The 60948-nt window shown below is 35.4% G+C and overlaps 1 protein-coding gene across 2 annotated transcripts; it reads right to left on the reverse strand.

The window, feature by feature from the left end:
• Positions 1-27822: 27822 nt before the first annotated feature.
• On the reverse strand, positions 27823-60712 carry LOC149806830 (3'-5' exoribonuclease HELZ2-like). 2 transcript variants are annotated; one of them, XM_089958223.1, is made up of 21 exons: positions 60544-60712; positions 58274-58297; positions 56728-57678; positions 56130-56321; positions 54442-54481; positions 53625-53725; positions 52710-52913; positions 50094-50130; positions 49638-49762; positions 48559-48690; positions 47518-47578; positions 42886-46573; positions 42121-42206; positions 40697-40840; positions 39334-39471; positions 37118-37486; positions 35663-35916; positions 35011-35232; positions 34202-34364; positions 31279-31446; positions 27823-30971 (listed from the first exon to the last, which is right to left on the reverse strand). In XM_089958223.1, exons 3-21 carry the CDS (start codon positions 57409-57411, stop codon positions 30820-30822), a joined length of 6960 nt encoding a protein of 2319 aa, XP_089814349.1. In that variant the 5' UTR covers positions 57412-57678; positions 58274-58297; positions 60544-60712; the 3' UTR covers positions 27823-30819. The 2 variants fall into 2 exon arrangements, with proteins under 2 accessions (XP_089814349.1, XP_089814356.1); XM_089958230.1 differs by lacking the exon at positions 58274-58297.
• Between the last annotated feature and the right edge of the window lie 236 nt (positions 60713-60948).

Below are 60948 nucleotides of genomic sequence, written 5' to 3' on the forward strand. Positions count from 1 at the left end.
CAGCAAGACCAAACTCTTGTTTGGAAATGGCCTGTTTCGCTTGCTCTAAAAGCAACAGGATTTGTTTAGGGCCGCTCGTTACCGTCTGAAAGAAAATTAGATTCCTTGGTTATTTACCAGATAAAGATGAACATGCTTACAAAAATGCGAAATTTGATCAAAATTAGAGAAGGAATTCTACAAGTGAATGAAAAACTGCTCATTCATTTAAGTAACTAACTGCGATTATTTATTAGTTTATTGTCTGCATTTTTAATGTTCAGTTTTAAATAAACAACAACAGCAGCAACAATAGCATTATTAGTATTATTATTGAAATATACGAAGTCATATTGTCTCACATAAAGATAGTGCCAAATGATAAAACGGCCACTGACTTCAAAACCAAGCTGCATCTACCTGGTCTAATTCAGGGACAACTGCCTGCATCAAAATCCTCTGAACTGCTAACGAAAAGGCTAGGTTCTCGTTGTCGCTAATCGGTATTAATGAAAAAGCATCAACAACCTCTTCAGACTGGTTGTCCTCGGAATGTGCCATTGCTGGCAATACAGTGTCCTGACCAAATGCTGTCACTTCATCTCCAACATTTGTTTCTTGATTCCTTAATATTGAGAAATCTGGGTCTTCCATTGGTTGTTCCTGACCTTCGAATGCACCATTAGTGTTTCTGGAATCCGCATCATCAGCCCTCGTCATCTGGTCATTCATTTCATGCATAGGGCTCAGTGGAGGAACACCGTCTGCATGTAATTCGTTTGTTTGCTTCCGAAATTCGCATGTAACAATAGCATTGCTATAATCAGCACAACCATCCTTTGTCACATGATTACCTTCTTCATGGCTAATGGTCGAATGAGGAACAACCTCATCTGCCCGTATTTCTTTATCTTTCTCTCGATTTTCGCCCGAATCTCTGTAATCATCAACTGGGAACTGGTCTTTGAAAATACTACAATCTAACCTATTCGCAGCAGACTGCAAGTCCTGGTTGTTATACAGGTTAGACGGTGGTGATAAAATAGGAGAAACTAAGTCAAACAATGTATTGTTGCAAGATGACAATGAGTTCCCACAAACCAATTCCATATGATCTTCGAATACAGAGCTATCAATATCAGACTTATTCCCCCTTCTCTGAGATTCTTGTAGTTCTGTTTTATAGTTTTTCGGCTTTTCAGCTTGTGTTTCCTCCGGATGATCCATTTTGTAGATTTTAACTAAGATTTATATCACGCTTTAAAGCAGTTTATCTGTACCAAGTATTGTAATGTCTGGTTGAAATAAATTCAGCTTTCATTATTAACAAAGCTTGCAGTTTAGTGCAAAACAATCTGTATTCTAATGATTGACACTACGGTCCTATCAAGAAAAGTGGATCTGCTGCCCTTGTGGCACCCTTCTCTTCTGATGGCAAATACTGGATGTGTCTTTCTGCAAGAAGAAAAAAAAACGGAATTTGTGGAATAACCAGTTTTTGATTGTATTAAAAGGATATTGAGGATAAAAGGTTAGGTGATTAGTTGCCCCTCGTTTTCGGTCAAATATTCATTAGAACTGGCGTCTTTGTCCTTTAATGATTTAAAATGTTATTTCGAAAGTAAGATAATGACGAACTATCTTGTATACGAATGTTTTCAAACTTTGCTGAACAAACACGACTTTTTTCAAGTTCTAGCAGGTACACGATTTCAACCGGTTTTTGTTTTCACCGTGAACAGGATTTCACATTGTTTAAACGAAATAGCGTCAATAACTATGTGTTGTGATTTTTGCTTTAGTATACGAGGACGAAATATTCCATATTCAACCAGAATTAGACCAGCATGCAGCATTCATTGGAAGCCATTAATGATAGTAAAAACAATGAAACATATATAACAATTATGTTTTTATTTCCCAGATCCCCCTTTCTGCTTACCTATTAAGCTAAATATGCATCATCTGAAACTAAGTCCGAACTTAATTTAATTCTGATTGCGATTTTATCTTCACATTTATATCTTGTGGCTGTGAACAATATCACTCTGTTTATTTTAGTTATACATTGAATGACCCGAACTTTGAGTCGTACAATGCACAGTTATTGTGAATTTCCAACTGAGGCGCAGATAATAGTACTGAAGCGTTCATCATCACCTCATCAAGTCGGCCCTGTTACCTGATGACATATTCATGATGCCATATTTATAGATCAAGTTTCAAGCACGACTGCTATTTTCTCAGTACACTTGTATGAAGTTTAGCTCCTTGTTTTTTATGAAGCAAAGCGGAAACAATGCCGTCACATAAGACGGGTATGAAATACACCGTACCTAAACAGTGACCAATGGTACACACATATCGTAGTGGTCTAAAGCGCCCACCGTTAGGGATCATTGCCATCTCAACACTGTCAACGTGGGTTTGAGTCTCAGGTTCGGCCAATGTGGGTATGTGAGAAAGCTTGACAGTAGCTTCTTGTGGGTCGGTGGTTCTTTCTGGGGTTTTCCCCGGTTTCTTCCTCCACCACTGATACTGGCCGCCACGTATAGCCTATCCTGTGCTGAAAAACGGCATTAAACCCTACGACAGCAACATATCGTAAAAGACATCCACTAGGAAGTATCTGTCAGTAACTATTACAACAAAAACTTTAAAATATCTGCGTTTTACTTAAAGATTATGATAAGTCAATATGGAAAGCATAATGACTTGAACATACGCAATCAAATTACAATTTCCATCACCTAAGAAACAATTAGTGATGATCTAATTCATTGATTAATTTGACTGATGGAGGGAGAGAGGATGGATGAAATGATCGATCACTTTATTGATTTGTTATTTTTTCTCAAATAATGAGAAAAAATTATTTACTGATAAATTAATGTCTCAGGGGAGCAGTTGATTATTTACACTGGTTTTAGTATAAGATAGATATAAAGTGGGAGATGAAGAGAAAAGCAGGATGACGGGCAGAAACAAGAAAATAAATGGATTTTTAAAAATTACAAATCTGCAATATTACGAATTCTACACTTTCTTATCTCCTCGCTAAAGCCTGCAGGTACACGACAGGACACTACCATGGACGTACTGTTACTGTCACTACTCCAGGTATATTTTTAAAGATCTCACGTTTACAAACAAATCTTAAACGTTGATTGTTGACTTCATGCAATAAACCGTATGATCTCTCGAGGTATTCCAGGTGTTTGGTGGTCTCTGTTTCTCACCAGCTTATGAATAATTGCTGTCAGTTCTTCTGACGTACCTTACAGCAGATGTGTGTTACGTCAGCAGATTGCATGTGGATGGTTTTATTTTTAGAATCTGGGGCATTCCAGGTCGATCGACTGAGTTTCGTTTGCATGGAAATCGAAAGTAGCATTACATTAAAACAGACGCCCCCCCCCCGTTTTTTTCTCCGCTCGCCCTCCCATTAACTTTGTAAACACATAATGACGGTTGTCTTGACCTTTTTAATTTATTGTTATAACACTTTCCCTATCTCTCTCTCTCTCCCAAAAAGAATTAAAATAAACAACAGTGCACATGTGTATATTATGTTTGCTGCTAAGTATTATTTATCATCTGGCACTAAGCGAAAAGACACAGTGGCTACCATTCTGTTATAACAGCAGTTGTTGTTCTTGTTATAAGATTAGTAGTATGTGCTGGTGACGATGATTGTCTTCGTTTGACTGTTTACATACTAGACCTACGAATCCATGCAGACTAATTTATAATACATTTTCAAGTACGATAAGCTTTTGTACAAGTGCGTCATCTCAAGCAATAAATGATAAAATCGTGTCCGGCAAGCGTTACTATAATCTGAAATATAAAATGTTGAATTCTTCGCTTTGTGGGGGTTTCATAATGTTCTATATTTAGAAACATTACTCACTAACGGCCAGTCGGGTACAATAGTCTACAAAATAATTTCGATTGTTTAAAAATAGTTTTTATATCTTATTTTAAATTCTCATTTTTTCTAAATTAAGATTAAATTAAATTAATGGCCTTGTTATTGATAAAACGTGTCAATGAGAATATGATGTTTATGATATCAATTTTTTATTCAACACTTCTACTTTCGAATTCCAGGATCTAAAAACCACTGGCCTTTTGCCATCTGTTGTTTTTTCTTACTTTGTTTTCTGTATTCTCTCTCTTTCTTGTTTAATTTTGCTCTCTTTCTTTCTTCTTTCTTTCTTTCTCCCCAGTGTACCTCACTGATAGCTTATACGAATGCTTGTCCGACCTTTTACTAATCAATTAACCACAACTAATACCTTCATGTCATAAAATTAAACTTCTCGGTAAAATTCTCGAAAAATAAATTGAAGAAAGAAAATATAAAGTGATATTGTATAATTTTGATTGCGTTGTTTTCAGTGTTCCTACTGAATTCTCAGGCTTGAAAAATGTTGCCTGCTAGCCACAAAAACCCCATTGATACCATTCCATTGCCTCTTGGGCGTGACAACAATACAAAACAGTGGGGAATTTGAGTCAAACTTGCATTTTATATCTACGTCTGCATAGTGTATAGGCAGACTTTTCTTGTTGGGGTGAGGGTCAGAGTCTCACAAAAATAACACTCTAGTAACAACAGGAAAGACATCAGCATAAACAGGAGCAGCAACAACATTATTATTGTTACTGAAAGATAAGAAGTCATAGGTTGCAGATAATGGAACTTACGTTGTTTCTGTGTTGGTCGGGACCATTAGCTTAACCTTGAAAGGTTATCGGCCTTTCTTCAGACCATGTACAGACCTTAAGCTTTATCTGTCTTTATACCATAGCCAGATTTCATTACCCTACCTAAAGACGTATATTTACATGTTCGTTTGTGACAGCATAAGGTTTGGTTTGATTTGGTGATGTGCAGCACAACGACACAAACAGGTTATTTAGTGCCGAGGCAACTGGAGAAATGTGTCTTGTCCAAGGACACACCACGGTAGCTGAACCAGGTTAGTCCAATGGTAGTATTCGAACCTGCACTCCTCTGAGTCCGACATGCTAACCTCTGAGTCACTACGGGCTCCTGAGAGAATATATATATATATATATATATATATATATATATATATATATATATATATATATATATATATATTACAAAAGATGTTAGTAAGCACTGGCTGGTTAAACACTCTTCGAAGTGGCCGAGTGGTCAAAAGCTCTCTCCGTTACGGATCACTGCCATCTCACCTCAGTCTGCGTGGGTTCGAGTCAAGGATTCGGCCAATGTGGGCATGTGAGAAAGCTTGCCAGTAGCTTCTCGTGGGTCGGAGGTTCTTTCCGGGGTTTCCCGGGGTTCTTCCTCCACCATTAATACTGGCCGCCATGCATAGCCTATCGTGTGTTGAAAAATGGCGTTAAACCCCACAACAACAACAACAACAACACTCTTCGTAGTATTAAATCTTGCTTGGTTCGTTAAAAATAAGTAGGGATGAGGGATGGACATATCGATAGATCGATCAACTGCTTGGTTAAATTACTGAAGTTTATTTAATCTGTGGTATGATCAAATCACGTGAGAGTTATAAAAAAAACAAAAAAAAACCAACAGACGATCTCACAACAAGAAAACTGACGGACTGCATTTATAAATCCGTGATATTGACATAGTAGAGTAAAGTGACTTCAACAAGTCTGCTAACATCCTTCACTTACCTAAGTACTGTGTTGATGCGTGTCCTTGCGTGTATATGCTTCGGCGCACAAGTGTGTGAATGAGAGACTGGAAAACAGACAAACAGACACACAGAGATGGAGAATATTTTCTGCAATCTTTTGTGTAATCTATTTTGATAGGACTAACATGTACATACTTTACACTGTCACTGCTGTTACACAATATACAAATAATTATATTACGTGTACTTACAAATCAAACACGCCTTGTCTACCGTCTAGTTGCGATCTTAAGGTATCTCGAAGTACATCATGTCTGCAGTGATGTTTGTCTTTCACGAGTTTACAAATGATCGCTGTCAATTCTTTGTTTACATTTTATAACATATTTTAAATCACGTGATCCGTTTTTCCAGAAATTGTTGCTATTTTTGGATGCGAGGGTTTTCCTGGTCGATAGAATGTCATGTTTGTTTTCAGAAAATTCAATAAAACTGACATAGAACTTGAAGGTAGCTTAATATTAACAGAGAGAGAGAGAGTATTTGTTTATAGCTGGGAGTGCCATTTACTTTATTCATTGGCAAAATATATTTGATTTCCATGTAATGTCACGAACTGAAGTACTTTATCAGCAAGTTTTCCCCTAAATCACCCTCCTACTTCTAATTAAAGATGTTGACTTGATAATTATGACATTAAAATCAATACATTTTGTCAGGCACACATACAGCACGATAAAGTATAGGTTAGGGAGAGCTGATATGTTAGTTGGTATGCATCGTGCACACGGTTGGCAACAGTATTAACCCAGATCAACCACTGCATTATGCTCTGCACTATTCTATTCATTCTTCCCATGATTTCGTGTGCATATCGTGCACACAACAGCAAACAGAATATACCCAGATGTGGTGTCACACTATGCACCGGCAGATCAGAGTCTAAATTAATCACTCTGCATTTCATTTCGGGAACACATTGTAAACTCTGCTGTGCCAGATCTGGGTAGACCCTACTCGCATTTCGTTTGCCTAATAAATACGTATTAATAGATACAAAACATAACAAGGAAATTTATCAAACTACGTAGTTTACACTGACCTGCAAGTTGTAAAAATAATGTTGCACAATTAGTGACTCATTGTCATGTCATACCAATCGACAGAGAGAATTTCAAAGAAAGAAAGTTATCACGCATGATCGTGAAGAAAAGTAGAATAAAATATAAAATTCAAAATAATCTATGATGAACAAACTTCGCGCTAATCAAATGGTTGTTGTTGTTGTTGTGGGGTTTAACGCCATTGTTCAGCACACGATAGGCTATGTATGGCGGCCAGTATTAATGGTGGAGGAAGAACCCGGGAAAACCCCGGGAGGAACCACCGACCCACGAGAAGCTACTGGCAAGCTTTCTCACATACCCACACTGGTCGAATCCGAGACTCGAACCCACGTAGACAGAGATGAGATGGCAGTGATCCGTAACGGAGAGCGCTTTAGACCACTCGGCCACTCGGTACCCCCAAATAATCAAATGGTACCAGGGATGTACAGTTGTAGTCTTACTAAGGGAAATATGGTCATTTGTATTGATTCTAATCGAAACAGTGATTAGAGTGTACCTTGAACCTATTGATACGCATTGTTGATAAATTAATTGTATCAGAGAAGAGTCGTAATATGCCACGTTTATATGTGATCTGAATGCGGGTGTAATGGTCTGAGTATGAAGTGATTTCCACAACTGTAATGATGTGTGCGTGTGTGTGCGCGCGCGCGTGTGTGTGTGTGTGTGAGAGAGAGAGAGAGAGAGAGAGAGAGAGTTTACTGTGGATACAGAGTATTGAGTATTTGGTTCCGGTGTATAACTTAGTCACCTATAACGTGTTCGTACTTTTGTGTGTATGTGTGTTCCTTTATTCTCTACATTTCGATCGACACATGTCAGATATTTTAATATGAATCTCAACCAAACAATTGAAATATGATAATTATTTTACGAAGTAACGTGAATACGTACAAAAGTCCTGCTCGTACTAAATTATTAAATCAGTGAATCGATTGAATTTGTCAAGGCGTTATGAATATCAGTATGACTACGTTTTTGTACAGGTCTGTTGGAATTGATGTGTGTTGAAAGCCAAACTAATGTGTGACAGAGTTGACTCAGCATACTGGAGGAGAAATGCAATCAATTTCCAACTTCTTTTACAATTCATAATTAAACAGTGTGTGCTTCCTGTCTTAACCGATGTATATATTGGGGACATTGTCTCACCTGCGTCAACAGAAACTCCGACACGAGTATTACTTGTTTTCGGAGGCTTCTGTTGCGACAAGATTTAGTTTGGAATTTATAAAGGTATACATGAGACCACAATCTTACCAATCTTGTGGCCGGAACCCAGAACCTACCAGACTCTTGAGTCTGGGCTACCATGTATTGATAGCCTCATGAGCTCAGATAAGACATGAATGGTTCTGTAATACATTTTCCTGGTAGCTGATGGACTACCATTTAATTTTCCCGTAGGGCTCCATTTATTTTTTTCCATTTTCTTAGACCCTGCTACGTCATATATATCATAGTGGTATATTAATGGGAGTTTAGATTTCGGTTATTGGTCTGGAACAAAGCCTTCTATACCCCGTGACATTACCCTCACAATACACGTGAGCCTCGCGCGAGAGAATCCCGCAGCTGTTAACTCTAAGCAAAAGTACCGTGAAGCGTCCCAGTCAGACCATTGCACTACTACAACAATATGAATATTAATCACGACTATGCTATAATATGTTTTGCGTAGATTCCTTTTGCATGTCAATATATTATATTGATCGCGGCTATACTGCATATAATATATTTTAGTGATATTGTTTGCTTTGTGTGAGAATTTATTATATTGATCTCGACTATTCGGATCTAATATATTCAGCAGAGACTGTTCCCTTTTTGTGAAAACAATTTATAGATGATAATTAATGAGGTATATATTTTAAAATGGCGAAAACTTCACCGATTGATGCGTAGTTTATTTTGAAAGGATTTACGAGCATAGCTAATAAGGGAATCGCATTGTCCGTGCAATGGGGTGTTCGTAACGTCACATGAACAATTCAACCATTATTGTGCATGAATGCGTAGATTTGTCAAAGAAGCTCAACAAACTTTTTCAAATGCCTATCCGGAACTTTTTGACAGATTACTCTAGTTCGGGGTTGTACTGGACAGATATTGACGTAAAATTGGTGAAGCTTATACCAAGAGGCGTGAAAAGTCATTATACGATAATGTGCAAGAAAGTTTTAAGTCGCTGACATTACCTGTAACATCGGTTGAAGATAGCGAAATTGCAAGTGAGTACACCAGTGATCTCCACAATTAAATAAATATTTTCGGTATTAATATAAGGATGACATCCACATTCACCGACCTTGATACAAAATATGAAAAATTCACAACAATCGAGAAGAATGGCAACTTCCCCTATAATTGATTCTGTATGCACGAAGATTAAGAATCAGAGGCCATAGCTGACACAAATGAGTGTACGCTAGACAAGTCGTTTAAACTTCTTGGGTACAAACAAAAACGTAAGACATTCAGTGGCACTGGGAAGCAATCCACGCCTAGAAAACGAGAACTTTGCGACAGAACATGTCATTACGAATGCTGCGAATAACATCTGCTCACGTTGAAAGTTGTACGGGTGCTCGACAATGCCTTGAATGTGGTCGTCAAGGAAACAACTTACGATCTTGTTGTTAAGGATGAAAACAATCGTTTACAAAACAAAAACGTTTAATACTACACAAAAAATTAGACAATGTTTTCCCATGCTTTCCATGCAACTGCAACGGCAACCGCAAAGTAACTCAAACAGTCCGAGTGAGAGCATAACACACATAGAGTGAAGCGCCAGAAAAGCTGCTATACTTGAGCTGTTATGACTCGCGATTGAAGCACTACAGACTGAGAGACAACTTCGTGAAATAAAAGCACAGTTACATGTCATGAGCCGAAAGACCCGAAGTGGCACAAGTGATCGCTGATGCATTGCAGCCAATATCGGTTGCTAAAACAGCCGTGTATGTTCATCAGCGAGCCCAGTCGAGTTCATAAACGCAATGGTGATTTCGAAATTTTTACCAAACAATCATTCCAGACTCATAGAAACCAGGGAAAGACACCACTAAAGTCTTCTCGAAAATGTAATTAATTATATCAAACTCTCAGCGTGAGGGTACCTCCGGAACGTCTCAGTGCTGACTTGATTTTGCAGGTTAAACCCACAGAAAAAAGTAACCACCAGACAATGAAGTGTTAAAAATCACAGCTCCGATTGATCTTGAACCGGAAAGACATTAAGACCATCAATAATGACATCGACACAGTTTTGGCAACGATCCTCTATACATTAAAAAAATAAGCCAACACAGGTTCAGGATGGACTCTTTCCAGACTATTAGGTGTCGATCTTCATATTTCTCCAGCCTAACCATTCCATGGTTCAGGTTACGTTTCAACGCCAGAATATGTTGCGTCGATGTCAGCGGTAAACATAATAAACGATGACTGTATGTGTTTGGCATAGGCGCTTGCGTCCGCGTTGTATTTCATCGGAGACAATACAGAAAGGACTCAATAACATCAGCAATACATAGGTGAACTCAAGTTTGGCAACATAGAATTTCCTGTACATGCTTATAACACCTTCCTCAAAACGTTTGAAGTACTCAACCCCAGAAGCACCGATAACGTGTACACTTGGAACTATGGTTTCTGTGCGCTTGAACTATCCCCATATATACATAGCAAAAATCATATTCACGGATTCAAGTTGGTCTGTTGTTGCTGAGAGACATGGATGGTTTAGAGGCGTGAGAAAACTCTCTCCCGGTTGAGAAAAATTGCCACGTCTATGTTGCCAAAATATATTTACCTCCCAACAGTTTTTTGACGACTATGACTTTACTGCGGAGGAATCAAAGAAAAGCCGCAGAGTACGATCATTGCAGAACCAGGAAAGAAGTTACTGAAATAGTCCCATATCTTATCTACACGGACTTTGAATGCCTGAATATTCTCGTGAGTTCCAATAACCAAGAAAGTACCACCATTTTGTAAGATACGACGAAATTTGCCGAACAATTGATATGCCGGTTTTCACACTGTAGAAATATGCGACAGAGCGAATGAGCTACCGTTGTTGTATCCCGGCTGGGACTTAGTTGAGATGTTTCTTAAATCGCTCGGGGATTTACCGCGTAATTTAACTGGCAATGGCTTGCCTCGATGTGATTATACAAACCCGTGATGAAAATTATGACTTTTCCACGGCCACTTATTGCTGTTATTGATGCTCGGATTTCCTCTGCACGCCTGGATGTGGCCGTATGTTCAAATGAATACATATCTGCGCATCGTCACCACACATGTGTCTAAGGAGGATATTTTGTTGAACTTGTGAATAAAGCCGAACTTAGCGATAGGATAAAAATGATACATTTGATGACGCAAATCCGGTTGATCATGTCGAGCGAGCAAGATAAAGTTTGTAGGCTTATTGCTGACATCAGCGTTTCAGTCACGCATGCTATTCATCAGCAAAACTGAAGCAAAAGATCACAAGATTGGAAGCAATAAATCTTGGAAGTGATTTTATATCTGCAGAAACGACATGTAATTTCTCTGCAAGGATGCTCTACTAAAAGTTTTACTGCTCGTTCGGTAGCAGATTCTAACTGGTAGCGTGTTGGTTGCCCCGGATTGTTAACACTGTTCGAGATTGTATTTGCATCAAGGGACCATACTGGGTCAGAAGCACGACCTTGTCCACCTTCAAACTCTCCTGGTGCGTACAGATATCGAGTCAAATTATTTCCGAGTGGGTCTAACGGATATGGTTGAGGGTAAGGGTGACGGTTTGCTGTCGAGGTTTTAACCTGATCGTTTGTACGGTTTCCTTGTTAGCCCTGCTATGACCAACCGAAGCCGTGTTACCCACATTTAAGATCGATCTAGTGTGCTAAATATTCCTGCACGTACTGATATCCGAATAATCGTTCCACAATGGCATAGTAGCATATCATGCATATCAACATTTCCAAGAAAAAACAGCACTTTGTGTTCTGCCAAGCAAGGTTCTAATAAATCTTGGCCACGTCCAGCTGCTGAAGTTGTGGTCAAGACTGCGACAAACGTACATAGATGTCAGTAGCTAGGTTATGTTGTACCTGCTCAGAATATCTTCAACGGTTATTGCGTATTTACGCGTTTTCGATCATACGAGAGAAACAAAAGATTAGACTGGCTGCCTACACAGCAAACTATCCACAGGAAATCTTTTTTGGGTGTGGGTAGGTAAATCTGCCACAATCCTTGTATGGCCATCCATGCTAGAGAGATCCTGTGGCTGGCTTTGTCTCGTTCCCTAACTTATAACAGCTGATTCACTTTTGCAATAACCATTGGACGTTAGTGTATTGCGGACATGATCCGCTCATCAGCGAAGCTTTTCCTATCCATATTTACTATATTGTAGTTTATCATCTAATCCGCCATCAAGTGGATCGCTAGCGATCACCAAGAGGAATCTTAGCCTCCATGCCTCCTTTGATGATCCATCTGGTGATATTTTTGCAACATATTAACACGCGGTTACATATCAGTCATGTTGACGTGCAGGAGATCATGTTGGTAACATGCAGCATCGACGCTGTTAAAGGTTCTTCTCCAGAACTTGTTTGATTGTTAGAATTAAATCGTCCTTTGAGTGGGTTCCAGGACCGCAATAATTGTATCCACTGAGATGCTTTTTACCAGGATATTTACTCTACGATGTCCTATGTATCTCTGCTAACACAAAGAGTTTTACGCTGATTCTCACGAAATATGAAGGCATAACTAAGTTACACTACAAGTGACATTTAACATGGTATCCACGCGGAAGAGAAAACCAGCAAACGATTTCACCGTCATTCATTTGTATGCTCTGGTAAAGCTCAGACCACACAAGCATGGTAACATGTTTTCAAACTCAGTTCGCACGCTAATCGCTGACCCATATTTAGTGCAGAAAACCCAGCTATTGCTGAATCTGATTATGACATTGTTAATGTGGGATCACTTGTATGTGTCTGCACCATTCGCAGAGAATCAGAGGAAATATTACGCGGGTCAGGACACGAACATGTATCACCCATGCGTCTGACACAAACGTCCCTAACAAAGCATTTTAACAACTATAATAAAACTATACAATTCTGAAATTCGCCAATGATGCCATAGCAGAGGCTGCTGACGATGTCGTGAAGCTGCTTGCGATCTGCTGACACTTCGTCGCATGTGCACAGGTAACATGCAAACGTGTACAATATTTGTTGCAGTTCCACAAGAACAAATCGATGTTGGATACACCAATTCAAAATTTTACCGAGGACGGACAGTAAGAGTAATGGGTATTTCCGAGTGGACTGAACGTTTCAAGATAACCAGTAAAATTGAAAATATGTGGAACTATTTTGATAGGATTGTCCAAATATATATAGATCCTAAGAAAAATGCAGCTCCATACTGGGATACTTTGATATGTTTATACAGAACGTTTTGGCACAAATCTATGGGTTTAGTTGTTTCCCAGATGAGCCTATCAAGAGAATGTGCCTCCAGCGAAAGAAGAATATCTCTCCGAATCGGAGTATCTCTCTTTGGAACCACTAGAACATGGAAAAGGTCTCGATCGTCGTGGAATTAAATGGATCGGCGGGAAATACTCGTTGGGTCTGTTTACACGGGCAACAACGCAAAGGAAGTTGTCAATAAGGCTCCTTTGATTAGTCAGTATTTGCTAACCAACGACATCAGGGACGAGAGAATAATTACTCGTTAATGCACAAACTCAATGAATACATGAATGCATATAACGAACCTGCAAACAGCACCGATGATGAGTGCTGAGGTTCTCTCCATTCTTGGCGAAATCAATGTTTTCATGCAACATGTTGCTGCAAATGCAACCCCTAGAATTTACCTCGATTATCACGATCTCGGCAAGAAAATTAGCATTGTATGTGCCTTTTTTACACCAAGTCTGCAGACTCGAGATCACACTAACAACGTCTCACTGATATCTGATTGCAGCCGTTCAGGGTTCTTGACGCGAATAACCAGCTGATGTTCTCTACGCACTTGGGGCATTATAGAAAAGCCAAATAATATATTGCCTCAATCATTGATGAGTAATGATGGCATGCACTCTAAACTTTTCACATGGGAATACGAGTCCACGCTCATCTCCGTCATTTCAACGGAATCTCCGAATGCATGGTTGACATTAGAAAAACATCGTTGAGAACAGTTCTCAGCAGGTCCAAAGATATTTGCGAACATAAGCGAATTCTGCGTGCAGAATTCCATGCTGCAACAGATGTAAGGATTACCTCAAAGATTCGTATCTACTTAAACTGTGATTTCATTCGTGGAAATTACGAGAGTGAATTTTCTGCAAGCGTAGCCTCTCAGAATTATACCTTTTTCTGGTTCTTCTCAAATATTGAATCGGGTGATTTGTTCTATATGATTTTCCCCAAATGCCCATGTATCTTCCAGGCAATCCCTGGTTGATGCACCTTCGTTTTACACTTGTGGACTAGGGCGGGTACATGTTTGATCTACGTTGGGAGAACTTGGCATTACAACTATACGTTAGAGACAGGCTTGTTTTTAATACAATGACAGACATGCGTGTACGTGTGATACCGATGCGTGTTGTCCGCGCTAGTGAACTAGTTCACGCGACATATTATGGAAATGGTCTTTCAGTATTTTCTGTGGATTGTTTACAGGCGCATACAAGTTGTAGATAACCCTGTGCTGGCGCGAGACACAGATCGCTAAACAAGCAACAACGCGAGTCGTTGACAGCATTAATACAGCAAATGCGGATCGGTTGAAAATCTGAGAGTACAAGTACCTCAGTGGATTTTAGATCGACTACTATGAGCTACTCGGTTACCATCAATGGAGGATGAACCAAAATCAGCTATGCTTTTCTCTACAGCAACAATGCCACCAAAGGTCAATACAATCTTCAATGAGGATTCTCAACAACGTCTAGCTATTGAATGATTGCAAATTCGGAAGTTTTAAGCGGATTACGGTTGCGGACTGAGCCTGGATGGGAATGGCTAAGCCATCAAAAAGGGTATTAGACGAAACCGATAACGTATAAGTGAAACACAAAATTCAAAGAAGTACCCGACATTACGTTTGATATCGAAGTGCCAGTGATGATAGATTGAAGCCAAATATACTTTTAGTATTATTAGCGCCTGTCACGTTGTGTGAGAAAATTTGCTAGCAATTCCTGCCTCATGTTTACAAATATCTTCTGATAGAATTTGTACTTTGGGTAATGTCAATAAGTGTTATATAATATTACGACTGTCTCGCTTTCCTAACTTGGTGTTGTAAGGTTTATACTTTACGATGTTTAATTTAGTAGAATATTTATCAATATGTCGTAATGTAGCGTATAGCAAATTATTAATGTTCAAGATTAATGTATGTAGTTGTTAGGACAGAAACGATGTGGCTGGTGTAATCTGCTGCGATTTTGCTTTGTGGTTCATAACTGAATATAATAGAACTTGTACTTGTTTGTATTTGAATATATAGTTGTGTATTATGCAGAGTTATGCTTTGTTGGCCTTGTGCACGTATAATTAGACATTTTTAAATTTGTATGTGCCTTTTATAATTTGTAAACCTGAAATGCGTAGGAATATTTTTGATGTTGATAATTTTCCTTATCGAGAATTAGGGATATGTGTGCATGTATTAGAAGTCGTGATATTATTATGCAGGAAGTAATACGTTCATTTTTTATCTATGAGCTCAGACTTATTTTAAGCACCAAAATCTGAACTATACTTGTCAAAAGTAAATATTCCATAAATAATGAGATAAGACCTGTACTTTTATACAAATAAAAAGGTAAAGTAACCTTTTATGAAGCACTGTGCACTGTAATTAATTCGTCTCCCTTTCATGCTATTTATAACTGAGTGGGTAATTTCATATATCGTATACCTGTATTACTCCATACCGAAACTGTCACGAATACTGGGAATTTTGTATGTTAGATTCATGAAAGGGACGAGAAATTTTGATGAAGCGAAATTCAAATCACGCGACGGTCGAAGAGGGTAGAGAGGGTTTGTAATCTTAATATGAACAGTTGATGACGATTAAAATATTATTATTATTATTATTATTATTATTATTAACGTTAACAGGTGGTCAATCCCTGTCAGGTGTAACAAGATAACCGGGTGGGATTTCGGATTTACAACCTAACACTTTTGATGGTGATACAAATGCAATGTTTAATGACAAATGACTTGAATGAGAAAAGAATTATGATTAACACGTTAACCCCTGGAGGTTTTTGACATTTTTGCCTGAAAATCGAGTATGAAACCCATTTTGAAAGCTATTTCTGAATAGATCCGAAAACACAAAATCCCCGGTGATCTTTCAATAACATACTGCCTAGCTGTGTTAGAAACATCGTTTTTCATTGGCTATTTGACCCGCGCATGAGCAGAAGGGTAAAAGTTGGAGTTTTTTTGTTAAACGGAGCCATTATTTTTGTATCGAAACCAAATTTTATTCCAAATGCCCGTCTTATCCTACTTTTTGCAAAGGCTCATCTGTCTGTTTGCAGTTCATACCGGTTTGTCTTAGATCCGAGACCAAAAAGTCTAAAATCCGGACACAAAATCGGATTCCGACCACGTGCGAATTTTGTGTAGAAAAAAGTCGGGTCCAAAAAATGAGGTTTTTTGATCGATATTTTGCAGTGCAACTAGATATTCTAGATTATATGGTATCATTGTAGAGGTACATCTGTCTACCTTTCTATAATACCATCCACTTTAGTGTATCATGCATGACCAGGACACTACAGAGCTCGGCAGTAGGCTACCAACTACTGCCCCGTAAAGTCGTCGCTAGGGGTTAATGTGTTAATACGTGCGCATAATATCCAAATATAGGATCAATTAACATAATCCGCACGAACTAAATGAAACTACAGATAAATGACCTTACACAGTACAAGGACAAGGGGTGAATGATTCACAGTGATTTCACAACGAAAGAATGACGTGTTTTACTCAAAAAGTATAACGGTGGTATTTTACTCATAGTAAAAATGTATTCACTCAAATAGTGAAAATGATGAAAAGAAAGGGACATATGTACGAAATATCTTTACAGTCCCAAAAACACACTGGGCATTACAAACCCCAAAGAATAGCCCACGGCCAAAAGATTACATGTATGGAGTTATCCACTCCGTCACCAGCACACTTGGCTACCAGTCACACTGGTTGATCAAGCAGTCAGTAGTATTCCAGGTTGGTCAATCAAACAATCAGCACCCACCAATCTCTGTCAGCAACGCCCGATCATTTGCTACTCAACCAGCAACACTTTACTTATCTCTACGGCTGCTATGGTTCAGCTTCACAGCTGTTATGGTCAACTTCTATGGTTAGCTCTGCAGCTGGAACCACGTCGACTCGAATCACTCCGATAACTCTGATCACTCTGGTCACCTATACACAATGATCAGCTGAAAATACATCTAACACCGTGTACTATGCACGACACGAGCATTACGATAAAACGTAATGACGTTATATCGTTAAGCTACACAGATTAGATTATCGGCACAAAACAATGCACAAGTTCAGAAGTTAACCAAACCGTGCCCGACAAGAATCCTACAGTACTAAACGTTTCTTAAAATCGCAACTTTATATAGTGCTAATTTAAATATCTTGCTAAGTCACAAAAAAGAATAGAAATAATTTTCATGATACTACGTACGCCAAAGCTACATAGAAAATATACAAAAATAAACGTGGTAGTACAATATTTCTATTAGGACAGAACTTTTAGGTAAAAGTATTACGATTGAAAAATATTCTAAATTGTATTAAAAGTAATTTTTTATTAATATATATTGAAAATAATTTTCCACTAAAATATATGGAGATAAAATTTATATATTTGTGTAATACAACTGTATGCTATTTTTCTAAAGATCGCACTTTACGAGCAGGTACAGAAACCCATACAATACATTTCGCTCGTAACTAAATATCAACAATTGTCAGCACAAAATACATCAATTTAGATTGGGGGAAGCTGCTGAACAGATAAATTATTATATCAATAATGGATGCGTTACACAGATGGTTCACACGATCGCCATGGAAAAGTTCAAGGGGCATGTTCTCACTAGACTGAGCGAACGCAAAAAATGTATAAATAGCGAAGCAGGCTAACGAAGAATTAGTTCTTTGCTCGAGTCAGAACAGCTCTGTCTTTTCCTTACACCGATTCCATACCTCATTCCCCAAGATGTAGTCGTATCTCCACGGTTATTGGTGACACCCTTGTTAGAGAACCTGAATTCCTTCTTCTTCTTCTTTCTCTCTCTCTTTCTCTCTCTCTGTGTCTCTCTCTCTCTCTCTCTTTCTCTCTCTCTCTGAACATGGGCAAAGACATTTCCTAACTTTTGAGTAATCCCTTCTCATAGCAAGAGATGAGAAGAAGGTTATGATACAAGCCATGTCATAACAGTTATAACTATACACAAGAAATTAATAACTCACATACCTCTACAGCTGAAGATGTGCAAGTCCTTAAAGTATGTGTTGACATCTTTTATTTCTCCCCAGCACAAATCTGGTTTGCAGTCAAGAGATGACACCCTGGTTTTCCAAATGTGTGTGCTTTGCAATGTTCCCTGCCCACCCATGATACATGTGCAGTGTTGATGTAAAAAAGTAATAGTGCTAAATAAGTAGTTTTTGTCAGGGTTGATCTTGGTTCTGTTCTATCAATGTTTCTTTAGTTATCTCTACTGCTGGGCCCTGGTCTCAACAACTTTCTCTGGGGATTCATTCGAGAAGCTGGAATGTAATATCTTTAACTAACACACCGGTGGAGTTTCTGGTTGGGAGGACTCTTTGTTCCTAACCACTCCCTAAAATCAATTAGAATAGGATTATCAGTGGACATAGTCCTCGTGGATTATTTTCTTAGAGCTCCGGGCACTTTCCATTCCTAGACCCTGCAGGTTTGAACTTGGGTTCGTACTCCCCTACCCTTGTCACCGTTTTCGCTCCCTGTTAAGGTTTGTTTATTTTCAGTGACTTTTGCCAAAGTCGGATTTTGTCCTCTGTTATTTGGAGGGTTTGCATTGTTGAGCTGCGCCCCAGTTTTGTAAGAGGACTGGCACTGTCTAGATCTTGGTTTGGGTTATAGTCTATCTATGATCTGTTTAAAATGGGAAAGTAGTTTCTTTAGTGTAGTAAATCTATGAATTATAATTTTGGGAATCAACACAAAGTGGTCTGGGCAGATTTTAAATCCAAAATGATTATATAGTAATAAATAAATAATGTGTCTAATAGCATGTGTGTTTGTTAGGTGTTTCCATGTCTGCAATTAGATTATTAGAAGTGTGGAAGATAAAGTAAAAGAGTGAGAGAAACGGCAACATTCATATTACGGTAATTCTGTATGCAAGAAATTCGTTTTCTTTTGGTTCATTTTCTGTTTCGTTGTTAAGTTGTGCAAGTTCGTTTTTATTTGTGGATTATACTGTTGTTCAACACTTGAGTAAGTTGGTGCTCTATTTCCTGTTTCAGATACCTTTTTCTTCGCTTCATTTAGAATTATTTCTGTCCTATTTGTATCACTTATGTACATTTCCACCACCGTTTTGTTATATTCCATGAGTTTACTAATCGTGTTTTTGGTTAGGCTCCGTGAAGAGTCGTGTTTTATGGGTAATACTTCATAAGAAGTACCTTATTTGAAGTTCTGTATGTATTTTATCCATAGTCCTGAATCGAAGTCCGTATATGTTCCTGATCCGTTGCCGTTACTTAGGATGCTCTGTTTTATCGGTTTTATTTCTTTAGAAATTCCAAGTCGAGAGTTCCATTATCCTTGTTTTAATCTTTAGACATGAATCAAAGTCCATATCCGTTCCTGTTTTGTTGCCATGGTATTGTAGATTTGTTTTATGGGTTATACTTCCTAAGAAGTACCAGTTGATTCACTCTCGCCTCGTGGTCGGGCTTATATACGCAATTTCCTCCCTTGCTTCTTCCTGGCATTACTCCTGTTGAAGTGAGCAACAAAGTGAATTAGACCATTCACTGACAAGACGTTCCGTAAAGTAACGATTTCGACCTACAATGATATATTTATACATAGGCGATGCCACAATACATCGTCTATGCGCTGGAAGTATTCGGTTCTTCCCATTGAAAGCACTTCGCACGTACGGCATAGGATGAACCGAACTAACTATTTCGAAATCTTTGTACAATATACTTAAATCACCCTCGAGCATCGTTGTACACAAAAAAGAAACCCGAGTACACGTATTTAATAAATAAAAGGATTTATACAATCCCATGACATCGGGCAGCTTTTAATATCTGACAGCCACTTAGATCACATTAAAAATGAAGTCTGATTGATGACAGTCGACTTTAGACTGAGATAAACTGGTGTACCAACCATTTTATGGCGGTGCCTCGGTCTTTAAGCTGATATCAATCGTTTTCCTAAATCCAGCTAATCCATGCTTATATTCCTATCTTTGACTTTGGATTTCGTTCTAATGCAATAGAGAGCAAAGCTGTCTATAAGACTCTAAAATCTGGACATGCCGAGCTTCGTCTATAGGCTGAAAAGAACAGAACACAACATTATTCATACAATATTTCTCAGGCCCCTCCCAGGCAGCATATAAAAAAGAACAACACAAGTTACATTCAGGATGATGCTACATGTCTGCCGCATTATGATCCAGTGTTAGACACCTATATAAACTGCCACAATGCAGACATCATAGCGATATGACTGAACAATTGCTAAAGCTACGTTAAAAATCCAAATCACACACACACACACACACACACACACGGTTGGATGCACACAAACGCACATTTTGATAGGTGCTTGCGGCCCATTCATTTGTCATTTGTTGAGGGTATTTCTTGAAAAATGATAAACAACAACTGCTTCGCTTTTGTTAAAAAGAAAACACAATTGGTCACTGATAGCTATCACAAACAGCCATCTCCTCCTTTTACACTTTATCAAGAGCTTAGCTCTGAGGTCTTGTCAAGCTGACTTAATTTAATTGTGAGTGTTTTGATCACTTCGTGCTTTGATGCAGTTCATACACATATTCTTGTTAAATAAACATACTTGTAACTTCCAGTAAACTATAGAAAGTATTGCAAAAGCTTAAGAATTAATTTATTTCAATAGTGAGTGTTATATACCAGCTAGGACAAGTCATCGCTACTCGCAAACGTAGATGTCAGGAAATAGGGGCAAAAGAAATTAGACAAATCGAAATTAATGTTACAGTTTACTTGTATGCATATTTTCTCAACCATGGATTTCACTTTAGTTAATTGGACTATACAGTTCATTGGAGGCTGCTCATATATTGATTTCAGTGACCAAGGATCAGTTTATAACTTGTCGTCAGGGAACTGGCTGCCGTCTTCCGATTGGCTGAATTCATGCACTCCTGGACAATTTAGAATGATTTATTTAATATATTTTTTTAAAAAATAATTGCAATTTTGTCTTTACAAGATGTAAAATTTAATTATAAGGATTGACCGATTAGTTTTATTACGTTCATTTAATTATGAACCAAAAAAAAACTCGGTGTAAACTGTATGATCCGCTTCAATGAACGTAACACAAAAATGTTAAATCCTCAAAAATACTGTAGATAGGTAAGTTAATGTCTTACCTTTCATGTAAAGCAGAGGTTCCCATCCTTTCTGGGCAGCAACTCAGATTAGTTTGTGGTTTTAGCCTCGCCAACTATCAAATGCTAAAAACTACTTGGGTAAAAGATTTCAAACTATTAAGGTTGATCTCGGCGACCCACTCAAAACAGCCTGACGATCCAGTTGCTTTTAGTCGCAAACCATGGGTTAAGAACCACTGATATAAAGGCTGACAAGTATAGCATTCGCTCATGTTAATAAACATAAGCGAACAGATGCCATCAAGGACAGGGAAAGCAGGTAGATTCACTTGAGTACACAGCAATTCAATGGGTTAAAATATACATGTTACCAGTCACACGAAATGGCATGTTCTATTACTGGACTTGGTTCAACATATTATTCTACTACACCACAGAGAAAGAGTTTTTTCACGTGTCTAGTGTCACAAAAATTAAATCCTTATTTCATGCCAACTGGTCTAAATATGTTTCCGGAAGTGCCAACATATTGCTGAATGTTTATAACACGTTAAAAATTCAATATCTCTGTGGTATAAAGAATCTGACTATATTCTCATAATATCTGGGTTTCAGAAAAACAATTTAATCCGATCTCAATCATGTCATCTGAGAAGGAGATGGGAGGGAATATGTCACTTCCATTATTTAGTACGTGGTTTAATACACTTAGGATTGCACTCTTTGATATATGTATGTATTTCCGTTCTCATACAATGCATATAAATTCAAATTTGTCACATTTATTATGTCTGAACTTTAGAAATACTATATTATAACTATTGATAAAATGATTAAAATGTGTATCGGTGACTTTCTAAAACTGATTAGTCACAGAAGTGAATACGTCAAGGAGATGGAAATACAAATATAAATTGATCGTAGAGACAAACACTAGATGTTATTTGAAGAAGAAAAAGGTATTTTTACAAGCTTCGCCTTAGTAAGTCAGTGTTCAATTGAAATTTAAGGTGAAATGCAGTCATTTTCCAGTTTCTCTAATGACTTTTTCAAAAATACATATATTTTACCTGAGATTTTTTCAAGAAAAGGTTGTCATTCTACCAGAAAAGATATACATGACAACAACTTTGTCATGAGCTATCAAAGTTTATCATGCCGAAAAAGCGATAATTTAGTACGATGTAGTGCGTCACGTCATGGACCGTGATCAGCCCCAACAATAGACAGTCGATATATGTGCGTTTAATCTAATGTGCATTATAGCTTAAAGTCCATAAAACAATATACAATCGATATACGGGTTTTAATGTACTGTGTTCAACTTCAGGTCAGCAAGTGCCTTTGTGTGGTACATACATCTCATAATTCCTTTGATCATGTTACCTTCATATCGTGAAAAAATTACAATACTTTTACATAATTGTTTACAAATATACTTACCAAACAAAGCGTAAAAAATACATTCAAAAGTATGTGTGCTTATCATAGTGTTTATACATACATGCATAGACACACACACACACACACACACACACACATATATATATATATATATATATATATATATATATATATATATATATATATATATATATATATATCGTGAGAAGATCCGATTATACTTGAAAATAAATTAATTGCCATCATTTTGACACGATAAATACTGTATGCACTGTCATTGAATTTAAAGTAAAACTACTCGACAATGATCCAATCTACTGAACCGATATGACGTCAGTTGCATGCATTATTCTCCTTTAGCAGTAGCTGCATACTGTTAATGTCTTTAATTGTCTTGAAATAAAAAACGTTATAAGACATTCTATTTTCTCTCATATTGGACCTGATATATTGACTATACTCGGTTGGCATGTTAATTTATTGTTCAATTTCATAATTGCTGTTAACTTAACACGTTTGTCTGTGCAGAGTGGGTCTAACTCCAAATTACTAAAATTATCGATATGCAGGTGCAGAAGGTAATGAATTTTCTATGACAGAGATATGCCGACATGATGTTGCGCCAAAGTTCATATCATGCCCATGGCTACTATTCAAAATATAAAGGTTATTTTACGCTTGCAAATTTTAAGTAGTCTGTTAACTTCATTTTGGATCGCAGTATCTTGCGAATTACCATGCCTGACAAGATTACGTTAATAAAGTGCCGGTGAAATCTCAGAATAGTCACGTACAATGGAATCTAAGTCAAGATATCTGAGAAAAAGTCATATAGGTCTATGAAATGATTATATTCAGTCTCTGGCTGGCCTCCATGTCAATAGACTTGTGAGTACATTGATTATCCCTGTGTTAGCATCAACATTTGCACAAACAGCATGGGCAACCTGCTGCACTTTTGAAAATCTGTCATTTGTGGGTTTCACTTATTGTAAACAAACAAAAATCTATTCCAATTTGTCATCAGTACTTCAAGATTTTAATTGCTCAAACAGAAATGTTTTTTTCCAGTCGTACTTTTCTGAGGACATTATCTCACGTAAAAAGGCATCTAAAACCCGTTGGTGTACTTTTACGATGTTGACAAAGAAGTGACAGCACATATGCAGCGAGCCGGACTTAACCAGGTCTGTTTTGTATATTTAATTTGTATTTTGTGATTGAGCTATGTCCATAACTAAGGGTAGAAAATTGGGCCTTCCTGACTATTGTCATTTTTAAACATTTTTACTAGGATTTGAGCTCAGAACATTGGGTTTGCCCCTTGGAAATTCCTGGTCTACCTGATTTTTTGTTATGTTCCTTCCTAAAATTTAAGTAAAAACCCCTGACCTTGTTCACAACTTAGAATCTTCTTAAAATGAACTTTTGACCCTCATCCTCGGTCCTCTTATTGTGTCGTATGCTTTTATGCTAAGAATGTTTACATCATAGTTGTTCATTCATATCTTAACATCCATAGTGGAATCCGTCTTTTAGTTATGTTCAGTTATAATTTGGGAGGATTTATTTGTTTAAATTAATCACTAGAATTACAAACTGTTCATCAATTTTAGGACTAAATCACTATTTTTGAATTAAGTTTTTTATTCATTAAAGGATACTTTGGATTATGTCATTGTGATACATCAAGACTTTTAGTACATCAGCACATTTAAGACTATTGACACATCAGCAAATTCAATATTGGAATTAACCACCAGAATGCCTTCAGAACATTCTATAATTTTTTACTTGAGATAAAAGTTTTTAGGACTATTTGAGATTCTATTCAGAATACTGTAATTTCCTTTTACATTTTCACTTTGTATTCTACGTAAATAATTTTACTAAGCTTGTTGGTATCGATCTTTTCTGTTACTTGGTTTAAGACCAGATATTTATAACAGCAAATATATCGCTATACCAGTGAACATCTGTATCCGTTTGTACCACAGAACAATCTTAATGACCAACAAGAGACAGGAAAGTCATACTTATTGCCACCATATTGTATTACTAGATAGAGAAGACTTTAGTCATTTGTCTGGTTATATACCTTCCTTCTTTTTTCGAGTCTTTAATTTTAACACTCTAGATCAACAAGTTTGGGCGCATTAAAGACAGTTCAGCAAAATAAGGAAATATATTTTGTGTGACGTGTAGAAACACGTGGTGGAGAAATCTTTCTAGCTTCTCTGAGTTTATTTATGGCTTCAGAAACGATCAAGAATAGGCAGCTATGATAAGTTTCTTGTGTCTTTTGCGTGTGATTTTTTAGTAACATCTCGCTCAAAATAACATAGTACAATACATAGTCTTCAAAGCTAAGTAACACAATACGCACATTCTTCATCAAGACTAAATACTTGATGTTAGTCACCGAAGAGTTAAATTTGAGGAGTTTCAAGTTTGAATACAAATAAGCTTTTTGTGGTTTGGATTTTAATACCAAACATACTAGGAAGGACACAATGATATATACCAATAACAAAAATCTACTCATCCCATGCATTGTATCGACTTATTTATTTATTTTGCAAACAATTCCTAATTTCTATTAAAACGTATGTAGTCAATCACAGTTCCATCTAATAGGAACATACTGTTTTAGAGATACATTCTTTGTGTATAATGGACTGCTACAATGTCTATATTTGTACAAGAAATGAGAAAAATTAAAACTTTTGATGGCGTTAATAAATTTAGATAAATTGCACAAAATGTTTGAATTTACTTAGAGTAAATTCCTAGACGGAGTATGCCTTTAATCACAAGCAATTAAAACAATTAAATAGGCAACCTCATAATAAAGTCAAAACGAAAAGCCAAATCTGGTATATTCATGAAAATAAATGGAGTGTGTGCAGTCAAACAATCCATCATCCCGAGTTACATCCGCATGTAATAAAAGTACTTTGTATGCGCTTTGGTGACTTTACGGATAGCAAGGGATAATTGCGTAAACTTGCCCCTGTCGAATTTCTTAACTTATCGCTATGACGTAACTTCTTAAGTTATTATTGTTTAACAATTAATTATATGGATAAATTAGTTAATTAGGTAGTTTCGGGCTAGTGTTGTTCTTGAAGCTGATGTGAGGCGTCTGACCTTCTATAGTTACTTTGCTTTATCTAGTGAGTGAACACCAACAATCGGCTAGTAAGCAGTTCTGGTCACCCATAGCAACAGACACGCAGGTTCAAGGCAAATACATTGTCTATAAAAATGCCTTGGATGTCAACTGTTTTTTGAACTGCATCAAGATGTTTAGAACACTATTTTTGTTTCAAAATTATCACGGGGGAAAGGGCTTCAATTTGTACTATATCACTTTGTGTCAAAGATGACCATGAACCATGAAAAAGGCATGTATAAGTTTGGAGCTGGTGTGCATACACATATCATGCGATAAGCTTTCATTGACTTGTGAATGATATTCTTATGTTTTGTTATATCATAACTTGTCAAGTTTGGGAGAGGCTGAACTGTAAACAATATAATATACCTTTGTTCACATTGTTTGTCATTATGTTCATAACAAAGACTCTTGTTTAGGACCATATTAACTTGACATGATATTTGACGAAACTAACTCGAGGAACATCTTGTTCTACTTTTATGAAAGGCATCCTTTTCTTCAGAAATGTTTTAACCAAGAAAAAAAAATCATTAAACGTTGTATTTTTCGAATAAATTAATGTTGTTTAGTGCTTGTTTAAAATATAACATCTGAGGAATTGAATTGCACATTACAAAAACTTGTTCTTATAGATGTAATTCTTTGTATAGATTAGTATAAACTTAGAAACACCATCTGTCTCCTGTCTATTATATTACACGAAACGAAACACTTACTTTAGAAAAATTATATTTTTTTATAAGAGTTCGTTTTTTGATAACCATGGCATAAAGTCTGTCCAAAACTTCTGAACTATGCAACATTCCCATACACCACCACCACCACTACCACAGGTAGCTGCCTAAATATATATATTATTAATACTATCTTCTATACCAATTTTAAAGACAATAATATATTTGTAGCGATAATTCTATACAGAAATTTGATGTGAAATCAGTATCAAGAGAGCAAATCGTTTAATTATGCTACTTGTACATGTATTTCATGTGTAAGATTGGTTCATGGTCCACTTTCCTTTTTTCATTAGAGTAGCATCTTGATGTAATTCTCACCTCCTTGTGTTATGAAATTTAGCTTTGTATATGCTTTCAATGTCATTTGAGCGATATTCTTGCATTACACGAAGAGTTGAGGTTCCTGATGAAGCAAGAAAGGAGGATAATGGTTATGTTTGTAGAATGAACTTTTTCTTACCAATCTTTTAACTGGTTCGACTTCTTAGATCTCTAAACATTTGAAAAAATAGGCTTACTAATGGCTATAGTACTTTGTTTTGATATCTGGTGGTTTCAAAGGTGAGAAATTATGTCCGTGACCGCTGCCATTGCTACAAACACCGGAACTCTTGTAGATATAGCATGCGATTGTGTTTTCACATGAATTCTGTAATTATTACTATTATTTCCCAAGAGAAGGCTTCACATAGAAACGTATTCAGAATTCTTTACTTCTTTCTTTTGCAGAGGACAATTTCGGGGTGATAATTTTGCACAATTTTGTGACGTGTTACCTTGACAATCATCTTAAAAGTATGGTTAGTTGCTCATCTTGGAATCATGTTATTTAGATGTAACAATTTCTAATGAAAATTAAATATCACAACTCTGTGTTTCTCTGTGTATCCAAAGGAAATTACACTCCTGATAAATATACTCGCTTTGATGTTATAGGACACATTCTCAATACCAAACACCATTTCCATACATACTGCATACAAATATTGGAAGTCATACATGTATACATGGCAAGAAGGTAAAATGTATTTAATATATATTCTTTATTTATTTCTTCACTAGTCATGTACATAATTCAAATAATCTTCACCAATCATGTAAATAATTGAAATAATCTTCATATTAGGTAGTTGATACAAAATGATTTACTTGTAACTAAGTCGATTAGTGTCCAATTTATTAAATAATATCCTAAAATAAAAACATGTCCATCCAAAAATAAATTGAAGAACATCCACAGCATGAAACATTCAGAAAATACTTAATGCTGTTGTGAAAAAATAAATGTATATGAAATGTATTTAATCATTTAAAGTGATGGGGTGAAAAGAAAATAAGCGGATATTTTTTGGATAATAGTATGCAGAAACATTTTTATAGAATCCCATTTATAAAATATAATATCAAAATTATAAACTGTAGTATTAAATATCACAGATTTATTTATAGTTACATACAGTATAGAAAAAGACTAGTCAGTGGAAGTGCAGATTGCTAATTTATGTTTACATTAACACAAAACAAGTCTCCAGATATTTAAAAACAAAATGATACAGTATTCTACCCGTGTGCAGTCTGCAAATCCGAAACATTAATACATACATGTTATTCCATTAATGGTGAATCTGTCTGTCTTGTGTACAAAATAGTATCTACAAATATGACAACTTATTTTATGACGTTACAGATTATCTATATGCAACAAAAGATTATTTCAAACGTTTTTGTGACGTGAATAAAATGACGTTATAATAAAGTATAAGAACAGTACGTACAGGTGATCATTCAGATAATGATTAATAGCTGATTTCTCATTCATACGCACATCTCTCTCTCGCTCTCTCTCTCTCTCAAGTTTACTTTTGTCAGTACCTTTTGTACATATTATCAAAGGCATAAGTCATAAAATCATGAAATAAGGAGGTAATTTATGTACACGTTGGCTGTACCTTACATATCAGTCTTGTGTTTTCCTGAAGATTAAAACAATAATTGATTTTTCATGAATTGTATGAATATATTGCCAAACTGATACCAATTTTATTTTTATTTCAATATGCCATATTTTTACTACATAAATCGTTAATGAACGAAACTACTGCTTATATCATCATCATTAATTATAGCAAGAAATTATTTCGCAAAATAAATGGTATAACGCGATGCAAACTAAACACAGAACCTTTTCATAAAATGATGTTATGCTACAACGTCGAAATCTCTACTCTTTTATAAAATCCCATTAATAAACTATAATATTAAAATTATAAACTGTAGTATTAAATATCACAGATTTTTTTTCTATCTACATACAGTATAGAAAAAGAATAGTCAGTGGAAGTGCAGATTGCTAATGTATGTTTACATTAGCACAAAACAATTCTCCAGATATTTAAAAATAAATTAATATTGTATTCTACCCGTCTGTAGTCTGCAAATCCGATACATTAATCCATACATGTTATTTCATTAATGGTGAATCTGTCTGTCTTGTGTACAAAATAGTATCTACAAATATGACAACTTATTTTATGACGTTACAGATTATGTATATGCAACAAAAGATTATTTCAAACGTTTTTGTGACGTGAATAAAATGACATGTTATAATAAAGTATAAGAACAGTACGTACAGTGATCATTCAGATAATGATTAATAGCTGATTTCTCATTCATACGCACATCTCTCTCTCTCTCTCTCTCTCTCTCTCAAGTTTACTTTTGTCAATACCGTTTGCACATATTAACAAAGGCATAAGTCATAAAGTCATGAAAGAAGAAGGTAATTTAATGTACACATTGTCTGTACATTACCCTATTAGTCTTGTGTTTTCCTGAAGATTCAAACAATAATTGATTGTTCATGATTTATATGAATATATTGCCAGACTGATACCAATTTTATTTTTATTTCAATATCCCATGTTTTTACTACTTAAATCATAAATGAAAAAAAAAAACTACTGCTTATATCATCATCACTAATTATAGCAAGAATTTATTTTTTGCAAAATAAATGGTATAACGCGATGCAAACTAAACACAGAACCTTTTCATAAAATGATGTTATGCTACAACCTCGAAATATCTACTCTTGTGTGGAAAAGACCCATAAAAAGCAAACAATGATGATAAAGTAAAAAGCACAAAAAAATGAACTTTTGATTTTACATGGCGTTGGTTCAGCATTAAATTCCATCAAAAGGAACCTTAATTATTCAAATATAATCTCCGAAACACTGAATACGCGTAAATTAGAGACGCTAAAGGTAGCACAGAGAACCTTACAATTAACACTAATTGATTATGAATTCTCTAAACGATGATTTCAAGGAGCTAAAACGGCCGTACACAGTATGGATACTGTTTATTATTTGCAGCTGTTAATATAGAAATATTCTGCTACAATCGTGTGTCTGAAATACTGTCTTTATTCGCTTACAAGTGGTCCAACTGACTGGCTATTGCATAATGCTCCGAGAGATAAGGGTCTATGTTATTTGTTCTACTGATTATTCCAAACATGCTGCATAGACCCAGACCTGATTGTGTTTTATGTGATGGTAGATTACGGTATGAAAAATATCTTTTGATAAGAAATGAATACAGAAAGTATTATATACAGAGAATTGTGATCGTGAAGACATGCCTAAACAGGTACAAACTTATTTCTCAACAAAAAGTTAATACAATTATAAATACTCGTGAAAAGATACATTGATGCAAGAACAGCATAGACAAAGACCCACAGACAATGTACGCAAATATTGCTACTATTAAATACACAACAAAGATATCTTAAATGGTTCGATATGTATTGGGATGAAAAGAAATGAGTAGGAAATATCAAGTTTGTAATTCTGAAAACAATTATCAAGAACAATCGCCCATATATTTAATGTACAACATGTCGAATCCATGATATTAATATATAATAACTTCTCTTAAAATTAGTATAGAAAGGGATCTGGAGAAAAAAAACTTTCATTACATTCAACCAAATGTATACGCTGATAGTTTTCTAATTCATCTCCATTGACCGTTTGTTTTCACGCCCACGTTTCTGGCGAATTTTACGTGGGAATTGCGCAGCAGTCGTGATGCATCCTCTCTCTTCATACTGGTTGATAAGTCGCTTCCACACTTCATCGCACTGAAGCAGGTTCCGGTTTCCTGTAAGAAACTTGGTATATCTTTAATGAGGTAACGGTTAACGGTTATTCATGTTTCCAGCGTTTGTTTCTCTATGTGTGTCTGTGTGTGCGTGCGTGTGTGTGTGTGTGTGTGTGTGTGTGTGTGTGCCCATCAGACTAGATGAGTTGCTTGCCAAGAAAGACAGGGTAACAAGGCATATTTTTACTTGTTACCGCTCTAGTTATATTTACTCAACCGTGTTTTATTTGATGAAATAAATGCAATACTATGCAGAGTGGTTACGCTGGTATAATGTTTTGTTGTTTCTAATGTTCCTAATACTTACCCACAATGACAATCCCTTTTCTGGCCCTGGTGAGAGCAACGTTGATCTGATGGTGGTCAGTGATAAATCCAAGGTTCTGCTTGCACCAGCCTAATGTTGGATTGCGTTCTATCATGTACTCAGGCAGGGACCTTACAGTGCTGAACAACACGTAATCCCATTCTCCACCTACCAATTGAAAGCATTTCATTACTTACGTCAGGAAATTTAAAATTTATCCCTTTGCCTAACTGCCAATAGTTTTTCAGTTTGTTCTTGTATGGCCCTTTATCTAAGTTATTAGACCGACAAGCAGTCTGACTGACATAAATAAACAAATAGATACTGTCAAAATCGAAAGAATTTATAGCATTGGGATTTTGCTATTTCAGCCAAAGGTTTAAGGGATACATGTAAAAGGCCTCATGAAAATCGTCTCCAGAAGAAATGAATGCTTCATCACCAAAATTGTTGCCACATATAAACAGCGCTATATTACATTCTGAACGAATTTTTAGTATCCGGTATTACTTCTACCATCTAAAGGAGAATTCTTTTGGATTGTTCGCAGAGGGCTACTTTTAGTTCAAACTAAAAATTTCGAAGTGCCCGAAACTGTAATGTCCTAATCTATTTAATGTGGCATTCTCAAAAAAATCAGTGTTTATATCTAGCCACCTTTTGATTATTGAAATACACAACACTTCGCTACGCCAAAACTATCTGATGTAAGGTATTTTGTATCGATGTATATTCGTCATTTTTTTTCCATAAGAACAATAATGCATTACATTATTTAGTGAAAGTTACTGAGGGAATATTGAGGAAGTGTGTGGTAAATAAGGTAGTCGTATTGATAGGTAAAGGAAGATTCATTTTCGATTAGAAAGCTAAACATCTCTAACAAGACTAATTTCCCCAAATGAATTGTATTCACATTTCCTGGCAAAATTATGCATAGCGTACATTTGTGTCTGCGACACTAGACTGTATCCGTGTCATAACCATGCAGATGTTTACATTCATAGACCACTGTTGAAGGCGAAATGTCCGAAACGTTTTATAAACATAGAAAGACTTTCGTTATTAAAACAATATAGACTACGTGTGTGTATTGTTATGTATATTTAATTTGTATTGTGTACCTGATGTTTTGTCATGTTTTGCTACCTGACATTTGTCATAATTATGAGTGTAAAACAAGATGTTTATTAAAAATTAAGTTCAAGGCCTAAACGCGTTTGCAATTTTATTTTCCATAATATTCTGTGACATCATTGGTTTTGTGCCAGTTTGTATATAACGGAGACTAGGTAAAAAATTATTCATTTCTGTTTATGATTAGTCTGTATAAATCAGTTTTAATTGTGTTTAGATATAATTTAAGAGGAATTATTTATTCAAATTATTCATTGGAATTACAAAGCGCTCATTGAGTTTTTAGACAAAAACACTATATTAGGACCATTGAGAAGTCATTCAAAGACATCCTGAATTACATCATTGTGGTACATCAGGAATTCCAGATTGCTGGAGTTCATTCGGAACATTCTATACTTTTGGACTTGGGGATGTAGAATTAATTGGGATCTAATCCCCAAAGATGTAAATATATTTTGCATGTTCACTTTGTATTCTAGGTAAATTATTTGTTGATTTAGCTAAAATTGTGGTTTAACGTCTTTCTGTTACATAATTTAAGACCATAGAGTCGTAACAGTATGTGTGCATTATTAGTTTACTGTTTATGACATTGTGCCAGGGTTTCTTACTATTCTAATAACTTTTTATTTGTTTCCGCTAATGCCTCAGGAAATACAGAAATACACCGTGTCAATAGGCAATGTAACGAAATTATTACCCTCTGGAACTTTGTTATTCTTTCCACAATGTAGCAGTAATTAAAAAGCGGCGTTGATTAAATTGAACAATTAAATTTAATTAAAATCAAGTGTAAACTTTTTAAACAATTTACGAATGTAATATTTGAAACCCAATAAATTGTACCACCAGTTTATCAAATATTTTCAGTTTTGTCGAAAAAAGAGTGATATGACTGCCAGTCATTCATTGTTGAAAACTGATCTAAATCGATCCGATCTTGAGTCGTTAAAAATTGGGTAATTTCTTCTCGCTTGAATGGAGGTTTCATAATTTCTTACATGATATAAATTTCCCACATCAGGACTTTTTCCTTACCTGAAATCGTTTGGTACATGGAGAGGGAACTGACTGTTAAAATTGTATTGAGTCGGGAAAATATGCTTCTCGTCGGAAAGGTTACATATATAGTGATCTGTGTAGGATTTTGATAAATTATCGCTGTTAATAAACTTTTAAAAGATCTTTATACAATATCCAGTTTATAAATTTCGAATCGACAGAATGAACTATGCCATTTTTTTAATTTACGCAATTGCCATTAACGCTATAAAACTGAGCACCCCTCACAGCTGTTCTGTAACCTTCAATCGCTACCAATTCGATCCAGAATTAAACAAAAAATCTTTTTACTATGCTACCTTTCTGACCTCACCTGTATTTACACCCCATCTAGAAACTTATGCTCCTTTTCTGACACTCGCATTCTTATTGTGCCCACTGTTAAAACGAAGTCATACGGACAACATTCTTTTGCGTATCAATGCCATGCTACTTGGAACGGATTGCCCATATATCTTAGGCACAAGGACACTGTGATCTCATTCAAGGGTGTCCTTACAGCTAATTTATTTTGACCAAAACAACAGACTTTCAGACTTAATAATGTTTACTTCCTTAACTATTGTCTGCATTTTCTTTTGTACCTTCATGGTGTTTGTTTTTATATTATTGTTGTTGTATATGTCTTTATGTCTTATCTAAGATTATAAAGCGCAAAGCGCTTCTAAAGGAGATGCTCTTTACTAAATCCCGCATTATTATTATTATTATTATTATATACCTTGACTGGCCACGACGGTATTCACGTTGACGCTGGATTTGGTGAACCCTTCCTTTCTGAGAGCTTCCCGAAGTTCGTGACATTGGGCATTGTACTGTGAGACAACGTTAATCCAATTACTTTTCACCCCCTCTTTTCTTACCATGTGGAGGAAAATCTTAACCTTTTAAAACATAAGATAAAAATACATTTACACATTTACCTTACTTCAGTATTGCTCTTTGCGATTAATTTGGTCTATCCTGAAATTGTTCATGCTGAATGGCAGTAATTTTAACGTGATATCAATATTAGAAGTATTAGCCTAAAAGATATATATATATATATATATATATATATATATATATATATATATATATATATATATATATATATATATATATATATATATATATATATATATATATATATATAACTAAGGAACAAGAACAATTTTTTTATTTTATTATATGTTGATTTATTAGTCACATGTATAGTGATCTGACTTGCCTAGTTCCACAGTGACTTGAGTGATCTCGTCGTTATGCATTGTGACAGACACGACTTTGGAACTTCCGCTTGCTTTAAGGAATGATTGGTGAAACATGTGGACCTTGCTTGCAGCCACGTTTATGCGATTTGAAAACACAGGACCAAGGGTCAATATTAATACTGATTATTATCATCAGTCATTGTTTTACTTTGCAAATTGAAATCCTATTCTCGCTAGATCAGACAAAACACATCAGAGATACTGTTACTGAATATGCAAGTCCTTTGAAATTGTACCCTGAAATTTATTTAAATTGTATTGTGAACATTGGACTCACTATCTGTTCGACTTCGGTTTTGTTGCTCCTGGATTGCTCATTCCCTTCCTCTGTCCTACTGGGCAATACTTCCTCCTTTCCCTCTGTGTGGCAGAAAACATGAGGTAAGTCTTGGTCAAGCCACATTCTTAGAAATAGACCTTCTTCCCATAGGTAAGAAGATCTTGTCTCAAGCTTGCCTTCATAGAATTCGTGTGAAGGAAAGTCACAGAGCCGAGGATTCTGCAAGTGTAAATAACAAAATATTCCAAATAAATCAATAAATAAATAAAATTACAGTAAGATGCGCACGATGTTTGCATGTATCATGTTTGTTTGAATAGTATTTAAAGTTTCTACCCTTTCTTTGTAAAATAATAGTTCTAATGTCATGATTGTATGAATAAAAGAGGTCTTTGATACAATTTCAAATCTAGACGGACTGGTAAAGCGAATGCCTCTAACCTGAATGGCAGAATCATCACACATATCATTCACCTTAAAGGTCAATCGATTTTACTGTAGACTCGGTACACACTATTAGATAATGAACGGCACATTTACTCAACTGAAATTCGATATAAATTACAATTAATAAATAAATTAATAATAAAGATATAAATTCAAATTAAGAAATACAGACATGAGAAGGTCTCAAAGAGATTCAACATACCATGCGATACTGATATTCCAAGAGAGTGTACTTCACGTTGTTGCTTTCCAGGGATTTGGACAGGGCATAACGCTCAAACAAAGACTTCTTTAGGCCAAGTTCAGCGGCCTCTCTGCATTTGATAATTGGTTGAAGTTGCTTGTGGTCCCCTATCAGTACCACCTGTTCTGCTTTGGTGGCAATAATTGGCACTAGACACTGTGGCTCAGGGCACATGGCAGCCTCATCAATAATAATTTGATAAATATCAGTACCTGTAAAAATATACATATTTCATTCATTCAGATCCGCATTCAATAGTCATTAGATCTACTGTAGCTGTTAGATTGTCAATAAAGAGTACAGCTCATGTGTTATTAAACTGTCTCTGACGGATTAAATCTATGTTGTAAAAAAGATGTGTTTTTAAAAACATACAGTAACAGTCAATGCATCTCATCCTCAGACGGGAGTGTGTGTGTGTGTGTGTGTGTGTGTGTGTGTGTGATTGATGTGGGTGTTTAAAGTAGCTTTAACAATTTTTTCAGTCATAGTGTATGGCAGTTTATAGTGATGTCTAGCACTGGAGCATGATGCCACAAACATGTAGAATGATGTCCTACCCAGTTACAATATCCTGACTCAAGGCGGACCACTCCTAACATTAACCTCTTAATGCTGAGCGCCAGCGAGGCAGTTTTTAGTACTATTTTTATAAGCCTTTCGTATGACTAGACCGGGGTTCTAACCTGCGACCTACCGTACCTGAGGCGGACGCTCTGGCCACTAGGCCACCGTAGCGGTCTCCATAGGAAGATAACATAACATCGGGATATATTAATGTCATAAGTATGATAATGCAAACAATTTTAATGAAAAGCAGCACAAAAGCATGTGGAAATCTATAATACAGCTCTGCACGTGGCTTGAATAGGTGAGAGAAAAAAAGCAAACTGTAGACCAAAAACAATGAGGTTTCAATAAAGTACTATTAATATCATTGATACTAATCTGTGTGCATGTGTGTGTATTTTGAAAAAAAATTTAATATTGATATATGTTGTATCAATATTGTTTGTGAAAACACGTTTTAAGCGACAGAAGAGGAATTAATAGTTTCGCTTTTCGCTCTAAGCCCGTTCCAACCCTGCCCTGCTTGTGGTGTAAATTCTTTCATACTTGCACTAAAACGTAAATTGTTATAGACTCATCGCCTACGTGTCATAGGTAACAAGATACGGTGTTGTTAATGGCAAATATTGTGTAACTATTAATTGCGGTCAGTTTATTTTAAATAGAATGGGGAAACTATTACTCATGGTTTGTTATTCTCAACCTCATCAACATAATTGACATACACAAATTTGCCACTAGAAGTAACCATTACCACATGGCAATTTTACGTGCCAGTAGCATAAATTAACAAAGGTAGAAAAGCTTTGATTTTCAAGAAAATAACAAATGTCTCTCACACACCTTCCAGAAATTTGGCATTTGAAGCAACAGCTGTAGTACAGAGGATAACATCATGCCTCTTCAACTCATCAACAGTTGCCAATCTCAAAATATGGATGTATTTTTTAACCTCCTTATAGTCAAGAATATAATCAGGTTGTCCAAATTTCTTGTCTAATGCATTGATTTCCTCTGCGTATTTCTTTCCTTTCTTCCTAATGAGGTGATGAAGAGAGAATTCTGCGATATCTTCAGAAGCTTTCGATTCACGCATGCTCCGTTTGGACAGGAAAGTTTTGCCTGGAATTGGAAACTCGACTGCCTCGATTGATCTTCCATACATGCGGACAATGTTAGGACAGTGCTCCTCAAGTCTGTTGATCATCCACTCTGAGAGAAGGACAAATCAAAATAACTTGTGAGAATTTGCAATCTATTTGACAATTATCAAGAACATTGATCTACAGTTGACTTATCTGTTGAGTATCCATGGAAAAATAACTTCATTTTGTTACTCCGTATTTGTTTCCTATATTTTATTAGAGATTTTGAGCCTTGGGTTCATGTTATATTACAGAACTGCTTTCTTTATTAACTTGCTTTAAGTGTGCCAAGATAGTGTAAATGTTTAGCAAAGAAGATTCAGACAAATATTCCACAGATTTACAGAGAATATAATTTAAACCTTTTATTTGAATAAAATTTTTCAGTTAGAATAAATAGTTCGTAATGCTGAGCGCTTTTCCTAAATTACATAATTGAAGAGTATATAATCTTTTGTATCGGCATGTGTCATCACTATACGTGCATTAAACTGGAAGCTGAATTCAATGACGATGAACAATCGTTTCGTGTTTTATTTGAAACAAAAACGACTTATGTTAAACAGTAAATATTCCGAAACAAGCAATACTTGTTTTCTGCTTTTGGACAATTTATTGAAAAAATTACAACACCAAAGTTATGAAAATATATAAAATAAACTATAAGATAATTAGGTAGTAGTAAATGGTAAGGACAAAAAAAAAAACAACAGAAAAGAAGGTTTTCAGGATAACTTAGAGAAGTGTAAATTACAATTCAATCAATATGTTTCTAATTTCATACATACATACATGCATACATGCATACATACATACATACATACATACATACATTGTTTCACCTTATCTACGTTGTTTGCTATTAGTAGAAAAGATGATATCATACGCAAATTGAAATATCTCAAATATTTTGCTTGAGATATGAATATGGATATAGAAGGACAACACATTCTTGAATGGATCGAGATATATATTTCTTACCACGCAAATTGTTTTTTAAAAATAGGTTCTGATAATGGCCCTGAATTTGGAGACGATGCCGTACTATCATAAGTTAATCTTTTTATTTAGGTCAGCAATATATTTTAGTAAAGGCGATATTTTAGAAGTCGTTTCATTACGTTTACAACCTGCCTCAAAAATGTTAAAATTTACTCTTTTTTTCCAAAATGAGCATAATCTATCTTCGGCCATAAACATGTTTTCATTTGTGGACAATAATACCGGCTCCATTAGTAGAGCAGAATTTAAGGAAAGTACCACACTGATGCATATTGCGACAGCTGGAAATGTTGCAAATATAACAGGTGCAATGTCTAAAATTTCTTGTATAAGTAAGGGTTTGCCAGACAGTACTCGATAACACATGGAAATAAATGAAGATTATTATGCCCCAGAGCAATCATCAATATTTGGTTAATGTAGGGATAAAGACGCTAAAACTAGGGGTGTTCATTTTGGGTCGACCTAAGAGAAATAACTGCGTAAGTAAAACTGAAAATACAAACCAAATTCATATGTATTATTATTATTATTATTATTATTTCCCGTACTTAGGTAGCAGTGAGTCGGGGATCCATCCCACTGACTACCTCAGAGTTCATAATAAGTGCACATTATTTGCACGGGATTGTGGTTAACACTAGTACATGGTATCATATTCTATTTCTAAATTTCATTACAGAATTTAATATTGGTTTCCTATATATATATATATATATATATATATATATATATATATATATATATATATATATATATATATATATATATATATATATATATATATATATCAATGTTACTACTAGATTTAACATTCATTTCTTACATGTTTAATACGGTAACTATTTTCTTTCCCGAAAAGCAATAATTCAATCCAGCATTTGATTCGGACAAAAGTCTTGTTAAACTTACTTGTAACTTGGTCGACTGCTTTGTTAGAAGGTCCACAGAAAAGAACTTGCTTTCTTGTATTGCCTTCACGTTCCCACCATTTGTTGATTTTGTTGAAATGATACAGCAGTTTAATTCCTGTGTATGATTTTCCAGTACCTGCAAAGTGGCAAAAATTTACACTTTTGCGCTATAATTAAGTTCCAAAATTAGGAACGTAATGCAAATGATATCAAAACGTTGTATATGGTCTCGTAATCTGACAGTACGACGAAAAAGTGAAAGGGCAATGAGTGTACGGATACAATAAAGAACACGTGAAGTCAACCGCTTATATCCATTTTAATGTACTTCTTTAATGATTTGTGTCGTCGGTAAGTACTGCCCTCAGAGGTCAAGACGTGACCAATTAATTAAGGGTATTGTTTATAAATAATATCTAGAGGATATGAAGTGCATTCTAAATCCGTTTATTTACCTAAATGAGTCAACGAACGATCTCTAAAATGTCGTAGGAATGAAGAGAAGTTTCTGTTAAAAAAAAACACGAAGCAGCACATTGGAGGAGAACACAGTAGTTCCTAACCGGCTTTCAAGAGGCAAACAAAAAATAGACTGGCTCCACATCGCGATTTAATAATAGTTCTTCACATAATATTTTTCGAAAATAGTTCCAAGTCGATAAGATATAACAAAATGTGAAAGACGTGATATTACCAAACGCATCACTATCTGTAATTTAAATCAGGCAACAACACAGCGACAAAGAAAAAAAGCAACATCGCTTCGTGTAGAGACTGTACGCTTGAATCTTATTGATCAAAGTGTACAGTGATTTTGTCAGTAATGACTCTTGAATTTATGTCAGCTAAAATTATTTCCTTGAAAGCGACACTAGAAGTTTACTAGAGCTGCTATTCACATATATGGTCAGAAAAGCAAAAGTTATGTGGCATCTGTTTCCTTGTGCAGCTACATACAAATATGTAATTTTATACATTCTAATAAACATATCAACGGTTTAGATCTCTACAACTGAACTGTTGCTTAAAAACAAACTTTACTTACGGGTTAATATTTCTTTCTTTCTTTCTTTGTTTTGTTTGTTTGTTTGTTTGTTTGTTTGTTTATTCAGGAGTGTTATTTCCCATACATGTTTCGGATAGAATCATCTGACGGACGAGGGAATGGCAAATCGGTACACCAGCATTAAACAGACCCACAAAGTCCCAGACATACATGTAGAGGAAACTATAACGAGTCTCTTTTAGGAAAATGTGTAAGCAGTCTTGCTTATTAAAAAAGAAACGTATGCAATAATCATTGTAAGAGACCTTCTGAACGATCTTCCCTTAGTATTAGATATTAAATAGTAGTACAGTACCTGGAGGCCCTTGGATGAGAGAAAACCTTGATGTTAGGGCTTTAGTGATAGCTTCATGCTGTTTATGATTGTTTTTAGGAAGTGTTCCGACATTAAGGTCTTCCTCCCTAATTAGTCTCTCTGCCAGACGTAGGTGATCCTTTTCTGCAAAAACAAATATGTTTATTGAATTTTGGAAAATGTATAATTGTTTTAGTTTTGTTAATTGGCAGAATTGCTATGCCTCTGGAGAAGTTACAGTGTCACGTGTCATATTTTGTAAGACATGTTTATATTGTATTTCTTAGATGTGTGTACACAACCAAGCTAATGTTATTCCAATGAGATATTAAGTATATAATACACATATTCCCAGACAAATTCATATACAGTTAGCTCATTTCACAGATACCTGACAAATACGCATCGGAAATAAGATATTACTTGATTCTGAAGAAAACATCCGCTCGTTGTGATTTTCATTTACGTTTCCAGCAACCAAATACAAGATGCACCGCTTTTGTAATAATACGTAGAAATTAGACACGTTACCGATTAGGCATAATTATACAGTTTACCATTACGATTGGAATAATGCATATTAAATTTTTTTGTATGTTGGAAAGTGATACTTGGTTTCAGAGAATGAAGGGGCCGATACGGATGGAACTGTTCCTAGACACAGTAAATGGTATTTAACTCGATAGGAATAAAGATGGTATAAAAAAGTGAACTGGAGCGTCTAATTTAAAAAAATGTTAGACCTTATGCTTAAAATAAAATCTTTAAAAATGAAGAATTAAGCAGAATTAAAGACAACATTATTTAAGAATGTGCATGTCTTACAATTTAATAAATGTAATTATCATAATGTGAGACCCACTATGTTCACTATCGTCCTGACGCGTGGCTGGTGAAAATCAGTTTGTGACAACAAAACAATAGCCAGCGTCGTCAAATAATCAAGTACAAGGGCTGCGTCCAATATTGGATTTATCATTATTTAACTGCATTCTTTTTCATGAATTTTTAAAACAGACGAAACCAAAACAAAATAAATTCCTTCAACTATGAGTTTTAATAATACTTTTAAAACTGAAAATATTTAAGGTTGATTGAGGACAAGGCAAATATAAATCTGTTAAGGTTTAAATTAATGAAAATGCGAGTATGAACAAGGAACTACATCAATATATTTCAAGATTGCGAGACGGATATGGTAAGCTCGATGAGTTCGTGCTTCGATGCTAGTATACTTGTCAATAAACACAATAGGGTAATGTCTATGAATCCATTTACAAGTCCACCCTTGACCAAAAACAGGTTTTATTCGGAGCAGACTTGCAGATACATATACTTTCATACAGATAACTACATGAAACTACCTGCTTGCCAGACAAACAAGGAATTATTGATGAAAGAAGACACTATCTGTATAGACCTACCTAAATTAGGTACTTTTTTGTTCAAAGCGATTCTCTTTGCCAGTTTACTCGATTTGTTGAGACACTTTAAATATATTTCGGTTCGCCTGAAATATGGAACAAACCTATAACACCTATAAGGCTTAATATTAACAATTACACACACACACACACACACACACACACATATATATATATATATATATATATATATATATATATATATATATATATATATATATATATATATATATATATATATATATATATATATATAAGTACGTATAATTAAAGGTATGCATAACTTCAGGTTTTCCAGAATTGATATATACCTATTTGAAGAAACCACAAACTAATATTTTCTTTAAAGCAACGAGATATGTTCCACAAAAACTTACTATGACATTCTCCACCATTTGTGCTGTCTGTGGTGCTTTCTACGTGTAATAATTCCCTGAAATTTTTAGAACTGCGAAACTCTTTATCATATTTCAGCCTATTATGCGACATTCATGTTCATTTTCATGAGACAAAATGGAATCATTTTCTTTGTTAGAACATGAAAGAATCAATGGAAACCATATTATACGACATGAGCATTATATGCGATAAAAATAGTTATGAAACTGAGAATAAATATGATACCATGTTTATGATTGGCACCCTTTTAGTAGCCGCAATATATTAACTCCATCAACGTCAGAATATGTATGTAGTAAACAAATCATATTTGGTATTGAACTATCTCTGATGTTTTTGTATTAATATTTGTACATGTTTACGCACCTATCAACATCGGATTTCATAAGTAGTTCCACTGTGCACCTTTCCACTCTCACGTTTTCGGGAAAGGAACTTAACGGATGAATCTGAAAATCGACAGATATCTCATCCGCACGTTTTCTCTTCCGAACATTTGTAATCTGACCATGAGTCACCCTGATGGAACTAGGAGTCAGACTCTCATTTACGGCAGGCTCTGCATGTCTTATACACAGCCAGTCGTGAGAAGTAATGGCATTTTCTTCTTGGCTCTCACTATCCCCGTCTTCATCCGTTTCCTCTGCCAAACCATACGCTTCACGACCGCTGATTTCTATATTACGCTCGAAACAAAATTCAGTTTTTAGTCTAAATTGTCCTTTAACCTCTGAAAATCGTACAGGGAGGTTGTTTATTGTGAAACCTCCTTCATTGTGTAAGGCAGTAGTTGCTGCTTCCATCAAAACAAGGGGAAGCCATCTATCTAGATATTCTTTCTCGTTGTCATATCTTTCCATTGTTGGCTTCGTTGAATATCGAAAAAGCCATTTAACCGGATCGTCTGCATGCTGTAGACAACACTTCACATTTCTGGTGACGTCATAGAGCTGAGGACATGGCACAAGAATTCCTTTTCGTGCAATTGCTGTCATTTGAACCTTCACGACTTGTCCATGTGAAAACGTAGTGCTGAACCTGGAATAGGGCTGTATCATTTTTGAGTCACATGTTTCCGTGCTGACATCTTCTACAGTATCATAGGAGCTGGGCAGAGTATAAAGTCCTGGTGTGATATTCTTCAACGCATCCGAAATCTCATTTGCATTTCCTTTAAATGCTGAATGCAAAGCACGTACCCAGTCTTTCTTTGGCACGTAAACCACATGCTGATTTGGGTCTATCCTTGAGATTTGCCTCTTGACTGATGAGGAGGAACGATAAGTATGATACAGGCGTTTCTGCCATTCAACCGTTACAATCTCTCGATCTGTTTGTGTGTCTTTCGTGAAAATCGGTTTTGAGCTTATGTCCAGTAAGCTGAAAGGCAACTCGCGAAAGCTTCGCTGAACAAACTTTAATGCTGGAGCGCAGAAGTTTACACTCGTTTCTGTAACGTCATCAATGATGCAATAGTAACTTGACGGTTTTTGTTTTAGTTTTTCTGCGATTGCCAAAGATTTGCAATTCTTCTGGTAGGACTTTGCTTTCTGTGCTGTGGTATTTATTCTCAAACACAATTCCTCTACTTCTTTCTGGGTGTAAACTGCTGACTTACCATCGATAACACAGTGAAGCAGTCTGTGGACAATCTGATCAATATATCTTCGGATTGGAGACGTAAAATGTGTATAGGGAAACATTTCTAAGGTGTAATGTTTCCCTTCTTTTGATTTGTTCTTCAATGATCCAGAGCATCTGTAATCAGCATGTTCCTGAATTTGAAACCATTCCTGACGCGCTAAGCATTGTAAGGGATGCAGTTCGTCCGTTCTCATATATTTCAAAGCTTTTGAACTGTATGCACTGGTCAATGTCTCAAAAACGTTTTGCTGCACAGCAATCAAATGCTTTGAATTGAGTTTTTGTGTTGCCCCTAAAGAAACTGTTCTGTAATTTGCAATACGTCTATCCTGAAGGAAAAACAGCAAATCCACAATTCTCTCCTGTCTCTTCAACCATTTTTGCAACTCTTCTTCTGGAGGTGGGTTCTGGCATCGAAGTGGTACCAGGTTGGGAAACTTTTTTAGCAAGATATCAGCAACTGTTTTATTGGCAAGAACCATGAATTCTTCAACGAGATAGTGTGCCTCAAGAGTCTCAGACAATAAATCGTCATCAATTTCTTCATCCCATTCAAAATTCATGTCATACATCGAATTTCCAAGCCTTCGTTTCCTCCTAAATGTAGAGAGCTTAAAAAGAATATCTATATCATCTCGTATACTTTGATCGGACTCTGCGCTATTTCCATTGATGATGTCCTGAACCTCTCGGTAGGTTAGCCTCCTTGAAGAGCTAATGATAGATTTTTCTATCAATGGCGGTTCTACTACTTCTCCGTCCTTTGACATGTAAAAGAACAATGATATGCATAATCTGCATTTTCCAGGTAAAAGGCTGCATAGATTCTGGCTAAACGGTTCGGGTAGCATATGATGTGGACTCTTCACTCCGGAATAAAATGTTGTTGAACGCTGTTGTGCTTCCATATCGACTGGATCCCCTTTCTGAAGAAAAGCCGTTACGTCTGATATATGAACGCCCACTCGAAAGCGACCATCCACTTTCTCTACACTGAGAGCATCATCAAGATCTTTTGAGTTTGGAGGATCGATCGTAAATATTTTTACATTTGTTAAATCTTTTCGTCCTGTTCTCAACGCGTCTGTTGGTTCAGCATTCGCATTTCTGCTCATGACGCTTTCGACACGTTTCACAGTTTGAGAACTGTAAAGTCCAGGAACTTCGTACTGAATGTCTAGCAGATGGACTCCAGAGTCAAGGTCCTCGGCACAGCGTAGGACCTTTATCACAGCTCCTCTTGGATATATGTGTCGCCTTGTCCATCCTATATAAACAACGAGAAACACATAGCTGTTTCGCGCTTCCGGTGAGACGTGAATCAAGTTTTGAAACTCTAGCGTTTCCGACACAGGATTATAGTTATATATTTCAACTTTATATTTCTTTACTTTTGGACATGTACGCAAAATATTTTTGTTTAGTACATGAATTTTTGGCAGTGTCTTACAAAGTGGCCTCATTAAGTGGCTTTCCATATCATCCATCGTACACACATATAGTGGGTGCTTTATGTTTTCTTTTCGATTTCTTTGACTTGTTCTTATGACCTTGCCAAATGTTTTTCCTTCTTGTGTCACTGGTTCGTCCCTGTCGATGATTTCAACCCACACTCTGTCACCGCTGAAGGCCTGTCCTGCTTTTGATCTCCCAAGTATCTCAATTTTTCGTATGTTATCATTTTGATTCATAGGTGTGCAATATGCCACGTGCGAAGACTCAATCTGGAGGATGCATTCTTTGTATCGATTAGGATGCTCTCTACGTTTCCTTAAGACCTCCTCTTCTGAAATTTCGTCTTCATAAAAGTTTTGCTGATGTGATCTATCGTTAAAACTTTTCAAGAAGTCTTCGTCAAGCTTGATGCCGTTTTGAAGCAATGCTACAGTATTCATTGTTTCATCAGCTTTGCTATCGCTTTGTTCACTGAAGAACATTCGACTTCTTTCAAAATAGGACTCTTCCGTTGAATCAATTTCAATTTGGTCCTCAACCTGCAAGTCTTCCCTAGATGAATCAAAGTTTGAATAAATGTTATCAGAACTACAATTGATATGGTCATCTTCAGACTCAGACCAGTGTACAGAGTCATCGTGTTCGATATTCAAAGAGATCGATCGTTGCCGGAGATCACTGCATGTACTTGCTTTAGATGAGTGCCTTTGTCTCCTTCTGCGCCTTGCATTCCTTGATTGAACAGGAGTGCTTATTTCCGAATGTGAGCTTGAAATATCCAATTCATTACCAAGACTCTCTTTGCTAGAACTAGAACTGTCATACATTATTTTTGACCCGTTATTGAATTCTAATGATTCATGTGTGCTAGACTTTGCCAAATCATGTCCTTCTGTTGAAGTAGTCTTTGAGACATTAGTTTCAATAGCTTTTGGTGACTTCTCTCTCCGCTTTGCTGCAAAAATAGAATAGATTGCAAAATTAACCAGAATTGTAATTAAAATCTGGAGTGATGCCGCATATTCTATAAGCACGCTCTTCCAAGTATTCCATCCCCTTTTCGCAACACTCACTCCATAGTCGTTCACTAGTAGTGGATGAAAATTTTAATATACCCACTGACTAGGACGAACTACTTGTGCCTTAATCAAATCCCGAAATGTGATTTCTCTATCTCGAGCAGTCTGGGAAGAGTTGCTACGCATGCGTACAAGTATACAAGAAAGCACATACAGCACAGAATGATATGAAACTGGGGAAATTTTAATTTTCTCAGAAACAAAACAGGCAATAAAAAAAAGTTGTCCTGTGTGCTTCTAGTATGAAAATTCAGTAACTCTGCAACATAGAGGAATTGTAATGTAATATATAGGTCGTCCAGTAATGTAATAGTGTAAATGTATTCATTCATCATATAAAATATTTGCACTATTAAGTATATTGGCTTTTAAATGGACTTAAAAGTGTCTGTCTGTCGGTTCCAGGCTTACAGTCTTATGCCTCTCGAATAAAAAATATCCAGGCGCTTACAAATAAATTGCCACGCAACTCTACGCACGTGACAGCGACTCGTGTAGAACATGGTATGCATCTCAAAATGTAAAGTCGAGTATATGTACCTAACATGAAGGTTTCCTGGTAAGTTTTTAGTGATTTAGAAATTTACATGATTTTTCTAATTCGCTTTAATTTTCAAGATTTCTCCTTCGGTTCATCACCATTGTTACCTTCAGGACAAACTCTAGAAATGTATGTGGGTATGTATTACTTAGAGGCTAAATCTATGTCCATTCAACCTGGATGCTGCACATGTATTCAAATGAAGCACCGAAAAATACCTGCCGAAGGAACAAATATTCAGAATAATTTGTAATGAAAATGCAATTATAAAATACGCACGCCTGTGTCTCTTGGGTCTCCTCAGATGTGTACTTTTTGCATCCTCAGCTCTTTGTTTTTCCTAAGCATTAAAAAAGAATAAAAACAGTAGTATAACCCACAACTTTCAAATTGGCCAGTATAGACACATCTTGAAATTTCGAATAAATGCATATAATGCAATCAACCCAGATGCAATTAAATCAACTCTTTCTTCAAATGATATACTTAATGAATTATGCCGTCAGTGCATGTTTTGACGATATCCTTTTAGCACAAGTCAGATAATATACGTTTGTTTCCTTTTGCTATAATTAAAGATGTTATGTACCGTATGTAAGTTTTCTCGTGCGTAGGATGTACTTTCAGTGTTGATTACAACTCAGCTGACGTCTTTTAAGTATATAAAGAAAGTCATCTGACCTTTCAGAAATGTTCGGTCGCTGTCAATTGCGTCTTCATCTTGAGAGCACGTGTTGTTGAACTTACCATATGCAAGCAATTAATAATAAAACCTAGATATAACGTATTACAACAAATTTGAAATGATACAGACATACTTAATGGTACAATTATTTCTTATGCTAATACTATCTGCAAAATGTAATCAAAGCTTATTAACACATGTAGCATGTCAACAAATATATTTTATTGTACACCACAGTGCGGGCATATGCAGCTTCCTCCAAGCCGCGAGCCGAATAGCGATTTTTAAATGTACCCGTGTGACGTAAACCTATATTGATAAAATCAGATAGTAGGTCTAGGCTGCACGTGCCCGCCATAGTGCAAATTTGAGAAATCCCATAACATCTATAAAGTATTTACAATATTGTTCGAATAATTACGAATAAACAAAATACATGTCAAGTATTACTCTTAACATCATGGCATCTTAGAAAATTACCTTTATGAAACTTTAAATAATTTATTAATCCAAGTTATATTTTTAAATTACATTTATTTTTATCTACTTAACTAGTGTTTACTATTGTAATAACATATACATTGCTACAACAAAAATCGTAATTTAAAGTTGGTTATACATTTAAATTTTTGTACCTGTACGTCTTGGCCAACATTCGTACCAATCAACCATTCAGACGAATCATTCTCCTTATTTTCCTCTTGTTGATCAAGTTTGTTTTGCAAGTCACTTATGAGATCTTGTACTTTATGTCTGTCTTCTGTAGACTGGAAGAAAATATATATAAAAAAATATGCGCTTTCAATGGTGTCGTTTGATTTGAGTGGGAACATTTGTTTCAAGTTCAAATTTGGCATTACTGCAGTACGCTGGTGTACGAGTTGAGACATGATATCACATCAACAGTAGAATGCAGAACTTTTAAAACTTTCCATCTTGTAAATATTGAGATGTATTCTACTCTTGTTTTTGCAAATACATCCCCGTGTACGCCATATTGTTTGCTACCGTACACAAATAAGTGAACATCCCAATCTGGTTCAGCTTTCGTTTCCTAACTACGCCTTTTATTCCCTGATTCCAGGAACATGCAGTGAAAGTAATGGACATTTATTTTACTATTTTACTTTAGTAAAATGAAATTATCATGATTAACTTAATAATGCGTGCTTGGCAGGTGCGACACGCAGAGCATGTTTGTAACCTTTAGTATCTACTTTTAATTCCCTCCTATTTTACGAACAACTTCTTCATGTTATGTGAGTTATTATCATAAAATTGTAGTTATCTATCACTACAGAGGATGTTTACTAAGGTGTGTTCATTTTGAGATACTACATGCAACACGAAACGTCTTAACATTATGGCATTATATATATATATATATATATATATATATATATATATATATATATATATATATATATATATATATATATTACTGACGAAAACACATCTACATAATAAGAGAAAAACGCAGGTCGTCAAAAAGTACTAGAATTTGATTTTTTTTTTAAATTCTTACAATATTCAAACTTATTTGGCATTCTATAGTATAATTTGTATCGACTGCGACTGTACAGGTTTGAGGATCTTTTGTTAGGATATAGCTTAGGAAATTAATTTCTTTAACAAACACAATCAGCTCAAGGTCTCTTGAACTAAATAATATGTTCTTTCGCAAGAATGATAGACATAAATAAACAATTCTCACTTTGCAACAGCCCAAAGCACTTTCCGCTTTTTTCAGCGCAGTATCGTATTTCTTCATTTCCTTCAAGGACAAGGTCCACAGGTGTAGAGCAGAGAAGCAATCATAGTCACTTAGTTCCTCCAGAACTAAAATACAATATACAAAGGTAATGTATTTGTAGATGATAGTTATGTTTTAAAAATTTTATTAGAAAGTGTACCAATGCAACAATACAATCAAAATGGACATACAAAGCATATATATATATATATATATATATATATATATATATATATATATATATATATATATATATATATATATATATATATATAGTAAATGTATTCTTGTTTATACGCTATTCGGGATACATACATATACCCTAAAAGGTATAACTTGTTAATTAGGACTTGCACTATTCTATCGTCTATCCACACAGACAGACATGCATACTTTCATGTATATATAAGTACATACCGACTTTGCAATTCGTAATAGCAGCTTGGAAATCCCTCTGAAAAATGACATGGAATTCAATTATATTTATGTAACAATTTCAGCAATATCTTGGACCTGTTGACTAGTCATAAACACATGTTAGACGAATTAATCATCCAATGTACGTTAATCAATACACTTAAATTTATATTGCTTGTAATTAGCAAATATCTACATCCATATGCTAGTCTATTAATATTGTCTACAATATGTTACTTTTCATTCACATCATATTATACTATCAATTCTGTATTTACATTAATATCTAATCACAAAACAAATCAAGTTTGTCATAAATTCTTAAGAATTCAAATTCGATAATTCCCAGAATCTTGTATTAAAGAATATATATGTCAGCGTGATATTAAGTTTGTTAATTAATTAGTTTGCCCATTTTCCATGTAAATTTATTAATAAATGAGATCAAAGACACATCAAACTGTACATCAATTGCAGATTATTTGAAGAGGGTGGGTAGTCTTTCTCTTTTATGAAGCTTTTATTAAATAAAGTTTTGATATTCGTCCCTATAATATCATAAGGAAATTACATATAATTTTGATTATAGGACATGTAATTATGTATAATGCTGTTAACTAATGGGTACATACATCTGCGGTAACATACTATCTACCACTGGGTGCAAGCAGTCAACGTGGTCCACTATTTACTACTGAGTACATGCAGCTGACATGTTATACTATTTACTATTGAGTACATACATCTGACATGATGTACTATTAACTACTGAGTACATACATCTGACATGGTACAGTATTTACTATTGAGTACATGCATCTGACATGATATACTATTAACTACTGAGTACATGCATCTGATATGATATACTATTAACTACTGAGTACATACATCTTACATGATAAAGTATTTACTATTGAGTACATACGTCTGACATGGTATAGCATTTACTATTGAGTACATGCATCTGACATCATATACTATTTACTACTGAGTACATACATCTGATATCATATACTATTTACTACTGAATACATACATCTTAGATGATAAAGTATTTACTATTGAGTACATACGTCTGACATGGTATAGCATTTACTATTGAGTACATGCATCTGACATCATATACTATTTACTACTGAGCACATACATCTGACATGGTATAATATTACTACTGAGCACATACATCTGACATGGTATAATATTACTACTGAGTACATACATCTGACATGGTATAGTATTTACCTCTGAGTAGATACATCTGATAAGATATAGTATTTACTAATGAGTATATACATCTGACATGGTATACTATTTACTACTAAGTACATACATCTGGCGTGGTATAGTATTTAATACTGAGTACAAACATCTGACTTGGTTAAATATGTATTACGTATTACACACATCTGACGTAGTATACTATATACTATTGAGTACATACATCTGACATGGTGTACTATTAACTACTGAGTATATACATATGACATGATATACTATTTACTACTGAGTTCATACATCTGGCATGAGACAGTGTTTACTACTGGGTACATACATCTGACATGGTATAGTATTTACTACTGGGTACATACGTCTGGCATGAGACAGTATTTACTACTGGGTACATAGATCCGACATGGTATAGTATTTACTACTGAGTACATACGTCTGGCATGAGACAGTATTTGCTACTGGGTACATACATCTGACATGATATACTATTTACTACTGAGTACATACATCTAACATGGTATACTATTTACTACTGAGTACATACATCTGATATGGTATAATATGTTCTACTGAGTACATACATCTGACATCATATACTATTTACTACTGAGTACATACATCTGATATGGTATAATATTTACTACTAAGTACATACATCTGGCGTGGTATAGTATTTAATACTGAGTACAAACATCTGACGTGGTTAAATGTGTATTTCTTATTACACACATCTGACGTAGTGTACTATTTACTTCTGAGTACATACATCTGACATGGTATAATATTTACTACTGAATAAATAAATCTGACGTGTCATATTATTTACAACCGAGTACATACAGTAGATGCATCATAACCCACAAGGGTGCCCCGAGTGGCCGGGTGGGCTAAAGCGCTCTCCGTTACGGATCACTGCCATCTCACCTCTGTCTGCGTGGGTTCGAGTCTCAGCCAATGTGGGTATGTGAGAAAGCTTGTCAGTAGCTTCTCGTGGGTCGATTGTTCTTTCCGGGGTTTTCCCGGGTTCTTCCTCCACCATTAAATTTACCGCCATGTATAGCCTATCGTGTGCTGTGTACGCATATGCATGATTTCATGCCGTGATACAAACTAATATGATACGTTTATACGTATATGCATGATTTCATGCCGTGATACAAACTAATATGACACGTTATGCGTTTGAGAGCATAATTATACATATCTGCGGCAGGCAATTTTACATATAATTATAGCTATATAACTGTGCATTGAACTTTACTGATATAACAAACTCCAAGTCAATCTCATCTATCTCTTCCCTGGGGTATTAAAAGAGTTACCCATAGTAACTGATACATATTTAATAATTTTAATGTAGCATTAAACGAAATATCGTCTTACCATTTCATACGTACACACGGCCATGCGAAGGGCCGATCTTTTCATACCGACACTGATACAATCTCTACTCCAGAGCGGATTGCGACCAGAAAATTGGTAGTATCTGAATAGATCACTGGAAACAGCCAAGCATCTTTCCCAAATCTTTTTGTTCTCAAGATTCTCCGAAATAGTTTCGAGTTCTTGTAGAAGCAGTTCCAGCTCCTGACAATGAAATACACCAAAATAATGCTCGTTAAAATCATCATTTATTTAGCAGTAAAACTATTCATTCTTCTACAACTTTTCAAACGTCATTGAAATGAAACCTATTCACCGTAATTTAAGAATTTAAGTTATCAAGAAAATTCAATTGCGATTAGAGTATCCACACATGGGACATCGCACAACGCGTCGTCATATCAAAGTCTACTATTCGTTCTGATTTTGGTTTCATGTAAGCTGAATAGACTCAGATCTGCCAGAGCATTGTGCTAAAATAGATCGGGTCTACGGTGTTGGAAAAAATGTGCAACTCACACAAATAAGAACAATGTGAATCCTTGAAAGTGTGAACAAATGTTAAGGTCTCATCATCGTTACATGTTGTTATACTCTGCCAAACAATCAATTTGTTGAATTTCACGAGAGCAGAGGAAGCTTAGCAGGTAAAGAGACGGGCTCATATGTTAGATGATTTTAAACATTTAATTTTATGTAACATCTCAGTCCAAATTAAAAATGATGGGAAGAAATTAAAGTAGGATAATTACTTGAAGTCCATTAATTTTATAGAAAATGTTGCGAAAATAATGCAAATATATTTTGGAAGCTGCTTATTCTCAGATTAGCCATATTAGTGCACGATTGAAATGGTTTGTCAGAATTAGGAAAATCCTCAAAACAGTATAAAATAAGATGCATATCTCTACTTACTCGTTCACGGAAAGGTATATACATTCCAAACATTAAAGCCCACAATCCGGCGGCTTTAAAGATGTGACCATTTATCTCCCAGTCTGTCTGATATTCCACACCTGATCATGTAAGTAAAATATAATTTTTGTATCTGTCATATTTCACAAACATTAAAACTTTTTTTAAATCTACATGTCAACCAAAAGCGTAAGACATAAAAGTCAAGATATTATACCAAGAATATATTCCAAAGTGTATTTTGATTTTAAAAGTCTAAATGAATTATGTATGGTGAATTCAAGTAACATAACGATATATTTTCCAATATACTCAAGAGCTCGCAAAATTATGCATAAACTAGTAATATTATAATTCTATTTAGCGAAATAGTCACGGTCAGAGTACTTTAAATCGATATAAAGTTAACGGAAAGCCGTTAATGTCGTTAGAGTTATACAGTGATATTACCGTATATACAGACATATAAGTCCGATCCAACTTCAAACAACATACATCAATATGTCTTTGCATAATGCATCGGCTGAACAGACTCGCTGTTGTTTGTAATACTGATGAGTCCAAACAAGCAGCATAGACCCGGATCTTCGGGAGGATATTGGGACGGCAGATCTGTGTCTATACTGTTTGCAGTGAGTTCTGACTTATCAGCAAATATATACCGTATCATCTAAATTACGTCCCTGACTTTTCGACAATTTAATAACGAAAGAGTTTTTAACATACAAAATTCCTTTAAACTTTGTAATAATTGTTTGCTCTTATTTTCTGTTGCAAAGCATACCTATGTAATAAACTACTGTAAATAGCAACGTACCTCGATAAAAACTTCTTACTGCAGCACCTATTCTCCCAAGCTGAAAATAATTTCATAATGAGTTGAAAAATGGTCCAATAAAGCAAGTACTTTCGTTATGTCTGAAGATTGGTGCATGTTAATACGAACTCAAGAGAAATCGCTTTATTTCTTAAATATTATTAATTTACACATATTAGGGAACGTATTTCTTCTTCTATCCTATTGTTGCCAGGGAGGGTGAAAGATAGGAACGATTTAGCATCCCACTTGACTGGCACAGCTCGAAAATATTCCGTAAGACGCATTGTTGCTAGTGGTTTCATTTAACGGGTATTATAAGGCGATACTCTCTTAAATGAGATCGAAATTTTGAACACCAGTAAGACAAAAGTGCACCATTTTTTTATTCTGACTCATCTTTCATTTCAGTTTCCCAAAGAGTTCCATATTCTCTATCATTAAATACGTTAAATAGTGTCCCAATGTCATCCGCTTTATTTACCACACAATAGCAGTGTTAGAATGATTTAGTCCCTGGTAAGCTGAAGTCAAAATCTTAGCCTGCGGCCGGAGATGAATATGAAAGATTGGTCTCATATGCATTCCCCAGACTTCCGGGACTTCTTGTACGTAATAAAATAAAAGGAGGTACTGTATTATACTGATACATAGATTACGAAAATATAATAGCGGTGCTTCAAAAGACGCAACCGTCGTGCAGGAAAATACGTTGTTGCGAAAGTATCTTATTTATTTAATGTATGGATCATTTATCTTAATTCTGCAACATCTGAACATAAAAAAATAATCTGAACAGAAGAAAATAATATTTAAACATACCTATAAACAAAATAAGTGTATACGGTGAAGACGCTGGTTTATTTTTAACTTCACATTAATATAGGAATGCACATAACAAGCGAAAACATATTTCGAGACAAACAGCATTAATCAATCGCCGCAAGTTTAAAAATTTTCTAAAAGACCTGTTGATAATATATAATTTCAGTAAATATAGAAAGCACATCGCTTTTACAATTTTTCAGTCATATTGCTACGGTGTCTGCATTTTTTAGTTTATAGTGACGTCTAGCACTGTGGCATCATGACGCAGACATGTAGCATCATGACGCAGACATTTAGCATGATGTCCCACCCAGTCACATTATCCTGACACCAGGCCGACCAGTCCTAATACTAACCTCTTAATGCTGAGCGCCAAGCGAGGCAGCTGTTAGTACCATTTTTTTCAAGTCTTTAGTATGACTTAGCCAGTAATGGAACCCACGACATCCCGCATCCAAGGCGCACGCTCTAACCACTAGGCCACCAAGGCGGTTGGAGTTCCCTGGATGAATCGCCTTTGCTATGCGAAAACAATCGGTGTATACGTATACCTGTCTTGCTTGAATATAACATTTGCTGACAGATAACAAAGTTCTATTTGCAGAAAATGTACAGCTAATAATCTCATGAAAAGCAGCATCGGGTATTGGTTAGTTTGATCTGACCCCTCCCAACCGCCACAGAACAGAAAAAGATATAAAAATGTAATAATGCTTCTTGCAGTTTTTATTGCCTTAAGTTATAAAGAGAACAATTAAGGTACACCGGCTCATTATTCCCAATGGTACTGAAAAGGTGCTGAACATGTTATACTATTGTAGATTTTTGTTCAAAACAAGGTGAGACTGTTTAATACTTACGCAAACAAATAGATCAGAGCATGTGTCATACCCCTCTGCTACGACGTTATCTTCTACATTGCCAGCCATATTTTCTAGGGCATTGTAAGCACTAGTTACAAGCTCCCCTGCAAGATCCCTGTTTCCACTTGAAAGATGTTGTCTACCTGTCTCTAAAAGCTCGTAGATTTGTTTTTCATCACTTGTCACCTTCTATATAGAAAATGCAAACGATTGTCTCACGTAAGAAATTGGTTTCATGTTATTTACGGAAGTATCATCATGGGATGTTCTTACTGTGCATTTTGCACTTGCTACATAAACGAAAGGTAAGAGAACAAACTTTCAAAATAATATTGGTACTGGATGAGAATAAGTTATGCATATACATGAGAAATATGATTACTTTATATAACGGAATGCAATGCGTAAATAGGTGTATCAGACTGTATCTATAGTTAGTATATAATAATAGAATATATGTTTGTTGACAGGTTAATAATAGACTTGTTCTGAAAATTACTTCAGAGTTGTTTTAATTCTTCCTTAATTTCGAAATCACGTACGAGATTCTGAGCATTAACATATTTCTTTTAATTTCTACATGTAAGACGTTTACCGTGCTCTTTTTACAGACAGCTGCCTGATTTTCCATTACTTGGACATTTGTTAATGAAGAAGCTGAGTTTCTTGGTTGTCCTTCTAAGCCACCGCATGCGACCATGACGTTGCTGGATTCTGAATCAGTATCATTCAACTGGTCAGTGTCCGAGTTTTTTGCTTTCGGTTGGTGAGTATTATTATCAACAGATATCTTCTTCTCATCTTCTTTGCTAACACCTTCTGCTAGGAAACCTTGCTCTTCTAAAGTTTTGGATTCACCATTTGTCCCAAAGGAATCGCCAGAAATCTTCGTTAAATGAACAGTGTCTTCGAATCTTCGTTGCGGTTTTGGTACACCATCGTCTATATGTGTTTTGTTTACTTCCTGATTTTTTTCTGTTGGGCAGCTGTGGTCATATAATGTGAGTTGTTGATGCAAGGTGATGTGCTCTAAATCATTCCCAGCCACTTCACAGACCTGGATATCATCCATTATAGAAGATGATGATGCTGGTAAAGGAGAGCCGAATACAGAGGAAGCAATGTCGTAAGATGACGGCGAGCTCACCTGGCCCAATGCAGGCTGATCTCTCTTTACAACAACACTGATGTCTGAGTTACACCCTATACTCTGTAGCTTAGATTGAGTGTTTTCAGCCTTTTCTCCTTGAGTTTCTTCAGGATCCTGCTTGACATCCATTATGTGGATAATGACACAAATTGTTTTCAATTCATCTGGTTGTGAATTCTGAGATATTTTTAAACTTCCTGCAGACCTTTAAATTTTCGTTTTAGCCTTTATTTTCCTTCTTCGAATGATATCTCACATACTAAAAGCTAAGATCTCCTATTTCAAATGGAACATCTTGCTACTGACGCATTTTACAGTTTGTCTTCGTTTCACACATTCCTTGGATTATGCAGTATACAAAAATGGGGGACGATCCATATCATCATATTACTTTGTCTGTTTTATGGAAAGGAAAAAAGGATGTAAAATGTTTTATTTTAAATTTATTATCTGTACCCACAAAGGTTACCGTAGTTATAGACTGGACATAAGTTTGCGACTCTTACACAAGGAAAGAACGAAAATAAGAAATAACGAAATTGATATATGCATAATATATCAAATGCAGGTGATGTTAAGTAAAGAACAGCATGTATATAAATTTGTTGAAGTCAAACTTGGCTGCATAACAAACATTAATGCATAAACATAAAGCGTCTTGTGTAATTATGTACATACATTTAACCGACTTTTGTGTTGTTCAAACTTTGCTCAGATTAGTGGATTTCGAGTGCAACATTAATAGCTGGGTTATAATAGGAATCATACAGACTATAACAGGCAACAATCTACTATACATATAAGTACATTAATATGGCATTTCCTTTTAATGGCATTAATTATATTCATCATAAAAGTGTATTATTTATATCACAGTTTAGTGAGAAATATAGAGCTCTTTTTATTTTAATAGAGAACTCTGAACAGTGTACATGAAAAGAAAGCTTGTTACAAACTTGGATATTTGACACAAGGAAGAGACTTATCTTACTTTCGACTATTTTGAGACAATCATCTGAAACAAAAAGCAACAATTGAAACTATAATAGTTTCGTATTGATCATTACAGAATACTGAATGCAAATAAAATTGCAAATCTCATATTCCAGGGTATCATCAACACAAATACACACTCATAAACACATACATTGATGTACTAAGTGAAACTCTTATCATTAACAATGTATTTGATAACGGTTAAGTGTGTTATTTATATTTAAAAATTGATTATCCAAAATTATAGCATGGCCGGTATCGGACACAGCTTAAAGACAAAATTCAGTCACGCGAAACATGAATATTGGTATGGATTAAATAACATTAAACCAGTACAGACAAGCGGTGGCTCGTAACGAAACTGATGTGTTCTTTCGGAAGATATCGTTAACTGAAGCGAAGAACAAACTTTGAATGTAGCATATGCACACATTTCATGTAGTGCGTCTTCTTATAAAAGTGGAATGACTTTCAAGAAGAAACAATTTCGATTTATTTTCCGTTTGAGTTGCCAGAAGAAACCTGTTCTTAATTTCAATTTAAACATCGCATTTGTACTGATATATTTAGTTTTCTTCCATGTATTTATTTGTATATGTATTTATTTATTTATCTCTACATACATGTTAGACTATAAAAGAACGTGCTACATGTAGGTATAAATCCTATGTTTAGCCATTGTTCTCAATCTAACACCCAATCGTGTATTATTAGCTTACAGCAAACCGAATCTATGAGTTATGCAAGCCATCTTCTATAACAGCAGAGAGGGTGGCATATAAATTAGATACAATTGGACCGAACTACATTCAATACCTCTATCTCTCTCTCTCTCTCTCTCTCTCTCACTCTCTCTCTATCTCTCGTGGTGCTTGTGATTCGAAGAAATCGCTGAATGATGTATGTGGTTGTCATGAACACGACACGTTCAGAAATACTGGATCTATTGACGAACCCTATTTTTTGTTATTTGCTTGACATATTTACACTTCAGGAACTGGGTTTTGTTACGTGTAGGTATAAATCCTATGTTTAGCCATTGTGCTCAATCTAACACCCAATCGTGTATTATTAGCTTACAGCAAAACGAATATATGAGTTATGCAAGCAATCTTCTATAGGTAACATATGAGTACCACGTGACCGTACTATTAAGCCGTAAGCAATAACGGCACATATCATGGGCAAAATTTTGTTTGTTTGTCTGATTTTTTAAATATACGTCTGAGATTCTCTCTCTTGCTTATTTATTATAGTAGTTGCTAAGTGGCTGCGAGACAATACAGTAACATTGATTTAGGGTAGTTATGGCGTGAAAATTTGAGCCCGTTTTTACCTTATTTTAGACGGGGTCCAGCACAGGCTGATAATTTTACCCTATAACGTATAACCTGTTATTTTTATAGAAATAATCTATTTGTATGATATAAACAGTTTGTGGTTAATTTTGTCTTTCTCGCTCTAATTAAAAAGGTGAAAAAGAATATCATTGTGCGAAATACGTTACACCTCCTTGGTAATCTAGAATAAGTAATTAATGAGGAAATGTATGTTCTTAAAAACGCAAATCACAACGCTAACAACAGAAACAAATGCTAGAAACAGCGGTATATTCTTTCTGGCGACCAGATATGTGTGTTGTTTTCTGTATTGTGAAAATTAAATTTTTGCGTTTTGATAAATTTCAGGCTTGTGGTTAAATATTGGTTTGTCTGATTTATTTTCAGACGATTTTATGATCTTTTATTTCTTTTCCACTATTCTTACCGACATATTAAAATTAGATTGAACATATTCCAGGATCTTCTTTATTCAACTTGTAAGCACAGGGCATGGTGAGGGCTTTGTTAATATGCCCGCTATTAATTCCGTCGGAGAAGGAAAACAAGTTACTGTCATATTGATTGGCGTTTGTTTATTGACTTTGATGAATACACAGACCCGTATGATTGATTGATAGGCTAGTTGGTTATATTAATGCCACCATAAGGAATAATAGATTTACTTATGCGAAATTAACTTTGGAAAATTTTAGCAATTATTCAAACAAAATGTATGATGTACAAAAAGGACAAAAAGTTAGGCAGACATACAGACGTTTCAATTTAAGAATTCTTTATATTGTAACAAAGCAATGTTTTACAAATGCTACATGTGCAACCTTGGATGTTTCACTTTCACCTCATTCAAATGGCCCACTGAACAAGGTAAGTTTTTCATGTGTTTACGAGAGAGAGAGAGAGAGAGAGAGAGTTTTGATCTTACCTAATTTGAATTCATTGTCCTTCTCATAAACAGGTAGACACTAGCATACGAGCAATTAAATTTTTTACAGATACAATCTTTCACATATTTCCTCTCATCAATCGAATGTTTATTGTTTTCTACCCGAAAACTTACATTCTGTTTCTGCTCTAGATTTAAAACTTGCAATGATCCCGGTATTTGTACTTGTGCAAATTCTTCCGTTTACTGTTTCAAGGCCGACAATATATTACTTATCGGATGTTCCCATAAGTTATTCTTAGTGCTGATGTTATTTTTAATTTTAGAATCGGGGTTCCTTCGTTCTCAGAAAACACAACGACATTTAAATGGAAATCGAAAGTAACTTGTTGACAAAGCAATTGATCCCTTTTGTCCACAGTTTCTTCTTTCCAGGGATCGAGG

The sequence above is a fragment of the Sinohyriopsis cumingii genome, chromosome 1, assembly GCF_028554795.1.
Source record: "Sinohyriopsis cumingii isolate HCF-2022 chromosome 1, ASM2855479v2, whole genome shotgun sequence".
In the NCBI taxonomy this organism is placed as follows: Eukaryota; Metazoa; Mollusca; class Bivalvia; order Unionida; family Unionidae; genus Sinohyriopsis; species Sinohyriopsis cumingii.

Bases quoted from the DNA above. Each gene is read 5' to 3' on its own strand.
- LOC149806830 (XM_089958230.1), bottom strand. From the start codon at position 57,411: ATGGATGTCAAGCAGGATCCTGAAGAAACTCAAGGAGAAAAGGCTGAA. The intron at 56,322-56,727 runs GTAAACGTCTTA...TTTTCTATATAG, and splicing joins CTGTCTGTAAAAAGAGCACG to AAGGTGACAAGTGATGAAAA. The intron at 52,914-53,624 runs GTAAGTAGAGAT...TTTCATTGTCAG, and splicing joins ATATACCTTTCCGTGAACGA to GAGCTGGAACTGCTTCTACA.